General features: G+C 39.0%; 5 protein-coding genes across 9 annotated transcripts in view; 3 read left to right on the top strand and 2 right to left on the bottom strand.

Moving 5' to 3' along the window:
- Positions 1–15,190, top strand: part of dlgap4a (discs, large (Drosophila) homolog-associated protein 4a) — a 103,778-nt gene extending 88,588 nt beyond the window's left edge. For both annotated transcript variants that reach the window (XM_017487372.3, XM_047160199.2), the window contains 6 exons: positions 2,802–3,163; positions 5,216–5,304; positions 6,955–7,346; positions 9,594–9,685; positions 11,097–11,252; positions 11,987–15,190. In XM_017487372.3, coding sequence (XP_017342861.1) covers positions 2,802–3,163; positions 5,216–5,304; positions 6,955–7,346; positions 9,594–9,685; positions 11,097–11,252; positions 11,987–12,208 — 1,313 coding nt within the window. In that variant the 3' untranslated portion in view covers positions 12,209–15,190. The remainder of the gene's footprint in view (positions 1–2,801; positions 3,164–5,215; positions 5,305–6,954; positions 7,347–9,593; positions 9,686–11,096; positions 11,253–11,986) is intronic.
- A 4,633-nt stretch (positions 15,191–19,823) lies between these two features.
- myl9a (myosin, light chain 9a, regulatory) lies at positions 19,824–24,528 on the bottom strand. The gene is made up of 4 exons (XM_017487375.3): positions 24,372–24,528; positions 21,105–21,311; positions 20,862–21,023; positions 19,824–20,408 (listed from the first exon to the last, which is right to left on the bottom strand). The coding sequence occupies exons 2-4, from the start codon at positions 21,289–21,291 to the stop codon at positions 20,233–20,235; spliced, it is 525 nt and encodes a 174-aa protein (XP_017342864.1). The 5' UTR covers positions 21,292–21,311; positions 24,372–24,528; the 3' UTR covers positions 19,824–20,232.
- A 1,743-nt stretch (positions 24,529–26,271) lies between these two features.
- On the top strand, positions 26,272–46,858 carry pfkfb2a (6-phosphofructo-2-kinase/fructose-2,6-biphosphatase 2a). 3 transcript variants are annotated; one of them, XM_017487589.3, is made up of 16 exons: positions 26,272–26,472; positions 27,258–27,359; positions 28,143–28,268; positions 28,401–28,497; positions 29,127–29,193; positions 29,563–29,637; positions 30,426–30,482; positions 32,103–32,227; positions 32,790–32,997; positions 33,935–34,081; positions 35,865–35,969; positions 36,275–36,404; positions 37,118–37,180; positions 38,451–38,515; positions 43,625–43,807; positions 44,294–46,858. In XM_017487589.3, the coding sequence occupies exons 2-16, from the start codon at positions 27,296–27,298 to the stop codon at positions 44,306–44,308; spliced, it is 1,527 nt and encodes a 508-aa protein (XP_017343078.2). In that variant the 5' UTR covers positions 26,272–26,472; positions 27,258–27,295; the 3' UTR covers positions 44,309–46,858. The 3 variants fall into 3 exon arrangements, with proteins under 3 accessions (XP_017343078.2, XP_017343080.2, XP_053542246.1); XM_017487591.3 differs by having other exon boundaries at positions 43,625–43,824; XM_053686271.1 differs by lacking the exons at positions 26,272–26,472; positions 27,258–27,359; positions 28,143–28,268 and having other exon boundaries at positions 28,399–28,534.
- A 3,237-nt stretch (positions 46,859–50,095) lies between these two features.
- On the top strand, positions 50,096–68,266 carry si:ch73-217n20.1 (complement receptor type 1). The gene is made up of 23 exons (XM_053686360.1): positions 50,096–50,584; positions 50,732–50,932; positions 52,249–52,345; positions 53,310–53,383; positions 54,857–55,051; positions 55,452–55,625; positions 55,705–55,902; positions 56,017–56,196; positions 56,899–56,995; positions 57,517–57,590; positions 58,028–58,207; positions 59,183–59,369; positions 60,137–60,160; positions 61,244–61,305; positions 62,294–62,524; positions 63,373–63,546; positions 63,626–63,823; positions 63,938–64,117; positions 64,885–64,981; positions 65,418–65,491; positions 65,887–66,066; positions 66,490–66,673; positions 67,280–68,266. Coding segments are annotated over exons 1-23 (3,117 nt in total). The 5' UTR covers positions 50,096–50,529; the 3' UTR covers positions 67,281–68,266.
- Positions 68,267–70,604: 2,338 nt separating this feature from the next.
- Positions 70,605–71,760, bottom strand: part of scube3 (signal peptide, CUB domain, EGF-like 3) — an 89,047-nt gene continuing 87,891 nt past the window's right edge. For both annotated transcript variants that reach the window (XM_053686382.1, XM_053686383.1), the window contains one exon: positions 70,605–71,760. This exon is cut by the window's right edge and continues 415 nt beyond it. The gene's annotated coding sequence lies outside the window, so the exon portion shown is untranslated.

Here is a 71,760-nt window from a genome sequence, read left to right as displayed (position 1 = left end):
AACCTGGAATTGGACGTGTCTATATTGTCTTGACTCACTGTGAAGAGTACGGTTCAAGTGACCAAAAAATCTCCAAGGATCACATCACATTTAACAAAAGATCAAAAGGTTAAACAATAAGCACAAATGTTCACAGCCTTCTTTGCTCATATTTACCAAGGGTGCCAATATTAGTGGAGGGCACTGTGTATCGCAGAAATTGATGCAAAATCGAGGAAACTCTGCAATATTCGGAGGAGCTTGCAATTTGTTTTGTTGTGTGTGTGTGTCTCTCTCTCTCTCTCTCTCTCTCTCTCTCTCTCTCTCTACCATGTGGTTCCTGTCCATGTGCTCTCTCAGTCCTCTGGCCTTTACACAGCAGGGGAGCAACCACACTGTTTCTCTCTCTTTTACTGCCCCACACACACACAGCAGGCTGATCAGACTCCAGTAGCACTAGCAGTCCTCACAGCAATAGTCTATGGAAATTAAATTTTCTGCTACCTGAGGTAACTATGCTTCTTACCTTGTGAGGGTTTTTTTTTTTTCTTTTTCCCCTCTCTTCGCTTCTCTTCACTAATTTCCTCCTGACGTGTGCCTGAAATTTCTCGTCGCAAGCTCCGTGTTAATTTACTCAGTTTAATTACAGCGGCGCAGCTCTGGGACTCCGACCCGAACGAGTCTCTTAATTAAGCCCATATAATTCCCCCAGAAGAGAAAGTGGTTAGAGGAACTGAACGCAAATGTAGATGTTGATCAGCGTGTCCACTCTGTGCAATCGCACAAATCTCCACCGGACTCGGACTTCTGTTTTAATTCTGAGGTTTCAAGCTGGGGCTACACCTCATCAGTTCAGATATCGTACAACTGGAATATTTTCTCTCCGTGACTCAGTGAACAGCTGCACGTTCTCCACCAAGACATCAGTAAAGAAAAGGCTTAATGCTTAATTAAGGAACAGTAACAAGAAATGCCTCTTGTTTTCTTTACAAACAAAGGAACCACAGCTCTGACTTCCTGTGGTGTTTTTGTTTCTTTATTTATTTAATGCTTGTTTTTTTTCATCGCCATTTCATTCATGTAGGGGTGAGGCGGAAAATATCATATCGTGGTTCGCAAAGGCTTTTCTACAATACGGTGACTCTCAGTGGAAGCGTTTATATTAAAAAAAAAAAAAGAATAATACTTAAGAAATATCACGAATGAGAACCCTATTAAAAATCTGTACAAATTAACGTTTGGAAATTTTTAAAGGTTAATATAAAAATTTAAATGTCAGATCAGCTGCTTCCAGTAAGAGAATGTGTGTGTGTGTGTGTGTGTGTGTGTGTGTGTGTGTGTGTGTGTGTGTTTAAAAAGAGTGGTTTAATTAGTTTTTTTTTAAAATTTAATCATAATGAATAAATAACACTGACAGCAATATTAAACATTTTAAAATCATAATAATAATGTAACAAATATGCTGGAAGTGTCTGAAGATTCTGAAGCTCAGCACCAGAAAAGTGTCAAACGAAATGTAGGCAATAGTGAGAGGCTCTACAGCATGAAAGATGATTATTTACAATCTTAAGCACATTAGAAGCTGGAGGGAAACCAGACGTCGGCTTTTCAGCAGCTTTTCCGTTTATTATTCGTCGTAATTTCGTTGTTTTTCTTTTTTTTGTCTGTAACGATTTTATTTTCTTCAAAAAACGCAGGAATTACGAGTATATAATGAGTAACTTAGCACGCATGTCTAACTTTACATGTTGTGGCATGGGGATTTCACCGTCGCGTCACGTTTTTATCATCTTGACGTGTCGACAAGCTTCACGTGCGGAGGGGTTTGCCAACAATGAACTGCAAATCCCACTTAGTGGTAATAATCTGTTCAGCAACATCATTAGCGTTGTAAAGCATGACCTCTGTGACCGGGACGAGCCGAGTCACGCTTATCCGCTTTCCCAGGACGCTTCTGCGCCAGGTGTGCGAGCTGTACTGAGACTCGCGCAGGGTTTAAAAGGCCGCTTTTGTTCTCACATTGGCCTCGAGCCCGACGTCTCGCCCAACTGTAGCGCTGTGTGTGTGTGTGCGTGTGTGTGTGTTAGACTGTGCTTCTCTGATCCTGACAGAGACAGGAAGCAACCGTCCATATTAATGAGGTGTGGACTCGTAGTAGTGAGTCAGAGAATAGACTTTTATAAGTGTGTAATAACAGTTTATTTATTTAGGAAATGAAATGGAAATTTAAAAAAAATAAATCATTAAAAATACTAAGGTAAATGTTATAACGAAGTGGGTAAAGCATGGACTTGTAGCTAAATAGACATACTATTTGTAAAGATATTTATCTACTACAAATTGGATATACATGAGATTTTAATGTCATAGAAATTCCGAAAGTATTAATAAACGGAGCATAAAGTAATTAATTAATCAAGATGAAATGGCACTCGTAAATCGGGTACAGCAGAAAATTGTAGCGAAGTGAAAAAAAATTTATATACAAAATAACGCAACAGAAATTTAGAGAATTGTTGCTCAGGGAAAAAAATAAATAAATATTTAATACAAATAATAACAACGAAACAAAAATGTCACAGTGTTTCTGCATAAATCATTAAAAAAATGTAAATAATAGTAAAAAAAAATTGTATTAAAACTTTGGTAAAGCCGGAGAGAGAGAGAGAGAGACTGAGGGAAAATATTTTTTATAATACAAATTAAAATAATAGTTTACAAAATGTAAAACTTGACAAAAGTTCGGATGAAAACGTTTGAGGTTGCTTTTTGAAACTGTTGTGATTTTTATGATTTTGAAAAAAACGAACTTTCTTCCGCAGCCCATAATAAGACTCCGCCCCCGGTCCCGCCCCGCTCCGCCTCCAAGCCCTTCATCTCGGTGACAGTACAGAGCAGCACGGAATCGGCGCAGGACACCTACTTGGAGCAGCGCAGCGAGGCCAACAGCCAATCGGGACGCAGCAACTCTTCAGACAGCGCCACCAGCTCGAGGACGGGCAGCCTAGCCAAAGCTCCTCTCCCCATCCCCCTGGTGCCCCCCATCCCTGTACCAGTGCCCAGTGCCCGTGTGAGCAGCCCCCCTCCTCCTCCTGCCCGAGAAACCCAAACCGTGAGCGTCGGCTTCACGCAGGACGAACCTCGGTGCGCCGCCAGGAGGAAACTCTCCTCCATCGGCATCCAGGTGCGTCTGCCGTCCGAGTTTATACACATTCATCATTTTAAATTAAAAAAACATATTTAGTACACATTAAGTGGTTTACACATGGATGGTGATATTGTAATACATTGAAAACTACAAAATCTCTTCTCCTTTATATGCACTCACCGTACACTTTAATAAGAACACCTGCACATTCACGCAGTTATCTGATCAGCCAATCATGTGGCAGCAGCACAGTGTGGACAATCATTCAGAGCTTCAGGTGATGTTCATGTCAAACATCAGAACGAAGATAAAGTGTGATCTCTGCGACCATGGCACGGATGTCGGTACCGGACGGAGCGGTTTCAGTATTTCAGAAGCTGCTGATCTCCTGGGATTTTCACACACCGCGCTAAACTCTAGAGAACGGTGCAAAATAACCTTGCGTGAGCGACAGTTCTGTGGGTGGAAACGCCTTGTTGGTGGGAGAGATCAGAGGAAAATGGACAGATGGGTTCCCTCTGCAAGGAGGGATGTAATAACATAAGGTAATATAATCAGTCTTTGCAGCCGTGGTGAGCAGAAAAGCATCTCAGCATGCAAAAAACATCAAACCTCGAGGTAGATGAGCTATAACAGCAGAAGACCACGTCAGGTTCCACTTCCTTCAGCCAGGAACAGGACTCTGACACCATCGTGAGCACGGACTTGCCCTAACTGGACGGGTGAAGACTTATTTTTCTAATCAACCTGGTATTTTTCCGTCTTCAGCCATCCGGGTCAGGCGCAGTCTGTGCCCACGATAGCGTCGGACTCGTCTTCTTGGCTGACGGGCGTCACGTATAATTTTAAGTCCGGCAAAATCTCCGCTTTGTTCTTCTTTAAAATGTTATTTTTACTAAATCCAGAGTTCACTTCGTGTTTTGAAGATTTGTGTTAATTGGGCGAAAGTTCTCTGGAAGCCGTGGTGTGTGACTTCATGCATTAAAGTCCATCAGTAATGAGTTCCTGCTGCTCAGCTTTCAGATATTAAGTCAGTGCCAGTAATACTGAGTGTGTGTGTGTGTGTGTGTGTGTGTGTGTGTGTGTGTGTGTGTGTGTGTGTGTGTGTGTGTGTGTGTGTGGTTCATTCCCTGGAGAAAAGGAGTGCATCCTTAAAAAGGACAAAGTGTCGCTCAGCTGCTTTATTAACGCTCTTAGTGGCGCATGAATATGGCAGGTTTTTTCTTTTCCTGTGAGGGTTTTTTTTTTTTTAGTTTAGTTTTTTTATTACAAAAAAATGGAAAACCCTCTTTTTTTTTTTTCCCCATCCTGATGCCCTTCACCTGGATGGAGCTCTCATCAACTAGAGGCTCCAGCCTGGAGATTGCTGAGGATGATACCGCTAGGACTGCAATTACCACATGCAGTTCTGCACTCAGGTCTCCTTCAGTGAACAGTGGATTAGTTCAACAAACAGACTTCATATAAAACCATAATGAACTTTCTTTTACTTTCACACTATCCGCTGTTACCCAGATGAGGACGGGATCCCTTCTGAGTCCGGTTCCTCTCATGAGGAAGAAACCTTATCATCTTGGGGAGTTTTTCCTCATCACAGTCACCACCAGCTCCCTCAATAGGGATAAATTCACACATTTAAAATATCTAAATGTATAATGTTTATATGTTTCTGTAAAGCTGCTTTGAGACAATGTCCATTGTTAAAAGCGCTATACAAATAAAACCGAATTGAATTGAATTGAATAACTACAGCCTCGTTTAGTTCAATTATAAAATTAAAAGTTGTCGTTTTGACACTCGGACCAATCGCTGATTTTCCCTGTGAGCTGAACTTGAGCCATGAATCTTTTAAAGTCCAGGTCTTGTGTTCGTAATGCTGCATTCGACTAAACTTTGGAGGGGGGAGCAATCAAAGTAAACACCCCTCTTTGTCTGCTCAGCCCCCTCCCGAGTTTAGCAAGTGACGTCAAATCAACATGGCCGCTCACAGCACAATCAGTAAACCCAGCAGCACTGCTTATCTTTAACATAGTTATACTCTGTGTGTGTGTGTGTGTGTGTGTGTGTGTGTGTGTGTGTGTTGGACAGGTGGACTGCGTTCAGCCCATGCTCCGAGAGGAACACACTCCCACCACGAAGTTCCAGTCCATCGGAGTTCAGGTGGAGGACGGCAGGCCGTGAGTTCACGCTCCTTATTCCACTTCCTCTTCATTTCCATTTCAGCTGATGCTTTCCTACAGTGAGTCGGTAGGGAGTCGGTCGGTTGGTAGGGGGTTGGTCAGCAGGGAGTCGGTCGGAAGGGAGGGCGGCTGTGGGTTTAAACAGTTTTTAAAGTGACTTCCTCATGAGGACGATCGCAGCAACAGTCTCCTCGATCCTCCATTTTGTTTCCTTTTTTTTTTTTTTCCATCCGAAGCTCGACGGTGATTTGCTTTTAAATTTTTTAAGTCGTTTAAATGAGGTGATTGGCTAAAAAAACAACCAAACATCAAATCCATCACTGGAAATAAAAATACACTGTCCGAATGTAATTAAGCTCTGAGGTACCGTGTGTGTTTTTAATCACGCTCCTTTTTGAGTATTTGTGGCTGTGAGTTAACGTCTAGATATATATTTCACGGACGTTCCACGACCTTAAACACGACTTTAAACGGCTAAAAAGTACGATGGGTAATACTTTAATAAATAAAACACTGTATTTGTTGGTATTTTGCTGCAGTGTAAAGAAGGAAACCCTTCAGGACATGCTGTTCTGGGGTAATAATCGGTTTGGGTGTGGTGAGAGGAGCGCTGCTCGGTCACGCCGCCACGTCGTTGATTATTTGTCCTGTAACAGCGTGACGCGGAGTGTTTTCTTCCTTACTAATCATTACCCACATAAAATAAATATACCCTCATTATCAGCGTTGTTGCAGATCAACAATTTCTATATGTTTTTCTGTTGTTGTTTTTTTTTTTATTTTATTTGATTACATTTATTATTTTTTTATTTGTTAATAATGTTTGAACAGTGAGTATTCAGGGACCGGAGAGATTTTGTGAAGGATTTTTCTCTGACGTTGTGTACAGACTCATTTATCATGCAGTGTGTACACTGATGAATAGACAGTGTCTCTGCGCTGACGGGAGGAAGATCCGAGCGTAACCGAGATAATCAAATCCTGCGGGTCACATCATCCGCTCCTCATTCCCGCCGTCACTCTGTATTTCCATACCTGTCCCTCTCTCTCTGTCTCTCTCTCTGTCCCTCTCTCTCTCTGTCACTGTCGGTCTGTCTCTGTCCCTCTCTCTCTCTCTGTCTCTCTCTCTGTCTCTCTCTCTCTCTCTCTCGCTTTCTCGGTCTCTCTCTCTCTCTCTCTCTCTCTGTCCCTCTCTCCGTCACTCTCTCTCTCTGTCTCATTCAAATTTAGAACGCACCTAAATCTAATCTTAATCTTACCTAATGCTCCTTTAAACATAGAAAGTTTTGAGCCGAAAGAGATAAAAAAGACAAAACCAGGAAGCGATATGCAGTTTCTCTGATGGTCTATTAGACGAGCTGTAACAGGAATGTCGTAAATAATACTATTATGGTTTTTTTTTCCTATTTATTTATTTATTTAGCTTTTTAATGTCAGTGTTGCTTAGAACCCCCCCCCCCCCCCCATCATATTATCATTAACAATATAAATGAAATAACTGAATTATTTCCAACATCAATTATTGTTGAGGAAGTTGTCAAATCTCTTGATTTAATTTTTGGTGAACAGAGCTAGAAATTAGTCAGCTCTTCACTTTATTTCTAAATTCCCTTGTGCGTGCGTGTGTGTGGGGCTGTGTGTGTCCAGGCTGAGCCGCTTCAGCAGCATGGCGTCCAGACAGGAGACGGCCGACGCCGAGACTCAGGACCGGATGGACGGTAAAGCGTCGGAGAACATCGGCACCACTTGCAGCACTCAGACGCTGGACTGTCCCGGCAGCGTGGGGAGAGCACAGAAATCCTCTTTCACCATGCCGGAGAGCATCGAGGAGGCTCTGGACCCGTCCTCCCTTCCTCCTCCTCCTCCATCCTTGCAGAGTGTGAGCGTGAACGGAGCGTCAGAGCAGCCCGGGGCCCCGACGGTGTGCCTCAGGGATGGACACTGCTTCCTCCGACTCCTGCAGGCCGAGACGGGCCGCATGGACGCCTGGTGCCAGCAGATGGAGCAGGAAAGCAAAGAGAAGCAGCTCTCAGAAGAAGGTGAGAAGAAATTTCTGGCATGGGGAGGTGGGTGAGGCAGGGGCGTGTCTCATTGTTCTGTTCCTGCTAACTTTTTTTTATTTTTTTTTAGGACCATATACACAAAAGTGACTGTTCTTGGCTGATTTTTTTTTGTATTGCTGCATAAACTTCTGTATTTATTTTGAACATAATTAACAAGTAGCTAAAACTCTGCAAATCCAGCAGCACAAAATGCACGTTTCAATGAAAAACGAGCGCTTGCTGGATGATTGCAAGCAAATCCGGGTTGCCAGACTGAGCGCACTGTTTCCATGTAAACCGTGGAACCATGTTCCGTCTTTTAAAGGATTTTTGAAAAGGACACATTACAATTCTCCGCCTTTCAAACCCTACCCCCACTCCCAAAGGTTCAAGCTGATTTTAAACTAGTGCACTCATGGGGGATCCTGACTGAATCTGGCAACCCTGGAACATTTTTTTTTTTAGTTTTTAATTCTTGAATTCAGGATTTTTCTGCGCTGGAGAGCAAACCAAACGTTCGTCAGTTACAGTACCGAGGTCGAAAACTGATCCTGTAACTGTATTGTTTGAATGTTAGCTAGCTAGTGACAGGCTAGTTTCTAGCTAGCTTACTACGCATGTTACGATGAATCGTTATGACAGGCTATGAAGGTTATGAACGTTATGAAGGTTTTGTGGTGTGACGTGTTCTTTTACAACCATCTAAGGCCGCGTTCACACTTTCTATATTTTGCTTTCGGATGTGTGTGTTTTTGATTTTTGTTTGTAGATCATTTGAATGCTCTGTGTAACCATAACAATGCTCTTTAACAGTCCTAGCTAATATTCACTAACCACCTGGTCTAGCTATTGGTCTAGATTAGATTGATCTTTCTAGGTAAATAAAGATTGCTGTAACTCTGGTGACGAGGGGCTTGTTTGTCTTCGCTGTAGCTTTGGAGGAAGAAGATCGACTTCACGTTAGCCCGGTCATCATCCCTGACTTATTTTATTGGAATGCTCGCTAACTAACATGACAACTTTTTTCTTTTCTTTTTTTTTGTTCCCCCACTGACACTTTTGGTGCTGTGTCGGGAAGATCGTATCACCTCGCGGCCACGTGATGTCAGGCGTGCTTAAGAGAAACGTGTGAAAGCAACCTTAACAGGAACCGTGCGGTCGCCTCGGGATTGTTCGAACTGCTCTCGATGAAAATTTCACCGTGTTTCATCACCGGTTCTAATCCGTGCTGCACTTAACACGATATTTCACAAATCCCCCAACACCTCACGACGTCACAATCCCCTCCCCCTTCGTCTTACTGGCTGCACACGCCGCCGAGTTTCATCACCTTCAGACAGAGCTGCTCGTTTAACACTTTATTATTCTTTTCTTTTTGGTGTTTATTCCTGCACATTTCCCCTCTGTCAGCTTTTATCCTCCTAAAGGAGCTACATGTGAGATTTATTTATTTGTTTGTTTGTTTGTTAATTTCTACTTTCTTTCAAGCATTTTCTTTACAATCCTCATGAATCACTCGCAAGACATTAACTCTCACTCATGTGCTCATCCAGCGTCTGGCCAAATTTGGTGTCCGAGTGAGATGGATGGGAGCGGACAGGCCAGACGGGCAGGAACATCTGGAAAAGAACGCCTTCATCTTACATTTAGCTCCTTTAACCAGATGCCCCAGCTAAGGCAGATGTGGAAGCTCTTACTTTAATAACCGTATGAATTGATAGCGATTCCCGAGTGAGGCTTTCCTAAATATATCAGGCACTGAAGCAAAAATATTTCGTGGCATGTGTATATGAAAATATATATATATATATATATATATATATATATATATATATATATATATATATTACACACCTAGTCTATTTCGGTGTTCAGGATGGAGCTTTAATCACCGCATGATAAACCCGGAATAAAGGACAGTACCGTGATCTAACTCTGGCTTTAATTAGACACGTCTCATTTTTTTTTCAAGCCGCTACTTTTGGCTTTTAATTAAACACAGTGTGGACTTTAGGGTTGAACCGGTCGTTAAAAATCCCACCGGAAGAACATTAGTGTAGTTCTATAAGCGGAAATTAGATTAACGTTAACATTAACACTGGGACGTTTAAGACTTCCCCATGACAAGGATTGATGTAGGACGTGGCAACCGGACAAGTGCAGCATCTCTTCCATAAAAGGCTAGTGTTTAAGCTTAAGTTTCTCTCATCCTGCGTGTGTGTGTGCGTGCGTGCGTGTGTGTAGTGCTGGGGAAGATCCGCAGTGCGGTAGGCAGCGCTCAGTTGCTCATGTCTCAGAAGTTCCAGCAGTTTCGAGGCCTGTGTGAGCAGAACCTGGTGAGTCCCAGAGCCTCGGCTTGTAACGCGGCTTCGCTCCGCGCTTATTAAAGGAGCTACATGTGAGATCGTGCGCACTTTCAGTTTCTTTTACGCATCAAGCCATCCTCATGAACCACTCACACACACACACACACACGCACACGAGCGTGTCCACGTGAATCATCCGGCTGCTTCCGACAATCCTGATCTCATTTACGCCGATCGCGACGGATGAGCTCGCTCACGCCTGATGGGAAAGCAATGCATTTTAAAATCTATTTTGTTTTTGTTTTATTTATTTATGTATTTTTATTGGAAAATGTATTTAAACATATTGGAGTATATAAATGAACGAAATTCGATGAATATTCTTAATAGCGTTCATGATGAAACAATTCTTCTCCACTCTATGTAGTCTGTTAACAGTAAGCATTGGTTGCTAAGCAACATAACACAAGATTAGTGTCGCGAGTTCAAATCCCAGCGCTGCCACGGTTGGGCCCCTGAGCGAGGCCCTCAACCCTCTACTGCTCAGTTGTATAAATGAGAGAAATGTAAGTCGCCCTGGACGAAGGCGCCGTAAAAACGCAAACTAACTAACCTGATTCGTGAATACGGAGTGCGGTGGTGATGCACTCATGGGTGTGCGCATCGAGGATTTTGCACCGTCTTCGGTCTGGGATCCGTTTTTTATAAAATGTACTAATTATCATCGGCATCTGTTTTCAAACGAAAGAAATAGATCACAATCATAACCCAATATATTGTTTATATTGCAATACTATCTTCTGTGCGTGTTAGTATGATTGATGTATTTTTTTACTGTAAGGCGTTTAATATTTTTACATAAAACGGAGTGAGTAGGGTTATGTTATATATATATATATATATATATATATATATATATATATATATATATATATATATATATATATATATATATATATATATATATATATATATATATAAGAAATATATTGCTTTTCCATATGGGATTCGAATATTAAACCTACTAAAACGTCTTCATTTGCATCAAGTGGCTCTAATTTTACATTTAGCTCCTTTAACAACAGTCTGAACGTCCGCAAAACAAGTCCGTTCCTGTTCTCACTTACGTTGTAGCAGCTGTAAACAGTCGTTCCCTTGCCAGCCTCTCTCTTTTATTCTTTCTCTTGAAGTTAAAGAATAAGACTATAAAAGGACCGTTCGTCAAACCTCAAAGCGTAAACTGAAGACGAATGTAAGAGATAAAAGGAACTGACTTGTTTCATGGGCATTGCACAACGTTAAACGTAGCTATAAACGGATAAAAAGTACGGCGAGTCAATTTGCTGTGGTGTCAGAGGAATAAAACACTGTTCTAATCAGTGTGTTATTCCTCAGTGTTACACACGTTTGTGTGTAACTTGTGCGTTCTTGTGCACACCAGGACGTGAACGCTCAGCCACGGCCCACTGCTCAGGACCTGGCTGGCTTCTGGGATCTTCTGCAGCTCTCCATCGAGGACATCAGCATGAAGTTCGAAGAGCTCCACCTGCTCAAGGCCAACGACTGGAAACTGCCAGAGAGCAGCAGCAGCAAAAAGGTGCCACGCTTTACACGTTTATCTGAGAACGTTTCTAAAGACCTTTTATTTGTCGTCTGAGGTTTACACGCGGTTCAAATGGAAAGCATATGATGGTTACAAAGGCAGTGACGGGATGCCAGGTGGATGATTTACTCGTTGACAAATGTAGCATTTACAGTACAATGTGGTTCAAATGGTCTATTTTACACACTCGGTGTTCTGATAAACTATTAAAGTACTGTTCTTCATAATAATAATAATAATAATAATAATAATAATAATAACATTAAACTATTGGACTCCTTAGTTTGCTGCTTCAGTGTTTTAAGGAAGGAATAAAACGCTTCGTGGTGTGCTGTTTTAAGAAAATAATCAACAGCAGGATGGTGCACATTACTCTTACGCACCCCTTTCCAATAATCTTAACGTGTTTTATTCCTCTTATGCCATGACTTGCCATTTTATTATTATCCGTTTATTGTTATGGAACTTCCACTAGCTGCTCCGAGCAAACCGCTTTACCTGGAGACTCGCACATTCCTCCGTAGAGGGAGCTCGTTATTCGAGCCATTATAGAAACGATAACGTGTTAGTGAGAACGCATTAATATAAACCTGTCAGAGCCGCTGTTATAGAAAATGAATCAACAGCCAATCAGAATCCAGATTTCGACAGCGTGTGATACTTCCACCTTATTTATTTATTTTTTATGTGTAAATTCCAGCTGTTCAAACACATGTCCGTTCCTACAGGAGGAGAGGAAGCCGAGCGTGACGACGCCGAAGAAAGCCCCGAAGCCCAAAGCTTCTTCGAAGGAGAAGAGCAGCGGAGACTCGGCCGCTGATAAACAGAGACAGGAAGCGCGGAAGCGGCTGATGGCTGCCAAACGAGCCGCATCCGAGCGCCAGAACTCTGCCACGGAGAGCGCCGACAGCATCGAGATCTATGTCCCTGAGGCTCAGACTCGCCTCTGAGAGAAACCACACATATACACACACATGCATACTCGCACGCTCCTGAAGCGGACAGAGACTACGAACAATTACAAACTTGGGGGAGATAAATAAATAAATAAACAAACAAACAAACACATAAATAAACTGTGCGTCAGTGCGGAGATTCGCGGTGCTGCTGAGGAAGTTTATTACTGTTCTACTTGTTATAATAAGAGTTATTATACAGAGCTGTAATTATCTCACGGAATATATCAAACGCCCGCCTGTAAATTTGTCTTCATATCTCGGACGCCACGTCACGTGTGTTTGTGTGGGAGTGTGTTCTAAAGAATCCTACGCCCTTCAGTCACTCCGCCCAATCAGACACATCCCTTCCCCTCTACCCCCAAGCACGCACTCAGGATTCTGCACGTGTGCACTTGTTTTACAGCAATGTGGTCTTCCTTTCCTCACCTTCATCATCATCACTATTATTATTGTTATTATTATTATTATTATTATTGTCATTGGTTCGTCATCACTTATGGCATTTGAATCATAGGAATGTGAGAGGCAGTTTTTTAGGGGTTTTTTTTTGGGGGGGCACAAATCCGTCCTAGACATCACACATTAATTAATTAAGTCATTAATTAGATTTGTGGCGTTCACTGCGTTCACACTAACAAGCGACACGCAAGATCCTTTTCCAGATCGAACCTCCCGTTCGGTTTCATTTTCTCCGTTTTGTAACACGCCATATAAGGTATAAAAAAAATTCAGTTTATAGTTATACAGCTTGTAACATCCACGAAACAAAAAAAAAAACCCGCAGGTTGTGTTGATACAAGCGTCAACTGCTACCGACTGTTAAAAAGCGTCGATACTCGAGACTCCTTCCGAATGTGCTAACTGTACGTCTCCTTACAGAAAGTTTCACCATGTCAACAGTTACACACTTTTCTTTGTTAATAACAATATTATTATTATTATTATTATTATTATTGGGCTTGGATGATTTGGAGCGTCCACCGTACTCGTCCCAGTGCAGGGAGGAGTTCTTATTATTAATGATGGAAACGAAAGCGTGTTGGAAAACTAATCAGCCAATCAGATTTGAGAATTCAGCAGCACTGTGGTGTAAAGGGTTTCACATCAAAGTAAAGTTTTTAGACTGAACTTTTTTTTCTTTTTCTTTTCTGAAACTAGATAGAGGTTAGGTTCGAAAACATTTTACTCCTGTTCTCCATTATGCGTATGATGATACGTTTTTGGACACTCCTCTTAAAAATTTTGGCTCACTGATCTTAGAAACGCTTCGTCAGAACACACACACACACACGCGTGATAAACTAGCAGGTGTGAACTCAGGGTCAGGATGCGGATCACAAAAAATAAGAGCAGGAGGAGGTTTAATCCATCCGTCTGAACTTTGTTTGGTTTGGATTTGCCGGAGATCAGCGTTTCAGCTGCAAAATGTCCGACTAATATTTTATCCTGAGTAATCAGTCCATGTTTTGCAATTCCTGTTTGTAATCATTTTTAATATTTAAGCCACTTTGTCTTCGTGCTCATCATCATTCTGTGTGTGATATGAGCTGTGATTCTCGAATCTTCTGCTTTCTGAATGTAGAGGCGAATCGAAAACACTTCAGCTGTGTGTGTTCAGACCTCGACTCGATTTTTGAAGGTATCAAGGGTTATTTCATTCCTGAAGTTCATCCACAATCTTCAGATTGAATTTTTTTCCCCCCTGCGAATGTAAGGATGTCTGATACTGATGATCAGATTTGAGATGTGGGTTTTTTTCTGCTTTTTTGATATTTTCCGTCAATCCATTACCATACTTTTTTCTTTTTTCTTTCTTTCTTTTTTTATTTATTGCATAGCAGCACACTGAGGATCATTTCCATCTTAGGCACATCATTAGCTGAAAGTTTTCAAGCGTCCCCACAGCAGCACTTTATCAATAATGAGTAATCGTGGCACGGATATCGCCGTGGAAACAGTACAGTGCTTAGCTCACACTTTAAAAAAAAAAAAAAATGCTCCTCTGCTGTTCCTCTGTCATGATGAGATTGTTTGTTTGAAAAATTGTTTATTTGGATACTAGAGAACATATTACATTTTTTAGAACGTTGGGGTTCTTCAGTTGGATGGGAAGTTTTTATTTTATTAGAACCCAGTTCCAGACAGAGTAACTGTGCATCACTTTTAGTTTCCAACCATTATCTTTGGATCAGACTCCAACTTTGGAGTCAATCCTGTGGAAAATTCATTCACGATTCTGCATCGCGTGATTTGAAAATAACCGTTTATGACCAATCTTGGTCCACAATGGTTTGGTTTCCAAAAATGGACGTGTATAGAGACGTCAGGAAGAAAAATTAAGCTTGGAAGAAGGTAGCAGAGATTACATTTATGTACATTTATTACATTTATTTGTGGCATTTGCCAGACGCCCTAAACGCCCTTTATTTATCTTGTTTATACAACTGACTAGTTGGGGTTTAAGGGCCTTGCTTGCCCAACAGTGGCAGCTCACCAGTGCTGGGGCTTGAACTCCTGACCTTTGATCAGTAACCCAGAACCTTTAACCCCTGAGCCACCACTGCACAATTCATTGGTGCTGCTGGTAATCTTAGCCTCTAATTTAAGGCTAAGCTAGTAGAAAGTAGACATGCCAATTAAGCAGTTAATCTTCAGGCTGGGTAGTGTTTATCTTGTTAGCTTTAGAAGATAAAAACGCTGTACGAGCCACGGCCACAAGTGTGATCCAACCCATACATAAAACTGGCTGTCCAAACACAAAATGGCTGTCCATCCCTGAATACCAGCAACATAATTAAATGTCTCTTCATGTGCAATACACTCCAATTTCACATTGTTCTAAACCAAACATCGTATTGTTTGCTAGGGTTAGCTTTAGAATCTGCAGAATGGTCATCTTTTGGATTATATTTTGAGAGGAAGCTGTAAATTTTCATTGTCCGGAGAAATATTAAACTTACTTTTCTTCTTTTTCTTTCGTTTTTTTGTTTTTGTTTGACACCGTGTTTGTCATCATTCATCTCTCTGCTTGCCTTTACGTTTCATTCTGCACGATGATAGTGTCACATGATAGCGTCCTGACGCAACACCGTTTCATATTTTAGAAAGAAAAAAACCCAAAACCTTTTACGTTTCTGTTTTCTGTTTGAATGTGTCGTGTAGGGATCCTGCTCGCCATCGTGCTTGGAGGTTCTTATTGACTTCTGTGAGGAATGAAGCTGAGATGTGTCTTTCGGTTAACTGTCAGGTGTGAACTCTGAGTTTTATGAGCCCCCCGCTGATCTCTGCAATAAGATGAGGGTTTATTGAAGTGCGGTCCCACTCGGCTTTATTACGCACATGCTGTTCTTAAACTGCTGATTTCTGGTTTCAGGTAGAAAGCATGAACTTCAGTGCATCATCATAAAGTTGTAATGGTTGAATTAAGGGGAAAATGGGGTTGTTTTGTCTTCAAGTTAAAGCATAAATAGCCCTGCAGTCATAACAGGTATATTATGTAGTCATAACACCATTTCCTGTAAACAGCAGCTGTTACGTGTGAGAGTTTCAATCCGCTCAATGCTCTCCTAGAGTCACGGTTTGGACCCTTAACGCTAAACTCCACACCGAGCGTCTTCAGTGGCGTCGGACGTAATCTCACAATTAGAAATATTAAATATATACGACATAATTCAGGATATTTTCTTTACATTTTGATCTTGATTTTTTTTGGGGGGGGGGTTTGGGTGTGTGCAGTCTAGACTCTCAAAGTTGACCGACCTTACCTTTTGGATCCATAAAGCAATCCATAAGTGATAATTGAGGCAAATATTAAATGGAAGCCATTTTATCTTTAACCCCAAAAGTAACGAGTAAGGTAATAGCTACCAGTTTCAGTTTCTTTGTGATTACATCCTTAGAAAGATCATCTGGCTCAGTAATGACATTTGTAATTTTTTTTTATTATAAAGAAGCAGAACAAACTCACGTTATCATCCAAAAGGGTGTAGGAAGTAACGAGGAAACTGCGCTTCATTTTTATTTAACAATCATGAATCCACCCCCCCCCCCCCCCCCCCCCCCCCAATATGTTTATTTGCAAGAGGATGTCACGTCCATGCGAATACAGATTTCTGTCACAAAAGCTAGGCTAGCCTTGGGTTATTGAGAATTCATTTTTATATCAACACTGTGGGGTTGAAATTGTTCGTTTTATGTTACTTTCAATGATTTTGTGTCTTTTATTGGGTTTTATTTGTTTGTTTTTACTTTTACCTCAGATACAGTGTATGTTTGTGCGTCTAATCCTGTTCTGGAGACAACCGACAATGTTTTATATTTTAAGCCAAGCCTAGCACAAAAGTTTAAGATCTCTGCATGGTATAGCAATATCTCCCAGTCTTTTTCAGTCCCTTTCTGTGGATTATTTGCCTCAACCTGTTTCGTGATGGAGCGTCCACCATCGGCTCATCAAACGTTAATAGGGCTACAGCTTGCGTCGACTCAGTGACGGAGGAACGACTCCAGCAGACTTTCAGCAGACGATCGAGGCTGCTTTTTATAGCTCCTTCCCTCTGTTTTAGAGGAACAACGTAGACGACCTTGTACATTCGAAATGCTATCGGACGAAGGACAATATCAAATGTGTCTTGTGTAAATCTAAACCGGACATGAAGTATAAACAGTATTTCCAATGTAGACTCGTGAGAGTCTGATGATTTTTAGCACTGGAGCGTCACTTTGGGACTTCTGGTTTGTATTCTGCTTTAATGATCTGATGCTCATGCCATCAAATCAACCTGCAGCACCACACCACTTTCTAAATCAGTAGTACATCTCAAACGCTAGACGAGTAGAATTCATTGGGCAAAGTCGCAGTCAATGAGAAGAATATCCAAATTTAGTAGCAGGCTAATACCCTACTATAGTGACTTAACCGTCTGGCCAAAGGCACAGGGACCAGCAACAAGTATGACCTCTAGCTACGTTAGCTATGATAGCTTCGAAAATCCTCCGTTTCATTACGCTAACGTCTAAATCAGGAGCTCGGTCTGAAATCATACCCTCACTCGTTCCTTCACTATTTACTCTAAATACTGCGTGTTATCTGCTGTCAAAATAAACAAGCAACGTTAACAGAAGAACCGTAGAAGGTTAACAGTACTATCGTGAGTAATAATATCAACGAATGATGGTGCTCAGAATGATGGTTCTGTATTGATTTTTAACAGTAGATATGGAAGCAGTCTACAAAAACATTTTCCTTTACGTTTATATCCAGAGTTGGCTGATCCCATGCTGTCTGTTTGGCAACTTTTGGTACCTTTTATTGCAGAAGTTTTCGGGCTTGCCAGTGCACTCTGGGTAATAAGGTAGTGAACTTTCCAGGGTAATATGAATTTCCACTGCGAAGACGGACAGCGCTACGCTACAAAATGGCCGATGCAGAAACGATCGCACTACATGTATGTATATGTAAACTGGGAACGCTTTCAGACACAGCTCACGGTTCCCATGTCCTCGCTTTCACAAGGAGTACTTTTGCGATAATGAGTTGACGGTAAAACGTCAAAACCAGGGCTCATGATCACAGTTCATTACGGGCTCCTCGGGCGACTGAGAATACAATACGCCGTACGACCCCTTGAGAATAACAATTCTATTTTTTAAAAAATCTATGCGTTCTAGCATTTGCGATGTTTCTACAAATTCCTCCTGAAGTGGAAACTGCAAAAGTTTCTAATCACAGCTGCATTCAAGTCAGAAACTGGGAATTACCAAATTTCACTCAAACATCTGATGACGTTGTATTTACAAGTGGGGAAATTTGGGGATAAACACAAGTTTATGAGAAACCTTTTGTATGCTCCGACAGAGAACACTGGCAAATTTGCAGGTATGTGGATATGACGATAAAAGTCTCAACATGAAAAATATATATACCTTATGCATCTCAGTCCTTACTCCTATGTAATGCCAACACTTTCCTCTTCCTTCCTTTTCACTTTTTTTTCTATTTTTTTAAAAACCTTCGATGTATCTTCCAGCACGTATCTGAATGGAGCTTTGGATCTCTAGTATGTTTGACTTTCTGATGAGCGCCTGAATGCAGCATTTGTTATACAAAATGTGCATCCTCAGAGGTGTCTGGTCCGAGATCAGAGCTTTATTACCCCCGAATTAGAACCCACGCTGCTCTCATGGTCACGTTTCCCCTCAAGAAAGGGCAACATTGTTATTTTAAATGTTTATTTTACACATAAAGCAAATGAGGATTAGGTGATGAAATGTTATACTGTGTAGACTATAGGGGTGTTGTGGGAATATTTTACAACAGCAAAAAAATAAAGTTTTATTTAAGATGTAATGGGATATAAATATATATATATATATATAAAGAAGTGTTTATTCCTTATCAGAGGAGTGGCTGGGACACTGCTGGCATATTGAGTCGGTTTCATTCTTTCCCAAACAGGGTGGTACAGGAAAGCATGCGCTGCTTATCTTGGCCGACATCATGGATTTGTTTGTTTTAAGAGTCCTAGCTCAGTATCGGAAGGCAGCAGAGGAGGGCCAGAGGGCTAAGAAATAGTAATTAAAGTAGGGTCATATACACAGATAATGCGAGAACGGATTGTCCTGAACAGGGAGTTATGCAGGAAGAATTTATGAAACGTACAAACCACAGCTAGCACTGAGAATCCTTCTCATGAAAAGCAATAACATTTTCAAGGCTTGGTTTACATACTTGGCATACTTGGCATGCTCGGTAACGTAACCTGTGGCTTCGAAAGAGATATAGTCTGATTGATTTCTTGGTTTACAGTTGAACCTATTTCATTTTTCATTGTGAATTTTGGGCTTCAGAGAAAAATGACCTCAAATTATACCAAGCAACATCTTCAAATAGCAATAGCATGTAGGATCTTGCACTCACATAGCATAAAGAGCAGTGGTACACTCACAAAAAGGTTCAAAAAGGTTCCACCTATCTACCAGAGAAAATTATTAGAACGTTGATTTTTTTCCAGGCTCTAAGAAGGCTAGGGCGTGACGTTCCAAAAATAACAATGTTCCTTAAACAACTGCTGTAATAATGGTTTGCTACAAAAGGTTATTTGAGCATGGCTCACACATAGTTCCCCAGCAATACGGAACTCTGTGTGATAATGTTCCTACAATTCAAAATGTTGCAGTGACTTTTTATTGTGAAACGATTTTGGAAACAAATGGTATCCTTCGTACGATGTTAGCTGGTATTAGATAGTACTCCTTACAATTTGTTTTGACTCTGTGGAAGAACTATAACAAATGTCTAACCTTTCAGAAAGGAGTGTAGTGTAGTGTGGTGTAGTGTAGTTTTCATTTTTCTTGACGTTCAATTGACATGACGTTGGATCCTTGGATTTCCAGAGAGTCACTGTCGGACCCTCGAGCAAGGCCCTTCGACTTTTCTGCTCTATTCCTGGATTAGATTATGAATTTGTCTACTATTATCCTAGATAGAACATCACCATTGGTAACCAACATTCCTTGTAAAGCACCAGGTTAACCAGAGACCTGATCTCCATCATACCGGCCACTTCAATCACAAGACGTTGATCTTATTCTCTGCAACAATGGGAGATTTGTGGAAAGCAAAACAGTGTTATTTTATTCAGTTATAATCTTTTCTTATTCTGTTCAACAAAGAGAGAGAGAGAGAAAGAGATTGGGTTCATGGCCAAATTTAAAACAATGCTGATTCCACAGCTGTAGGTGGGTAAATTGTTGCCTTTAGACAAATAATGATATCGGTATGCAGTAAACATGACAGAATAAAGCCCTCCTGAAGCTGGTCGGGATTGTTTTGCAGACAGACATTAAACCTGGCTAAATTAGGCTTAATCAGTGTGCAAAACAACCCCCAGAGTACTTATGCAGACACAGTAAGATCATCAACGTATAATCAGCATTTGGAGAACAGTCCTGATTTCAGATGAACGCTCGGTAAATCTTGTATCCTGTTTTTTTGTTTCTTTGTTTTTTTAATTCATTTATATGTCATCCTTCTCTTTGGCACCATGTTTGAGGATGCGTGTGAACTCTGTGTAATTGAAGTTTCCTTTCTTGTCAATCGGTGCCTCGCGGAAAAGCTCATCGACCTCCTCGTCTGTGAAACGGTCGCCCATGGTGGTCAGGAGCTCGCGAAGATGGTCCTCATGGATAAAACCTTCAGGACGAGACGTAAAATCAGGGGACTATAATAGAGAATTCAAACACAGCGATTTGAGTGATTGGTGTTTATACTGAGTACTCGGGTGAGGATTTGGGATTGAACCTGAGATAACCCATTTTTGAAGAAACAACAGTTTTAGATAGAACATCACTCCTATTTAATGGGTTTCTACAGTCTACATAATGCAATCTATGTTCTGTAGGAAGGCATTAGGGATTGGACTGTTGTTTGTCCCATTTTCAATGAGATATTATCTAAATAAAGCTTTAAACTCGTGGATGTATGTGGTAAAGAATGATTGGAGGACACCTTGATGGAAATGTAACTATTCACATTCACTAACTTTCTGTTTGGAAATAAACCTAGTGTACGTCATGGTGGATGATGCCATGAAAGGTTGGTTACACCATGCCTGTATGAGTGTACGTCATAAAAACCGAAAGCTACCTGAACCATCCTCGTCGAAGCAGGTGAAGGCGTTCCGTATGACATCCTCGGGATCGGTGCCGTTGAGTCGCTCTCCAAACATGGTGAGGAACATGGTGAAGTTGATCGGACCTGGAGCCTCACTCATCATGCCCTCCAGGTACTCGTCTGAGGGGTTCTTTCCTGAAAGACAGGATTCAGTGTGGCATATCAGATAAAGATATTATCGCACGTGCTGCGTATACTGCTTTTCTGAACAATTACCAAGAGATGCGAGCATGTCGTGAAGATCCTCCTTATCAATGAAGCCATCACGGTTCTGGTCAATCATGTTGAAAGCCTCTTTGAATTCTTGGATCTGGGACTGGTCGAACATGGCGAAGACGTTGGAAGTCGCCCTCTGGGGGCGCTTCTTCGTTGTCTTCCCCTTGGCACGCTTGGCAGCAGACATTTTGGCTGAGGAGTTTTGACCTTTAAAGGAAAGGTTAATGAGTATCTAGTACACTCTAAAAGATGTTCCTCAAGGGTTTTTGGATGGTTAAAATTGATGATTCTTCATGCAACCTTAACTGAAAGAATGCCCTCCAGTACCCAGTGTACTATTCTACACAGAACCGAAGAGCTACAGACAACCCCTTTGAAGATCCCTTTGGGTGTTTTATTCTAAGAATGCAGGAATAAGTCAATGGAGATGGATTCATGTGGATCTTAAATTTGCACACAATCAGGTCTATTGGTGTTGATGATTGGTGCTGATTCACCGTCTCGCTTGGTTTGTATGTTTTTGGGTCAAACTTTGCTGCTGCAGACTAAAGAATTCTTTGATCATGAGTTGATCTTAGCGGTCTCGAGCATTGCTAACATGGCAACAAATATGGTCGTGGCAATGGCAGGACTTAAGTGAAACATGCTAATGAACAGAGAGAAAAAAAATTCTTATTACACCAAGCTCACTTTGAAGAATTTTACTGTTTATGCAAGCCTGTTTTTCGAGCTGAATTCTGGATCATGGCAAGTGATTATGTAAGAAGAGATAATCATAGGGATTTTCACTGATATGCTTCTGCAAGGGAGAATGTTATCACATAGTCTGTTATCGAATTTCAGCCAAGATTTCATTTAGTACAATGGGAAAAGTAATAGTCTTAAAAGACAGCTGTAATTGTACAGTCTAAAACTGACTTAAAGGAGGGAAGCATGTATGCTAATGCAGCCTCCAGTTACTGGGACATTTGCAACATTTTTGTCAGCTGATAATTGAGTCGAGTGGCTTAAAATTTCTTGCTTGTTAATTATTTATCCAGTATCGAACAGCGCCAAACCTCAAAACCTTGGCAAGTGGAATGATTAAATAAGAATATTGCATTGTTGGGTTTGGCAGAATTCCAAATGGCTCTGTCTGAAAGATGGGCTTCTACATCCTACATAATGTACTATAACAGGGAGCCACTTGGGACTGGACTTTAGACAAGCGCTGTAGGACTTGAGTACAGGCTCAAGACATTTTCTATACTGACTTGGACTTATCTCAGAATTACTGCCATTTGTACTTGGATTGTCTTGGAATTATTGACATTTTTGCTTGGACTTGTCTTTAGCATTGGTCTCGCTAAATATGATCTTGGCCTAGAGTTTATAATAATATAATTTTTAAAAAAACATTCATTCTCTTTGTCTTTTCTTTCCTCATGCACAAAGTTGGACAGGAAGTAATTCCTTATTCTGTACAGCATCATAATCATGCGATTAAAAGCCAACTAGCTGACGATTTGATGTTTTTGGTTTTGATCTTGACTTGGTCTCATTTTCATTTGGACTCCATCTTGAAAGGCCTTGATTTTTGACAGTCTTTGACGGTCTTGACTACCGAATTAATACCATAAACTGACTTCTCGATCTAAATCATAGCAAAAGGAGTCCTTGTGAACAATCGATGGGGTTGCCAGGATACTAATATTTGGACAAATGAACTAATTCACCACAAAACAGCCCTGACTGAGACTCTTATACCAAGAAATCGATAACGTTCTGAAAAACCTCAGCGAGGGAATCACCGAATTGTCAAACGTCAAACAATTTACAGCATTCAGAGCATTCAGCCATCCACGGCACACCCCGATTGCAAATTAGTGATGACCTATACTAACCACTTTCATCTCCCACATCCCTCTGTGGAATGACAGCAATGAACTCGTCCGTGTCTGACTGCAGGATTGCAGTGCCAACTCAACCGCTAAGCGAAAATACACTATCTTGGATACGATATAGACAGGAAATAAAACAGAAATAAATAGAGTTTAAGTTATTAAATGTTTTGGGCTTGATCTGGGTCCAGATCAGGTAAAAATTCTGTGGGGACACTTGAATGTATGCACTCCAACAAGATTTAAATTGCATTCCTATAACTGCAATAAATATTCAAAACACCATTGTGAGCATTTAAATAATAGGATTAATATGTGAATGGTTGCATTGTGTTCAGAAGTTCAGCCTGTACTGAGGGTGTCCATGACATTATTTACATTTAAAGCTCCCTGGCTACAAAACGTCCGTCATAACTGCCTCTTATTTGCCAAACCTTAACCATATTTGTCCCGAAATTGCATTGCTGCTATGTCCTAGTATCACCACTGAATGTCATTTGTGGCCATGTTTATTTCACTGTAAGCCGAAGTCCACCCCTTTTTCTACTTCACCTCACTTAACCCCAGAGGAAAGTAGAAGAATGTTATCAGATGCTTATTTCTGAGTCAATTACTTCATAGACAAAATTCTTCAGAGTTACAGCTCGTGCAGTTCTGTGCAGTTCAGGAAAAAAAAAATTAAATAGACATTATTTTTTGTGTGTGCATTTGAATGCCACACTAGTTATAGGACGTTATACTATTTGACAGTGATATGAAATACATTATTATACTAGTCGATATTGTAGTCTGTATTATTTGCACTGTTCATTTGTTTAGCGTTTGTGCTTGTTGCAAAAAAATGTGTCTCGTGTCGAGCCAAATTCCTGATAAGTGAGGTCTTGGATAAGTAAATCGGATTCAGTGAGCTCTTGTGCTCTTTTTTTTTTTCTTCTTCTTTTTTTTCTGGGCAATGTTTCTTGTTTATTGAAAAGGTTTTAGTGTAGAAATTATATATTTTTAAACAATATTAAATTAGCTGTACAGAAAATAGAAAGGTACGTACAAAGTTGCAGTGCAACAACACTTTAAAGATCAGAGAAATTAATGTAAAGCAGTGAAGAAGAAAAAAACTGTAACAGACACTTTCAGTGTAAATATAATTTCTTCAGGAAACGTATTATACTTGGGGTTATTTTTCCAGTGCAGGAGGATAAAACACCTGGCAAGTGCTCACGTATTAATAACGGTCTTTGGCTCATTAATACATCCAAACGCACAATTGAGACACTTTCCTTAATCATTACGCACTACTACTATGAAAATGACACAAACAAAACACTTTCAGAGATTGACAGCAGCATAAACAGCATTGCTATGAACACTAAGCGTGATGTGTTAAGCTCACCTCGGTGTTGAGTGGCAGCAGGTTCGGCGTGAGCCTCGGTCTTGCTCCTGCTTCTCCCACAGCACGGGACGTTTGTTTAACGTTTCAGCGTCTTCACCACACCTCCCCGTTCGTGACTCAGCCAATAAGGTCAACATCGTGCCTTAGGCAGCCACGCAGGCCTTTAGCCTTACAAGGCAAAGGAATCTGGAAGCTCCTGCCGTCCCACATCCTGAGAGGTTTTTTCGCAGAAGAAACACACTCCGATGCCTGGAAGAGTCGCAAGGCTGAGGCCTTATTTAGCAAGCAAATGAACACTTATGCCACAGCAGGCCGATGTTTCCTTTACAAAAGTGTCATGGAAAACAAAGAACAGAAGTCTGGTTGTGTTTGTGTGACTCGGATTACAATTCCTTATAGAGAGTAAAGAGGAGTGGAGCGCAGCAGCAGGGATTGTTCCTCATTTCTCTCCAGAATCTGAATATAATGGCTGCATAAATAATAGGGAAGTTTACATAATGTAATGTATGTGCAATGTATAGGGCTGTGCACAAGGATTCACTGCCTTGAACTTTCCCACATTATGTAGCACTACAATTGTTGGGATTCATTAGAATTATATTTCATGAATATACACACAATATTTAATAATAAGTGAAAATCTACATACCTGGCAAAATTAGCATTTTTACGTTTATAAAAAGTTGTGATTGCATAACTCATGATAGAGACTTATACCAGCTTTGAAGATTTGAAGCTGTAATTGCAACCAAAGGAGGTTGTACAAAATATTGACTCTGTTGTGTTTGTTTTTTGTTTGTTTAATGAAACTTTGTGACACAATTGAAAATATTTAGCACCTTCAAATAATAAGCATGCTGTGTAGTAAACATCAGTCCATTTGAGTTCCAGGTTATAACACTACAAAATGTGGAAAAGTTTATGTGTGTGTGAATGGGGGGGGGGGGGGGGCACTGTATATAATGCATCCCGTGGCTCCCAAGTGGCCTGTAGTCCAGAGGCCGGGAGTCCATGAGAGCAAAACTGAGTGGGAGGGGCATACTCTCCCTCCCTGTCAATCACAGTGAAACTAGCCAATCATGGGCATCTGTGAGCTCAAGTATGTGGAAGAGGGTAGACAGCGCTTTCCTCCGAGTGTGTTGCGCTGCCCTGTGATGCAGCATGAGCAGCAGTCTCTGAGGAATTGGCAGATGACAAATTGGGGGAATTAAAAAAAAATTAATTAACAACAAATATGCTGTTTATCAAGGAGCTACAGTATATTAATGGATGGGCCACACAACTTCACGATGATTAAAATCAGGAGGGTCCTGATAACGAGCTGTTCAAGTTCATTAGACAAGTGTAAACTATTATAAAGGACAAAGTTACACAAACCCGGTATTACAACTGTGTAAACATTAAAAGAATAGTTTGATGCTAATTCAGATAACATTACCTAGAATGTTATTTTAAAGAATAATACAGACAAAATTATTGTCAATCTGTAGAGATGTGCACAGAATCAAACTTCAGTCAAATTATAAATAGATTTAAATATTCTTCAAAATAGACTCGTTGAAATCTGTATGTGTATATATATATATATTATTATAAATTCAATATTGATATTATGATTTTTTTTTAATTACATGTATTTTTTTAATGAAAGCATTAAATAAGTAACACAAATCAACAGGAAGCAATACAAGCTGTTCTAAGAAATCCACACCAAAACAAAAACGCTAAGGGTTGATTGACGTGCTTGACAGCCAATCATCAGAGCTCGCTTAAGCACGCTCGAAAAATATCCAGTCATAGTGCACGAGCTGGGATATTACTACGGTTGTTATGGAGATGTGAGTGCCTTCTCAACTGTCTAGCCAATCATAGCGCAGGGGGTGGGACTTGTCAGAGGCACCCATCATCCCGCCGCGGTACTTCCTGAAAGTAATACGAGAAGCTGCGCGCGCGTCTTATTAAGCTGTAGTTTTGTTTATAGTGAAGTTGAGAAAGTGAGAACACACTGACCCGACTGTGTGTGTGTGTGTGAGTGTGTGTGTTTTATTCTGAATGAGGTTATAGAGATAACATTTGAGTTTAATTCTTTCCTGCAAGCAGGGTAAGTCAGTATTTTTAATGTAAGCGTATGTCCCAGCCGTTAGAAATGGAGGCAACCTGCGGAATATAAATGTCCTCTGTTTGTTATTGACATTTAATGTCCTGAATAGAGTGTAATATAATAAGGGTTGTTATATAGCAACTATATAATATATAGATATTATAGTATAGTATAGTATAGTATATTTTTTATTAGTTAGGGTTCGTTCAAGGTGCTTGAACTTGGCTTTTTAAAATTTTACTGCTGGAAAACCTTGAAAATATTACATTTTTAAAAATCTAGTGGTGCTTATAACGTGCTTGAATAATAAAAAGTCAATAAATACGTAATCGCTAAAAACCTGTTTATTTTCGGTAGAACATTAATACATTCCTTTTACTCAAAATATGACTCCCTGTTAAAGCCCCTCCCTCTTCCTCCTCCCCTCACCCCTCCCCCTCCCCAGTACTGCCCCGCGAGCGCGAGGTTTACCTGCCGCAGGTACACCCCTGTCATGATTATGATTATGTTAAGTCATGATTACGACATAGTAATGCGCTGGAACGAGACAATTAAGTCATGATCACGACGTAGTAATGAAAGGGAACGAGATAATTAAGTCATGATCATGACATAGTAAGTCATGGTCATGACATAGTAATGCAAGGAAATGAGATACTTAAGTCGTGGCATTGGTTTACTGTTATAATGTGTGGGGAAAAAGATAAGTCATGACCATAGCATATTAATGCACAAGAACCAGATAGCGACCCAAGTGACCACACCTCTGCTGTTCCTGTTTGCAGCGTAAAAGTGAGGACACGCCCCTTGGCGGTGCAGCAGCATGCAAAGAGCCATGGAGATGAACAACCGGAAGTGCGAGCCAAGAACCAGCGAGAAGAAATGCTGTAAGTGAAACCGTGTGTGACTGGTGATATGATAAATTTTCTGTGAGGACATGTTTATTTAACATTTATGGAAGGAGTCGTCGGTGTCAGCCCTTTGGTAAAGTGCTGTAACTTTACCACAGCATTGCAGCTATTCTGCAGTTGTCATAGCACCGTTTAGCAATATGCAGTATTATTTCCGTGGGGTCAAGAAAGGAAGCCTGTAAGCTGATGTCTGCGTGACAGGAGGTCAGACAGTGAGGAGCGATGCTGAAACAGAAAACCTTTAGAACCTTCACAGCACAGACTTCAGAGTGGATGACATCTGATAGCAGGAAGTAAAGAATTCAATTTGGCCATTTTAATTATTCCCAAACCTCACATTTCAAATGAATAAGCCACTTGCAATTGAATTTGAAAGCAAACACAGATGCCTCGTTGCTGGGTAGCACCTTAGTGGACTTTTGTCCCACGCGTGTGTGGGACGGAGAACACACTTTTCGCTTCCGTGCCTCAGAATGAAACCTTAATGCTGATAGGAAAGCTGAATGCTCAGCGACCCTGACGTTAAGGAGACGATGAAACATTTTGTAGAAAAATATTCAATTTATGAAGCGGTTTCAGGAGAGAACAAGAAGCGATGACCGTATAAGGAAGAACAGGTTTTAGGAAAGAACAGGAAGCAATGACCATATAAGGAAGGCGGATAGAGAAAATATACAGAAACAGAAGTCCTGCCCACAGAAATAATGTAACGTTGTGGAAAATGCATACGAATTACTGTTTTGCACTTATTCTCTTCAGCGTGGGCATCCTACATGACCAACTCGTCCATGCTGATCGTCATGATCGGCCTCCCCGCCAGAGGCAAGACCTACATGTCGAAGAAGCTGACTCGCTACCTCAACTGGATTGGAGTGCCCACAAAAGGTGCTCGAGAAATGATTTATAAAATTTAAAAAATGTAATCAATCAATCAATCAATCGTAACCCTGCATTTACATGAGATTCTGACCGCTGTGTGTGTGTGTGTGTGTGTGTGTGTGTGTGTGTTCCATGCAGTGTTTAACCTGGGCGAGTACCGGCGTGAGGCCGTGCGCTCATATAAATCCTTCGACTTCTTCAGACATGACAATGCTGAGGCCATGAGGATCAGGAAGTGAGGGAGCGACCTTTTAATGTTCCACATTATAACTGTACGTTTAATAGCAAAATTATTGGCGCCCTCATTAAGCGATCGCGTCCGTCCAGGCTTACAAGCGTCTATAAAGCGAACTCAAATTATTATGTGTTATTATGTGCAGTTATAGGAAAACAAGCAGCTGTGGAGTGGCGCGATGAGTGTTGCTTTTACCTTCCTGAAGTTGATTATTTTCCATCAGCAGCATGTCGCATGTGTTTTTATTCTTGTACTACAGCTGTTTCCCAACGATCGGTTACGAGAACGATACGTCATACTTTTTATCCCCTTTGTAGTTACATTTAATGCATTTAATACATTTAATACATTTAGTGAAACGAGTTAGTTCCTGTTATCCCTTGATTATGGCAGCTATAAACATTCGTTCTGTCACCTCTTTTTTTCCATCATTTGTCACTAAGACAGAAAGCAGCTTCTCATGTCCCCCCCCCCCCACAAAGCGTAAACTCTTCTGTCGTCAAGATGTCAGAAAACCTGAAGTCTACAAATGTATAAGTCTCTGTGAATGAGCTGTTACTCGTATAGTAATGAACGATAATGGAGTTTGAGTCCTGGGTATTGATTGTTTGCTGATTGTGTCTCCTCAGAAAGTGCGCTCTCGTGGCTCTGCAGGACGTGAAGAGTTACCTAAACGACGAGGGCGGACAGATTGCAGTGAGCTTCCCGTTTACTTTAAACTGCTCTTTCACTGCTATTTCTGTTTGTTGTTTCTCTATATCACATCTATCAAGCATATAAACGTGTAAAAATAACTAAATAAATCATGAAAATGCTACTCGATTCCAGATTATTAAATATTTTCCCCCCTTAGACGTCAACCGAGAGTGCGCTCATTACCTCTTATAGATAGTTGGATAATAAAATTGAGTAGAAGGAACAATCCAGGTCATATTGTTTCACTTTATGACGTTTAGTCTTGTTCCTGATTTTATTTTCATCCAGATTTCATCCACTGAGATTTTATTATTATTATTTTTTTTAAACAGCATCGTGAAGTGATCTCTTGTGTTTACACGTCTGCAGGTGTTTGATGCCACGAACACGACTCGAGAGAGGCGAGATCTCATCCTGGAGTTCGCCCAGGAGAACCAGTATAAGGTCAGAGACTCCTATGCGTTTTTACAGTCAGCTTCAAAATTATTGGCGCCCTTGGTCCATACATTAAAAAAAAAGTTTAAGCCAAAAAAATGGCTTCGTGGTTCAATTAGTAAAATCTCAACTCATTTCATTTAAACCAATTCATTCTAAGACAAATAAAAACCTTGTTTATAATTTATTTATTTTTTTTAAATGTTTTTTTTATTAGCAGCAAGCAAATGAAAGTGGCTACAGCTTGAATCACCTTTAGCTACTCAATGGATTTTTGTAGGCACATAAGTGACCTGGAAAGAATAACAGAAATTTTTGCTAAAATTACAAGCGGAAAGATTTCAAAAGTAATCTGAGACTACACCCTTTAATTCAGAAGCAGTCACTTCAGATCCCCCAGGGGTGCCAATAATTCTGGAGCTGTGAATTCTTAAATAATTAAGAATGCTTTCTTATACAGCATTTTAAATACCACTGAGGCCTAATGATTACAACTTAGAAATGACAATATAAAATAAATGATTCGATAGCTTTCACGTTTTGTTAAAAATGCATATATTACAGTAATGCAAAGAAGCGCCACATTGCCTGCCTTTATACACAATATATCATAATGTGTATAACATGTGCACTTGTTATGTTGTTGGATGTTTCTATAGAGTGTCAGTATCACAAGTGCCATTAATACGGTGGTTTGTTGCGTGAGCAAAAGGAAATGATGAAAGAACAGGCCGTGAAATGACAACATCAGACTGTTGTTTGTGTTCTCGTATGAAAACCTTGCTTGTTCCTTCCAGGTGTTTTTTGTTGAGTCGATCTGCGACGATCCAGATGTCATCGCTGAAAATATAATGGTATGTTTACTGCGCTGAACGAATCTCCGCACGGCTCTGAACTAAAACAGTGACGTACTGCTTAATTAATGGGAATCTTAGTGATGTCTGTGTGTATGTTTATGTGTACAGAAACATGGATAGATAGATAGATAGATAGATATTAAAGCTCCTTTTCAAATCCACCCTTAGATACAATATTTACGGCTCATAATTAAACCTAATTTAAAGTATATTTGTTATTGCAGTTCAAGAGATATCCAGTAGGCAACGTATTAGTGTATACCGATGAAGCCACAAATAAACTGAAATCAGATATGAAACAACATATAAAACATTGAACATTTTTATTTATTGTTACCGTGCAAACAGAACGTTAATATCTATCTATCTATCTATCTATCTATCTATCTATCTATATATATATATATAAATTGTCTGCAGTGTGAAAGTCTGAACTGTTTCTGTAGCTGTTTCTAAAGGATTGAAGGTGTGTCCTAATTCAGTCCACCATCTTTTCTATCTATCTATCTGTCTGTCTGTCTGTCTATCTGTCTGTCTGTCTGTCTATCTATCTATCTATTTGTCTATCTATATATTTAGTTAGTAGTAAGCAATAATACATTTGAAATTTCATTGCAGTGTATTTTATTTTGTATTTGATTGATTAACATTCAGGGAAACATAGCGATATACAGTGGTGCCTGAATGTTTGTGAACTCTTTAGCATTTCATATATATATATATATATATATATATATATATATATATATATATATATATATATATATATATATATATATATATATATATATATATATATATATATATATATATATATATGAGCTCAATTAAACAAATGAGGCAAAAATATTATACTTTGTCATTTATTTACTGAGAAAAACGATCCAATATCGCATATATGTGAGGGGTAAAAGTATGTGAACGTCTAGGAATAGCAGTTAATGTGAAGGTGAAATTATAATCAGGTGTTTTCAATCAATGGGATGACAATCAGGTGTGAGCGAGCGCCCTGTTTTATTTAAAGACCAGGGATCTATCAGAGTTACAGCACAAGTTTGTGGAAGTGTATCATGACACGAACAAAAGAGAACAAGCAGTTCATTGATGAATCCCACAAACATTCCAGAGTTTAAGCTGTTCTGTTCTGAGGAACGGGATAAAATTCCTCCAAGCCGATGCGCAGGACTCATCAACAGTTAGCTTAAGCCTTTAGTCACAGTTATTGCATAAGGGGGTGACACCGGATATTGATAGCAAACGTTCACATACTTTAGCCACTCACAGATATGTAATATTGGATCATTTTCCTCAATAAATAAATAAATAAAGCGCTTGTGTGAAAATCTGATTGATGTTTTAGGTCATATTTATGCAGAATATTCTAAAGGGTTCACAAACTTTCAAGCACCACAGTAGGATGTCATCGTCGATTAATAGATGTCGTTATAAAGTAGCTTTGGTCACATGACCATATCTGTATTCGGAATACTCATAACAAATTATGGATGGATGGATGGATGGATGGAAGTAATATGTTGTTAGCAAATAGAATTTATAATAAGTTATGTAAAATAAGATCACGTAATAAACGATGAAATCTACTCTACTGTGCGCCAGGACGTGAAGGTATCGAGTCCGGACTATCCCAAGAGAGACCGCGAGAGCGTCATGGAGGACTTTCTGAAGAGAATCGAGTGCTACAAAGTCACATATCAGCCATTAGACCCAGACCAACATGACAAGTAAGAACTGTGTTTGTTGGTGTAGTGTTGAGATTTGACCAGCAGGGGGAGACAAAGATCACGTGTCCACGTGTACAAGCCGCGATTTGTGTTTTCATCTCAAGACTCAAGCCAGTGTATGTGTTTCCTCCAGTTGTAGTTATTGTGAAACAGTTGGTTTATCCAGTTTTACTCATTTTCCTGAATTTATTTCTGGGAATAGGGATGATTTGTCTCAGTGTATCACTCCTCTTCTCAGTAAATCTTTGGATAACTAAAACAGAAAGCTCAAGGGGACAGGAAGCAGTCAGATACGATCAGAATTCCAGAGAAGAGACTCCCAAGCCTTTGAAGACATTCATATTTTTATGGGCTGTGATTCATCACACACAGACACACATACACACACACGCACACACGCAGTGATAACCACATACACAGACAAGCCGGATTCAGTAGACTAAACATTTTAAAGCTCAACAGGTAATAGAGCTGTGTTTATCCTCTTTACACATGATCCAGCAAATAATTAAATATTATACGTAATGGAAAACTTGAAAAGAAATCAACGTTGTGTTCGCAGAGAGCGCTCTTTCATCCAGGTGATCAACGTAGGCCAGCGTTTCCTGGTGAATCGCGTGCAGGATTACATCCAGAGCAAGATCGTGTACTACCTAATGAACATCCAGGTGCACAAACACACCATCTACTTCTGCCGTCATGGAGAGAATGAACACAACGTGCAGCGTCTGATCGGGGGCGACTCGGGCCTGTCCGCTCACGGGAAAGAGGTGGACGATTGCATTCACCGAAACACACACCATTCCTCATAGTCTTCTTTCACGTTCTGCTAGTGTTATATATTATTATTATTGGTATTACAATTACTATTTTATAAGTAGCACAGTTTTCATATTTCCGAATGGCTGAAGTACAGAGTGAGAGTGAAACATAATAAATAAGATAAGAAATAAACAGACATCGTAATTCTTATTAAGCTGTCAGTGACATAATCGTATAATGCATTGTTCGGTGGTAATAACAGTTTCATTGTTGTGCTTTGGGTAGATGTTTTTGATAGGTTGTCGCCGTCACATTTAATATCATGACCAGCTGTGACTGGAATAACCTCACGTACCACTTGTAAAGATAATCTCATCAGAATAAAGGGCAAAATATATGAAAGTCCTTCTGGTTCAATCAGATAAAGCAGGATTGTTTTCATCCTTCACAGTCAGAGTGACATCAGTTAATCCCTACCGTGAAACTAGCAAAGCCCCAACATTGTTACTCAACTCAGCGAGGTTTAACTTAGCTTAGGAAACTCTGACACATGTAGAGTAAGACATCACATGCGACATTTCATGCACTTTTACTGCTGAGCTACTGAATTCAAACACAGGTTCTGTATTTTTTGTACATACACATACTACTGAATAAGAGGAAATGAATACGTCATCACTGTACTGGTGACAATCCTGAATTCAGGACATCAGGAAGTGATGTCATGGTATTTATTATTCACGTTACTACGCAGATCTGAGTCGTCTGCGGCTGGGTAAATGTAGACATTCCAGTTTAACCACAGTGTTTTTACTCCACTAATAAGCTGTGGTGTGTGAGGGGGATTAGTATTAGTGTGTAACTATTGAGTTGAGTCTGAACCGAATCCGACCATCTGGGTGTGATTGTGTGTGTTGTGTGTTTATTGTGTGCGTGTGTGTGCAGTTTGCTGTGGCTCTGCGAAATTTCGTAGTGGACCAGCAGCTGGTGGATCTGAAGGTGTGGACGAGCCAGCTGAAGTGCACCATCCAGACGGCCGAGGCTCTGGGCGTTCCATACGAACAGTGGAAAATCCTCAACGAGATTGATGCTGTGAGTCAGAACGCCTCCACATGCCACCTGCTACAGCCATTTCAGACCCTCTACAGGGCGAGGGCTCTAACAACGCCTCCATATTTAATAGAAGTTCTGTGTTTAGTAATGATTGGGCATGTATTCACTGTGAAGCAAGGGTTTTCCATGGGTTTTATTCTCTCCAAGAGTTTACAAAAACTGTCATAAGGGTTGTAAGTTTACCAGCAGATAACTAAGATTTTTGCATTTGCTAAAGTATTTTAAGGGTTTTGCTAATAGTTTTACATTTATCATTACAGTGAGTTTGCAGCGAGTTTAAAACAGGTTGACATCAGGTTTATAGGAAGTTTACAGTGAGTTTACAGCACGTTTACAGCAAGTTTACAGCGAGTTTACGTCAGTTTTATAGCAAGTTTACAGTGAGTTTACAGTAAGTTTACAGCGAGTTTACGTCAGGTTTATAGCAAGTTTACAGTGAGTTTACAGCGAGTTTACGTCAGTTTTATAGCAAGTTTACAGTGAGTTTACAGCAAGTTTACAGCGAGTTTACGTCAGGTTTATAGCAAGTTTACAGTGAGTTTACAGCAAGTTTACAGCGAGTTTACGTCAGGTTTATAGCAAGTTTACAGTGAGTTTACAGCAAGTTTACAGCGAGTTTACGTCAGGTTTATAGCAAGTTTACAGTGAGTTTACAGCAAGTTTACAGTGAGTTTACAGCAAGTTTACAGCGAGTTTGCGTCAGGTTTATAGCAAGTTTACAGTGAGTTTACAGCAAGTTTACAGCAGGTTTATAGCAAGTTTACAGGGAGTTTACAGTGAGTTTGCAGCAAGTTTGCAATGATTTTACAGCAATTTTATAGCAGGTTTGCAGCAAGTTTACAGCGAGTTTATAGTGAGTTTAAAGCAGGTTTACAGCAAGTTTATAATGAGTTTACAGCAGGTTTATAGCAGGTTTATTGTGAGTTTACAGAAGGTTTATAATGAGTTTATAGCAGGTTTATAATGAGTTTACAGCAGGTTTATAATGAGTTTACAGCAAGTTTCTAGCAGGTTTATTGTGAGTTTACAGCAGGTTTATTGTGAGTTTACAGCATGTTTATTGCTTGTTTATAGTGAGTTTACAGCAGGTTTATTGCATGTTTATTGTGAGTTTACAGCAGGTTTATAGCAGGTTAATTGTGAATTTATGGCAGGTTTATCGTGAGTTTACAGCAGGTTTATAGAAGGTTTATTGTGAATTTATGGCAGGTTTATTGTGAGTTTACAGCAGGTTTATTGTGAATTTATGGCAGGTTTATCATGAGTTTACAGCAGGTTTATAGCAAGTTTATTGTGAATTTATGGCAGGTTTATCATGAGTTTACAGCAGGTTTATAGCAGGTTTATTGTGAATTTATGGCAGGTTTATTGTGAGTTTACAGCAGGTTTATTGTGAATTTATGGCAGGTTTATCGTGAGTTTACAGCAGATTTATAGCAGGTTTATTGTGAATTTATGGGAGGTTTATCGTGAGTTTACAGCAGGTTTATAGCAGGTTTATTGTGAATTTATGGCAGGTTTATTGTGAATTTACAGCAGCTTTATAGCATGTTTATTGTGAGTTTACGGTAGGTTTATAGCATGTTTATTGTGAGTTTATAGTAGGTTTATTGTGAGTTTACGGCAGGTTTATGGTGAGTTTACAGCAGGTTTATAGCATGTGTATTGCATGTTTATTGTGAGTTTAAAGCAGGTTTATAATGAGTTTACAGATTTATAGCATGTTTATTGTGAGATTACATGGGTTTTTTGTTGCTTTAAGGGCATCTGTGAGGAAATGTCCTATGACATGATCAAGCAGAAGTATCCTGAAGAATTTGCTTTGAGAGATCAGGACAAATATAATTACCGCTACTCAGGAGGGGAGGTGAGCATCACCAGCACTGTTCCCGTGCTTTATTACTGTAGAAACAGAAATAAACACATTTTTTATCTCTGTGTGTTAAGGAAAGAGTTGAGTTGAATTTGTTTCTGAACGACAAGGACAGTTCTGCTGCTGTTGTGACTAATGCATATCTGCACAGGAGACACAGTTATCTTTTGTTTATACTAGGCTTACACAATGCTATATAGATAATATAAATACATTTATAGATAAATAGAAAAGCATTTAATAATCTTATTGTTTGTTAAGAGGCTGACGGCTATTTTTCCTCCACACGGTTGCTGTAGTCATACCAGGATCTGGTGCAGAGACTCGAGCCGGTGATAATGGAGCTGGAGAGGCAGGGCAACGTGCTGGTCATCAGTCACCAGGCCGTCATGAGATGCCTGCTCGCATACTTCTTGGACATCAGCGCTGGTCAGAATCTGTCTTACCCATAAACACTGAGAACTGATCAATCATTCACACTGATGTGTGTGCATTCACCTCTCAGTTCTAGGACATTTGCATAGACATTTGCCAAGAGGGCTCTTCAGCAAGGGTTCTGTGTTTACCCAGGGTTCTGTGTTTACTAACAGTTTACCCAGGGTTCTGTGTTAACTAACAGTTTACCAAGAGTTATGTGTTTACTCACAGTTTACCCTGGGTTCTGTGTTTACTAACAGTTTACCCAGGGTTCTGTGTTTACTAACAGTTTACCCAGGGTTCTGTGTTAACTAACAGTTTACCAAGAGTTATGTGTTTACTCACAGTTTACCCTGGGTTCTGTGTTTACTAACAGTTTACCCAGGGTTCTGTGTTAACTAACAGTTTACCAAGAGTTATGTGTTTACTCACAGTTTACCCTGGGTTCTGTGTTTACTAACAGTTTACCAAGGGTTCTGTGTTTACTAACAGTTTACCCAGGGTTCTGTGTTTACTACCGGTTTACCCAGGGTTCTGTGTTTACTAGCAGTTTACCAAGGGTTCTGTGTTAAATAGCAGTTTATTTTTGAAAAATAATTCTGAAAGCCCTGAGCCTTCAGTGTCCTTCAGGAGGATGTTAGCTGTTATTTGCCTTGTGGGCATGTCCTTCCTGCACCCCACTGTCTCTGTTAGGGTTCTAATGTAGACTGTGGTTTGTGTTCCAGATGACTTGCCTTATCTGAGGTGTCCTCTTCATGTGGTGCTGAAACTCACCCCTGTGGCTTACGGTAAATAGTTTTGTTTTGTTTTATTTACTGGGACGGTGCCGTTATTTGAATCAATTGCTGTTCACTGCATTTCCTGCAGCTCGCAGATTCACTGTCCATTAATAAAGCGTTTTCATATTTGTAAAGATGAGTTAAGTATGGAATAAAGTCAGGGATAAATGAAGCAGCAGTGTGAGAGATAAAATATTGCATTTTAAACCACACTTTCTTAAAGGATTGTATCTCTCCTTTCATTCGGATTGCACTTACATCCTCTGCCACAAAATTTCAGTGGCCTTGCTTCTGTCAGCAGGATGTCTTGTGTCTGTGGGCATCTGGACATTGAGGACCTGAGATGATTGAGACAGCATTGTGGTTTATTTAACCTTTACTCTTCGTGCTCTTTTGTCTTTCCAATGTCTGTGATTTACGTCATTTGAGGTGTACATTCTCTCGCATTGTGAAAACACACATTGTGAAATTTTTTGCAGTTGTAATTTTCCATGAACAGCTTTATATTAAAAGAAGAACTTCAGTATTGTGATTGATTTCTCTCAGGTTCCTTTCTGAAAGGATCTTACTATTTTAAGGGAGAAGCAACAAGTTATTTTTAACGGCCTAACGCATTCCTGCTGACGTGATTGCAAATACAGTATATGGCCATAAGTATGTGGACACCTGACCACTCGTATGTGGTGTGTTGAGCATCTTACTCCAAATTTATTTATTCTTTCCAGTTATAATGCGCTCGACTCTTCTGGGAAGGCTTTCCACTAGATTTTGGGGCATGGCTGTGGGTATTAGTGTTTATTCAGCTGCAAGAGCATTAGTGAGGTTGAGGTCAGGCACTCATGTTGGACGAGGAGGCTCCGGTTCCAGTTCATCCCAAAGCTGTTCGGTGGAGTTGAGGTCAAGACTCTCGAGTTCTTCCAATCCAAACTTGGCAAACCATGTCTTCATGGAGCTCCGCAGGCACTGTGATGCTGGAACAGGTTTGGGCCGCTTAGTTCCAGCGAAGAGGAATTTTAAATCTACAGCGTACAAAGACATATACATCTATGTGCTTCCAACTTTGTGGCAACAGTTTAGAGAAGAACTACATATGGGTGTGATGGTCAGGTGTCCAGATACTTTTGGCCTTTTAGTGTAATTTTCATATACTGAACCACTTCATTAAAAAAAAATACACAATGAAATGTACTGCCTGCGAGTCGTCTTTATATTATATCTCTAAATTTTAAAGAAATGAATGTTTATTATTGCTGAGTGTATTTTTTATTAATATTTGCAGGTTGTAAAGTGGACATGTTCGACCTGAAAATTGAAGCTGTGAACACACACCGGAACAGACCACTCGTAAGAACTTTGTTTGTTGTTGGGTTTTTTTGTGCTCTTTTTGAGAGGTTGATGAAGGACCGACATTTTATAGCTGTTATAACGTAAGTGATAACTTAGTTTCGTGGACATTCCACAACATTAAACGTAACTCCATCTAACCAGATTAAAAAATAGTCATTGTTTGATAAATATAATTATTAGGGTTGGAAATTTGCCAGAAGATGTATAAAATATTTCAGGACGTGCTGGTAACAATAACTCTGCTATACAGTATGTGCATGAACACTGATCGGCCATACATTTAAAACCAGTGTCAGGTGACGTGAACAATATTGATTATTTCATTACAGTGGCACCTGTCAAGGGGTGGGATATACTGTATTAGGCAGGAAGTGAACAGTCAGTTCTCAGAGTTGATGTGTTGGAAGCAGGAAGTGTAAGAATCTGAGAGACATTGACAAGGGCCAAATTGTAATGGCTAGACGACTGGGACAGAGCACCTTCACCTGCCTAAACAGACCGAGTACACCCCTTCATGGTGACGCGCCCTGACACACTGCAAACATTGTTCAGGAATGGTTTGAGGAACATGAAAAAGAGTTCGAGGTGTTGACTCGGCCTCCAAATTCCCCAGATCTCAATCCAACTGAGCGTCTGTGTGATGTGCTGGACAAAAACAAGTCCAATCCATGCAGGCCTCACCTCGCAACTTACAGGATTTAAAGGATCTGCTGTTAACGTCTTGGTAACGTCCAGATACCTCAGCACATCTTCAGAAGTCTTGTGGAGTCCATGTCTAGACTTATCAGAACTGTTTTGGCACCACAAGGTGAACCAAGACAATATTTAGCAGTTGGTTTTAATGTTAAGGCTCGATCAGTGTATAGGCAGCACATTCGAGATACAAACTTCTCGCCGCTTTAATGACGAATCTGAGTGTCCTGTTATGTCAGTGATTCAGCTGTTTGTTGTATTTAGGAAATTCCTGTTTGAATTCCATTCCGAGAATAATTCCATGCTACGGAAGTTAGTTAATTACAGCATTTTTTCATAGTACATTTAGTCCAGTCAGGTGTTATACTACTTATCATCGTGATTTTATAATCATACAATAATATATGATAAAATGTGATTCAATAATATCATAATTATAATGACATCATTGTATAAGATGTATTGACGTCATTCGTGTTAAGCATACCAGAGTAATTCCTGGCCTAATTTAATGTACTAGTTACCTCAGAGATTCCCAAACTATGCTTTTAGATAAAAACGTGTGAATCTCACATAGTTGACTGTAAAATTACAGTAAAAGGTTAGTTAAAAAAAAAACCCCAAAATAAACTGCACCCAAGAGAGCATGGATGTTGCTGGCTAGTTACTAACAGTTGTTATAGCTAACTAAACTCGATGTGAGGACATGTGCACACTACACGACTTTAAGCAGTTGCTTAAGATCAGGTGTTTGGTGTTGTAAGGATGTGCATACTACACGATCTCTTGCAGACACACTGACTGCACCATCTTTCATCTGGAAGTGCACCCTCATCCACAAATATATAATGTGACATTATAACTATTTTTGTTGAGAAACAAGAAGTAAGAGAAACTTTGGTTAAGAGAACTGACTGTTCTGCAAAGAGAACTGGAAGTGTAACGAAAAGAAACACAGCTATTTATATTTAATATATATATTATATAGTCCGCCTCCAGGAATTTTGGCATTTGTTTTTTTTTTGTTTGTTTGTTTGTTTTTTCTGTGGTACACCACGGCAAATAATTTCTAACACAAGCAATTTTATTGCGCTTCCATTTTGTGCTTGCACTCCAATACTTAGAGACGAACGATAAACTGGATTCAGGGATCTGCTGCGCATTACATTAGATGAATTTGATTTCCTCTTGTCGGCTGTTCCTCAGCGCTGTTCTTGCTGATTAGTCGCAAAACAATTCACACGAATCATTAGAATATGATCGAAAGTAATGGTAACCTCAGTAAATCGCTCTAAGAGGACCGAAATTATTTAGCGACCAGGAAATCAGGGGCAAAACCTGTGTAAAGTGCGCTAAGTCTTTCGAGGACATTGAAAAATTGCCGTTTTTAAACCTTGCCTTCTGTCTGGGTCGAAATGCCTGCGTTTTACATTTTTACTTTTGAAGCATGCTGGACATTAAAAAAATAAAAAAATAATTCAACATGAAGGATAAGGAATTTCTTCATTAGGAATAAAATGCTGAAAGTTGGTACATGAAATGTGAAGGTACTGTGCTGTAAATGTGTGAGAGTGTGTTTTAAAGCTTGTTAAGGGATTTATTTAGTTATTTATTTACTTATTTATTTATTCAGTGACAACCTGCTGAAACAAGTTCGTTACATTTTCCCCAGACATATAATGAGATGTTCTGGCCAGGATGTGGCTCTTGAGAAACCCAGTCATGGTGAATACTTCTCTCGAACAGCACTTTCCTACTATGGTGGTTTGGCAGATTACCCATAATCCTCCACATTGCTGCTATTTCCACATTGTCTAACTAGGGCGACTCTCACATGGCTTCCCGTCCACTTAACGTGCAACTTAAACACGATATAACAGTGGAGCATCTGGCGAATGGTGTAAAAAGTTTCCTCTGTGTGTGTGTTCGTTGAACATCGTCTGGTATGCTGTAATTTCACTAACGATTGAAGTATTGGCACACACGATTGCGTCCACAGAAACTCCTCCTACTTTGACGGGAAGGTTTACAATACAGAAAAGCGACAAAAACGTACAGATAGTCGCTGGTTCTTATTTGTCGGTGGAGAAGCGGTATACGGAATTCACAAGCATCTGAAGCGATCAACCAGCGATTGGACTTGAGGTTGGACTTTGGTTCCTAGGTTTGGTGCAGTTTCTCTTAGCGTTAGTTTTTTTGGGGGGGGTTTTCCCCGCAGTGTGGGTGTATAGGCTTGACCACAGTGACTATTAACATAGCACATAACACTGGTTTATGTGTGCAAGCTCCCACAGTGACCCTTTAAAAACATACACCACGAAAATAAAGCGATAGTCACGAAAAATGGAGCGTGACACAGCTGATGTTCATCACAGCATCATGCTATAGAAAAACACACATAAAACTCTGGTCTATCCCTTTGTCCTCCAGTGTAGAGGGATTCAGCACTAGATTTATTAGCTAACCCAGAAACCTTGTTTTAAACACAGTAGCTGTGTTAATGTGAGAACAAAATGACTAGTTAGTTAAATGCGTTAATACAGACTCAGTTAGAAAAATCCAGGAGGTTGGTCAACATCTCAGATGTAGTGTTCTGTCCTCGCTTTGTAAAACATCGCAAAAGGTACGATTCAAATCTGGGTAGCGTCTTAGTTTTCTCTCGATATGTTCTGCACCGCTTCTTACACCGCATTTTTATTCTCATTTTTGTCAGTGTTTCACCCAAACCCGCGTGATCCTGATTCTGGATAGATCCGGATGGACTGGGAACGAATACCGTGCGCTACAACATGAGGGTCGAGTTGAAGTTTAAACAAAGTGTAGACAACTTTGAAAGGAAAACTTTCATTTAGTGACATAAATTAGTAGTAAGGTTCATTTCCTTTCTCTTGTCGTTCAACAACTGGCACCTAGGCATAAAAAAAAACAACCAAAAAAAAAAACGAATAGTCTGGACACAAAACCCGTTCAGTGTGTTTCCAGCCTCAGCCATAAACATGCCTTTTCCCTCAGACTTCAAGGTCCTTTAAACAGAGCTGATGCAGTTTCTAACCGCTGTTGTGTCTTCTGTGCTGAAACAAAGGGCAGACAGACGACTGTTAAGCATACAGCTGTGACCTTCACGAATCGCTTTCCTGTAAACACTCCATTTTAGACATGTTTACTACAGTAAAACTGACACCACAGTGAAAACCAAGGTGAACGTTAAAGCCTCTTGGAGACAAGAACGTAAAACAGAAAAATGGCTTAAAGACAGTCCAAAAGCATTAGAGTTGGATAAAGCTAACAGTGAAGAATTCTTAGAAATTAAATGTCTTTCAAAATGCTTACAAAAGCATCCGGTAGGTATTTAGTTCATTTTTTCACCCCCAAAGTAACTTCAGTTATAATAAAATTTCTATTTGAATTATAATTAAACTAGAAACAGCACCAGTGTGATACCCTAGATGGATATCGTGCCAGTTAGGGCTGGGTGAAAAGACATCGATATCATGATCAATTTTGTCAAAATAACTCTTTTCTAAGATATCATCTACACTTCATGTTTTAAAAAAAATAATCATTCCAAACTAAATTAATTTGAACAGACGCAGCCGATGTAATAAAATAAATAAATAAAGAGATATGGCTGTATATTTTTGTTATTATTGATTTTTATTATACTTCTACTTTACACTTTATTACATTTTCAATCTAAAAATTTTTTTTTGTTTGTTTTTTTCGCAAGATTTTAACTGAATAACAAAAAAAATCTGTGGTTTTGTCTAAGTCATGTTTTTAGCTATACGTGTTTTCCCTGTTTTTTTTAAAAAGTGCTTAAGTTGAATGGTCTGATAGTGAAAGATTCGGTATCGGTCATCTCTAAATAAAACGACTAAAAGATATCTGAATGACGTGTAATAACTTGTTATAATAAGGTAATAAAAATAATGAATAAAAAATATATAAAAAGGAATAAAGAATGAATGTAAGTCTGGAAAAGTACAACACGAGAGTTCAGAATTACAAATAAATTAAAGAATAAATAAATTTATATACGTACAAGATCTTTCATACGTAAAATGCAGCTTGGGATATAATAATACTGATACTGCTACTAATAATAATATAAATCGTTAAGAAGAAGCAGGAGAAAAGGTGATTGTGAATTAAATATAAACTGAATACATCATAGTGGTGTAATAGAAAAACGCCCTCTTTTACGTTTTTTTTCGTGTAGTTGTAATGTTGACGCTGGGGTCCTGCCAACATCTCTTTCTGACAACATTTCCTTCAGGCCTTTTTTTCTCTGTTTGTTCCAGACATAGGGAACATTGTTTTGTTGCCAGCATGTGCTCTTGAAAATGTTCCCTTGCGTATATCACCGAGCATTGGCGTGCCCTTCTCCTCACCCTGGCTGTTCTCTGTGTGCAGGCCAACAGCAAACAGGAAGTGATGGTGAGGAGGAACAGTTTCACTCCCATGTCCAGTCAGGACCAGGTGAAGCGGCCGCGGGTCTTCAGCGTCGGAAACCCACCCTGCACCCCTCTGCCTCCGTCGCTGAGCTCCACAGACGTCTTTGAGGCACAGGAGAATGAGGAACTCGCTGAGAAACAAGTTTGATTTCTTACTCTGTATGCCTACACCTATACGTGTATACACGAGAGAATGACAAGCACACACACACGTGCGTGCAAAGATGCAGATTACATTGTTACATTTGTATTTTTGCTATATTTTCTCCCAGCATTTTATTGCTATTTATCTTTAATTACTCTCCTTTGCACATCCAGTTGTTAAGTCTATAAACAACTTGGAAAACTTCTAAGTCTATAAACAACTTACCTTCATCCGAACAGAACGCAATTTTTTCTCTCTTTATCCCAAATGTAATCAGTCTTGCGTCTAGAGGTAGTCCGTTAGCTTTGCATTTAAACAGCACAGTTTGGTGAGGATCCAAAGCAGAATCAGACTCGGGCAGGAAGGAAGGTGGAATACATTTCCTGTCTTTCAGCACTGACACACTATTTATGTTTTGATAATGCTTGTTGAGCCAGATGTGTTCTTTGAAGGTGAGAGTGGACTTTCTGTTGTGGTTCACAGGAAACGCTGAATTAGTCGAGTCCTGGAGATTGAGACGATGGACAGAAGTGAAGACATGCAAGGGCGTCAGTCTCTACCTGAATGAGTCAGACTCACACCTTAAACCGTCTTGTGTCCATAGCCAAGCCCAGAAACTCTGTGCGTGTGTGTGTGTGTGTGTGTGTGTGTGTGTATGTGTGTGTATGTCTGTCTGTCTGTCTGTCTGTCTTTATGATTGGCTCAATTAAAGAAATATCTTTAACTTTAATTTCTCTATTAAAGAAATTCAATCAAATCTACACACTGTTCTCATTAGCCATGTTAGCCAACACGTGTTTGTGTCTGAGGTTTGCTACAAGGCTAACATCGATTTTAACAATACATGGAGATAAATACATCCACAAATCTTCATATTCTTGCTTCAGACATTAATGTAAGCCACATAATCGTGTCGCAATAGCAGAGGAAGTCTGTATTTGTATAACCGATTTTTAAAAAAGTACGACATGCTGTCTTTGTTTATAAACAAACCATTTCGAATGGTTGGGAAAGTGTTGTGATACTACCCCAGTGTTGCTGATTATTTTCCTATAACAGCATGCTCTAGAAGGTGCTTTAGTTTTACATCCAGCCCTATAGTGGAAACAGGAAGTGATGTGGATGATAATATTTTAAATTTCATTCTGTTTCTTATTAATGACTGAAGAATGAATATGCACATTTTGGCTTGTATTCAGCTCCAGTGCAAATCTGAAGATGTAATCAGACACCAGACATGCCTTGGATAATCAATTCTTTTTGGGTTAAAGGTGAAAGTCTCTTTGGATCAGTGTTTGCCAGGAAATTAGACATATATGTCGCTGTACCTTTGTGCTCAGTGGTGAGTGAATTGTGTGACCTTTCCTCGTTTTATAAGGTTATTTCATTCCCACATTGAATGATTTATGTGTCATTAGGTCAGTGTAAGAGTTACTCCAACCCACTACTGAATCCTCAGTCTGTAACCGTGTTCATGTGCCATGTTCACGTGACGCTCTAGAGGGATAATGAGTCAATCAGGACGCATGTGAGCTGTATTACCAGTCTTGCTAATCCTTTTGGGCACTAATCCCAGAAACTCAGATGAGAATGTTTTACACAATCAGAATGACACAACAGTGATGTACCTTCCTTCCATTTACTTTAAAAAAGAAAAACAAATGCTCAATTTTCCTTCAGAACTGAATCCGTCTCTTGCATGGATGCTGATGAACTCTGTATTGCTTTGTACCACTATCATTTTCTGTGCCTTTTATCATTAGTAAAAGGGGCGTGGCCTCTGTCCCTGTCAGTCCACCATCTCCATGACTGTAGTGTTGCAATTTAACGGCATCGATTTTTGACCTCAAATCATTCGTGCTGCAAAGTGGGGGAAAAAGAAATTCACAAATGTTTGTCTTTTGTTAGCAACAAACTAGCTAGCTAACAGTGATAAGTGATCAGTGTGAAAAGAAATCTAAAAAGGTAATGGATGTATTGTGTGATTGCAATTACCGACTCTTGGGGCACAATGAAAATAATTAACACCCTTAATTTTTTCCATCCATCAAGCTCTTGTTCAGCAGTTTCTCCATTCTTTTCTTCATCGTCTTAGGCTTGTGTGACACTGATATAAAAATTGGCGTCTGGTAACATAATATAATATAATCAGCGATAGGCGTCACTGGATATCGTGGCAATCTGATGCCTTGTAGGGACAGTCTGTAAAGGATCTCACTCGATTGTGCTGCAGCTTTTTTTTCTTCTCAAGATTTGCAATGCAATTTCTGGAGTTTTTTGGTGGAAAACTACTCGAATTGGCGAAATCGCAATCGCACACAAAAGTCTTTCGCTGTGATATTTTTTTTGCTCAACGAGACCTTTTAGCTGTACTCACGTTCGACACGCGTGAATCGAAGAATACATGTGATGGCGTCACATAACGTGTCTTGGCCCATATCTGCGGTACTTTAGAAAACTTTAGATACTTTAGTATTGCAGAGTTTCTTGATTTTGCGTTAATTCCTGCGATCATGAAATCCTCGAGGGACCTTGTAGGGACGATAATATCATTGTATTGCACAAAGCTTTTGTCTGTCTGGTGATGGAACATCGAGGTAATATTATATCGTATTATATGTTATATTGTACTTTCCCAGCACTGTTCTGATCTCTGTAAACACTGGATTTTGTGTCTGTCATATACAACCACCAGTACCACCGTCCTCACTCACAGGAAGTGTAGAAATGTAGATAGTGTCATCAAAATGTCAGTGGGAATAAACTTTTACTTTCTTGCAAGTTAATTTAAATGCCTTACTGGAATACCAGCCTCAATCCATAATTTTATTGAATGTTTTATTAGGAGCCAACCACCGCAGGTGCGTAGGCACCTATAGTTTTTATTTTACAAGCTGACTGTAATTTCTTTCTCGGTTGTTTTGCTCAGATATATTTATTGCACATTCTGTGGTTTTCTCATTGTATTACTTTTTTGAGGATTAAAGTGCCGTGGCTTTTCAAGTATGGTTTTTCAAAATTCTGTGATTAAATTCTTATGTTATAAAATCGGTTATCAGTGCGCTTTTTATACACCACAGTTTACATTTAATGCTTATTTGAAAACGTAATATAACTTTTCATGTTAAATTCATCCCGTATAAGAGGTTCTATTTAGTGCACAGGCAAATATTGTAAAGTTTAGTGCTTTGCGTTGCATTTAAATTTGGAACATAGCTTACGTAAGGAATACAACATAACGGGGTGTGTTGACATAGGAAATCGATCAGTGACATGAAGTGGAGTTACTGTTAACACTCCAAAGTTGTTTGTTTTTTTTTAATATAAAGCACTTTAGCACATCCTGAAATGTTTTGTTCCGGTCAAGTTAAAGAATGCCATGCAATTTCTAGTTCAATTTAACGTCTGTGATACACATTAGTTCCTGTTATCACTTGCATTATAGCAGCTGTAACAGTTGAAAAACAGAAAACGTTGAAAAATACTTTATTTCAAAGCTTTGACACTGGATACTCCTTCCATAAATGTTAAACATTGCCTCACTGAAAACTTCACCATATCAATAGAACAGAAGTTAGTATAGAAACGATAACATATTTAGAACAAGCTTGTTAAAAAAAACAACAACAGTGATTTGCAGCTACACTACTGTCAGAGCTGCTCATGAAACGAAATCAAACCAGGCAAAGCAAAAATGTCCATTTCTCTCTGATTTGGACTTGGGAAAAGGATTAATGGGAAAGAAGGTGCCCTCAATTACAGGGTTTCCAGAGAGTCACTTTGGTCCCCTTAGTAAGGACCTTATCACTAGTATTGGATTCATCCTTGTATGTCATTTTCACTGGATAAAAGTGTCCACCAAATGGAATACATGTAACGTACACCATTAACGTCATACACATGAGAAACTTGAGATTTAGCGTTTTCCCTTATGACAAACTCACCACTTTACCACAGTACGTTTTAATCACTATGCTAGATTGGCTCAAATGACCAATAACATCCAGCAAACGTTTCCATCTTTTGTAAAACTCAAGGCAGGGTCTAAAACCGGGTCTGTTTAGGAAACACTTCAGAAAACCACTACAGTTTCTCACATAACTACTGGAGCCAATAAAACCAAACAAGGTCTGGCTTTGAACCGTGCTTTTCCATCTCAGAGCCAACTTCCTTTCAGTGCCAAAACAACACGGCCTAATTATTTACGACCTCATTTTCTTCAGACAGACTGAGACGTGGGCATTTATGTCCGTCATGAGCTCAGGAGTGGCTTCTGATACCCATTTACTCATGAGCGTCTTTAGAAGGAAAACAATCTGGAAGTCGAAAAAGGCCACTAAAGCACAAAGGAAGCATGTGTTTTGATGTTAAACGTGGCATTAATAGCAATATTTATGATGGTCAACCACAAAAATTACATAAAGGAGGAAGGGAAAACATTGCTAATTGTTAATGCAATGTGATGGAAACATTTGGTACCTGCCAATGTGTTCGGTTTTGTGATTTATTTGGGATTTATGCCAATAGCGTGACATGAATGATATTCAGTTTTATAGTGTGTAGGCTAAAAGTGACAATATGTGCATTCACATGGGCATTACAACAGCATTTACAACAAGAAGGTGGAGCGGGATGTGTTTTTGTGTAAAAGTTGTTTACTGGGCACACAGTGAGTCAGCGCAGCATTCATGCTGATCTTATTGCGCTGGAACGCTTCCCAATGCACTTGGGTGTTTGTTGTGCCTAAACAGGATAATCTTGATGTTATAAAAATTACAGTGAAATTGAAGCTTATCCAGTCAGACAGGAGACCATGTAGGGCGTAAAAACATTCTAGTAAATAAAAGTGTGATGATTTTTATTTATTTATTTCCATACACACAACTACCACACAGAGCCAAGCATCTTCATCTTACAAGACTAAGCATGCTCTATAAAAGCACTCAAAAACAATCTATAATGAGAGAGTACATAATGACAGAGCAGTGTTTCAACTTATGCTGCTGAGAGACATCTGGAATCACTGGTCCCAGGATCTGTGCCTTTGTACAACCATATTACTGTGCTGGGAGGTATCACAAGTCCTTTATATGATGAGTACATTGTTTTTGTATGGCGGTCTGGGAAGACCTACCGTATGTGACTGTGGATTAATAAAAACTTTTTAAAAAACAGCCAAAAATGACAAAACATTTTGTTCTGACCAAAATTTCCCCTCTAAAGGTCCTGTGGTATCTGGTACCAAGTCCTGTAAACTGAGAGTTGGGACCTCCATGGATTGGACTTGTTTGTCCGGCACATCCCACATATGCTCGATCGGATTAAGATCTGGGGAATTTGGAGGCCGAGTCAACACCCTGAACACGTTCATGATCATGTTCCTCAAACCGTTCCTGAACAATTTTTCAGTGTAGCAGGGCGCATTATCCTGCTGAAAGAGGCCACTGCTATTATGGAATAGCTTTGCCATGAAAGGGTGTACTTGGTCTGCAACAATCTTTAGGTAGGTTATACGTGTCAAAGCATATACACTAATCAGCCATAACATTAAAACCACTGTCAGGTAAAGTGAATAACCTTGATTATCTCAGTACAGTGGCACTTGTCAAGGGGTGGGATAAATTAGGTAGCAAGTGAACTGTCAGTTTTTGAAGTTGATGTGTTGGAAGCAGGGAAAATGGGCGAGTGTAAGGATCTGAGCGACTTTGACAAGGGCCAAATTGTGATGCCGACTGGGTCAGACCATCTCCAAAACGGCAGGTCTTGTGGGGTGTTCCCCGTATGCAGTGGTTAGTACCTACCAAAAGTGGTCTAAGGAAGGACAACTGGTGAACCTCTGACATTTTTATGGGCAACCAAGGCTCATTGATATGTGTGGGGAGCAAAGGATAGCCCGTCTGGTCCAATCCCACAGAAGAGCTACTGTGGATGGCCTGGTGCATATGCGTCACTTTCCTGGGGAAGAGATGGCACCAGGATGCACTATGGAAAGAAGGCAAGCTGGCCAAAGCAGTGTGACGCTCTGAACAATGTTACACTGGGAAACCTTGGGTCCTGTCATTTACGTGGATGTTACTTTGACAAGTACCACCTACCTAAACATTGCAGCAGACCAAGTATACCCCTTCCTGGCAACACTATTCCCTAATAGCAGTGGCCTCCTTCAGCAGGACAATACGCCCTGCTACACTGCAGAAATTGTTCAGGAACGGTTTGAGGAACATGACAGTGAGTTTGAGGTGTTGACTCTGCCTCCAAATTCCCAAGATATCAATCTGATCAAACATCTGTGTGATGTGCTGGACAAAAACAAGTTTAAAGGATCTGGTACTAAGGTCTTGGTGCCAGATACTGTACCACAGCACACCTTCGGACGTCTTGTGGAGTCCATGCATCCACGGGTCAGAGCTATTTTAGGTGGCACAAGAGGGACCTACACAATATTAGGCAATTGGTTCAATCGGTTATTACCATGGCGACGATAACAAATCAGCTGAGGGCTATATATAATAAGCTCGGGTCTCTATTTAATATTGCACACTGAGCTGTGTGTGAGTGTGCGAGTGTGTGTGTGTGTGTGTGTGTGTGAGAGAGAGAGAGATAGTGTAAAGGAGGGTTGGACATTGTGATACGCCTCCGTCCAACTACACCACATCAGATTACTTTAACGGGTTCCAAAACCGATCTCCCGGTGTAATCTATTCAGTTAGAGATCTGAAATGGCGGATATGTTGTGGACTTGGGTGTTTTTGGCGTTCTCCGCGCACTTAGTGGGTGAGTAAAAACGTTACTATGGATGCTAACTAAAATCGCGCGCGACCTTCCTCGAGCCCTGGAGCGATTTTTAAATCGCGTCTCCTCAGGATTTGGTGTCGTTTCTGTGTTTACTTCATGCTGTGTCTTTCTGTCTGTCTGTCTCAGTGTCATATACAGGCAGTAAATGTGGCTCTCCGACTGTGTATCAGGACAATCTGTTGGAGGAAACGTACAAAGGAAAGCGGGAGTTTAATAACGGAGACAGAGTGATGTATAGATGTGCGCGCGGCTACACGCACAGCCACGGCGCGCGCGTCTCCTTGTGTCAGGATGGAGAGTGGAGTCTTCTGGAGATGCAGTGCAAAAGTAAGTGTTTACTAACAAAACAACAACAACTAAACAACTTCAGACAGCTAAATATATAAACAGCAAACTCAATACCTTTAACATAACTATACCCAGTCTTCACCTCAAATCACTTTGTACTCTACACTATTAGGCGCCATTTTACCTCTGATATACTGTAACCTACTATTTTGGCTTTGCAAAGAGGTCGCATCATTGTATTTTTACTGATTAAATATTTCCCCTATAAATAAGAGGGACCCTTTTAATTTATTTCATTAACTATATTTATAAATGTGCACAATAGTGTTTTTGCTACTTCTTGGAGCTTTTTATTTCCACCCAGTTTTAGATTTCACAAAGCTCCACTTATTTTATAAGTTATTAACATTTGTGTTAAACCCAAGTGACCAATCATACAGGGTAAAATCTATAAAAACCAAATCAATAATGAACATAATAATAAGTAATTTATTATTATTTTTTTTAACTTTTAGAACTACTAAAGTGTTGTTTTACTTGATGCTAAGCCACGTAATCAGCATCTTATCTATTCAGTCTGTACAGGATTTCGCAGAGGTTTTTTTTTGTTGTTGCGGCCAAACGTTTTTTTTTTGTGTGCTTTTTTTGTTTTGCAGAAAACTACTCGAATCGGTGAAATCGCAATTGCACTAAATAGTTTTGCAGGTCATTCGCATTGACGTTTGTTGGTAAATGAGACCTTTGTAGCTGTATTCATGTTCGACGCACATGAATCGAAAAGGACTTTGGCTGAATGTACGTTGTGACGATGTCACATGCCGAGTTTTGGCCCAACTCTGCAGAAAATTTGCGGTAATTTTGAATAATCACAAGCTCTTCCGAATATAGCGGAGTTTGCTTGATTTTGCGTTCATTTCTCCGACTGACTATTCAACTTGACGCAAATAAATACCGCTTAAATGGCATCCCAGGGCACCACGCCCACATTCACACCTAGGGGCAGGTTAGAGTCACCAAATCACTCTCTACAAAAATGTGTATTTGGACATGCATTGCTGTGTTTGAGTGTCCCAGAAAGCTTGTTTTACTTAATGGACTATCTTTCCTGAGTAATGAAATGAATTGTCTTTCCCCTGACAGTCCTTTGTTCCAATGTTGACTTGATGTTGATTACACCGCTGAAAACATGCAGCTCTTTTGAACACAGATATTAGTACAAATATTGTGAGATGAATTTAACATGCGGTTTGCTAGATAATGACACTAAACATCTATTATGTATTAGCTAAATCAGCCAGGTAGCTCCAGTGCCAAAACACAGACACAAACGCTCAGCTTTTTATTCTCTTTCTCAGGGAAAAGGTGCGGTTCTGCTGGAGAGATACCGAACGGGCGATTCATACAGACGGGCAACGCCTTTGAGGACATAGCCTATGCAGTGTGCAATGAAGGGTAATGGAAAGAGCTGGCTTACATTAATTAATCAAGGAAATTAAAGTGAAATTCTACAACGCCTCTTCAGGTTACTTTACCTTGACAAACAACTTGTCACGTTCGCCTGCTCCGAGGGAAAACTGATTTCTCACACATCCCCGTCCAAACAAGCTGATATGAGACGCCGTTATCAGAATGTTATCAGAATTTGACTGACTCTGCGAAGGTTAGGTCGTGTTGTTCTTGCAAACACGTATCGTGATAATTTCTATAATGTCGTCTTGATATTGTATCTCATTCATCAGTCTTGGCAATCTTCTTATAGCCTAGGCCATCTTTATGTAGAGCAACAATTCTTTTTTTCAGATCCTCAGAGAGTTCTTTGCCATTAGGTGTCATGTTGAACTTCCAGTGACCAATATGAGGGAGTGTGCAAGCGATGACACCAAATTTAACACACCTGCTCCCCATTCACACCTGAGACCTTGTAACACTAACAAGTCACATGACAACGGGGAGGGAAAATAGCTAATTGGGCCCAATTTGGACATTTTCACTTAGGGGTGTACTCACTTTTGTTGCTAGCGGTTTAGACATTAATGGCTGTGTGTTGAGTTATTTTGAGGGGACAGCAAATTTACACTGTTACACAAGCTGTACACTCACTACTTTACATTGTAGCAAAGTGTCATTTCTTCAGTGTTGTCACATGAAAGATATAATCAAATATTTACAAAAATGTGAGGGGTATACTCACTTTTGTGAGATACTGCAAGTCGTTATTATGAAACGGCCAAGTTTCAGAAAATGTTCGTTAACCTGGAGTGTGATTCAAATAAATAAATAACCTATGACTAGTAGTGTATTTTCTAACCTTCCTCAAGATGTGAGTTTTAATCTCTGATTAATGCTTCTGCCATTTTTTAATATGAAATAAGCTTGCTTACGACTTCTCAATGCTGTTCGATGTCATTTTTTTTAGCTACGTTCTACAAGGAGAGGTCATTAGGGAATGCCTGGTTAACGGATGGAGTGGAACGGTTCCTACTTGTGTAGGTAAGATCCAATGTTAATGCTCAATTTTTTTTTTTTTGATTTTTAGAGTACTTGTATCCATTGTATTTACAACAAGCAGAGACAAGAATGAGGTCATCCTTAAATTATCATAACGTTTTAATTTATTTCAGTTTAAATTTCAGTTGTTTAATACAGGTAACTACCAAGCACTGTTTCAGCCATGTCACATCCAGAACACTGGATTTCCCTCAGTAACGTATACGTACATGGCTATTTCTGTTAATGTAAACATTTGATATTATGATATTTTGATAATATATAGAAATATTTTTTTTTCAGTCTATCTAATCAGGGCAACACAGTGGCACTTTCAAGGGTTTTTTCTGTCCTCACATTAAGCCGATCAGCACAAAGTTGGTGTTACCGGAGTTATGTGTCATGTAGCACTATCTGCAGGTGTTTTTTGAGAATTAACCTCGACATATTTAATAATCTCAGCAAGACCATTTGAGACCTTTTATTTCAGTGTATCGTCACTATGAAAAAATACAAATACTAATTTCATCATGTGACAGAACAGCCAATATTTTTTTATTGAATATCCACATCAGCACATTATTGTAAGTCAATGAGAAATAACTTCTTGTATCTAATGTGTTTAATAGCCGGTGAGGATTTTGTTCTTTAGAATTTGGGTCTCCTTAAATGCTTTAATCCAGAAAAATGACAGGAAGTTGAACTAGGGTTTAAGGTTTTGGGATTAGGGTTATTACACAGTATTTCCGGGTGCAGAATGACATAAACAGACAAACACACACAAGTATTTTCCCATTTTCTCATGTTTCATTAGCACAGATTCCCACCAATTCTGCTATCTGGGAGGTTTAAAAGACACTATTTTTTTTCTTGAACAGTTGCTCTTGCAACGTTGCAGGGCGGCTAAACACGCTTGGAGGAGAGCACTATTCTTTGATGTTTACATGACCAAACAAATGGCTAGTGTCAGTGTGCTTGACAAGAGGAAAAGAGGCATGTTAAACCTTCCATGTTTGATAATGGCATCATTGCTGAGTGCTGTAATGGTGATACAGTTGCGTTTACCGTGTTGGAAAGTAATCTTGAACTAAAACGTTCTGTTCTGCATTGGCCAGTTCTTATTTTGTAGTGTGTGGTGAATAAAACACTTGTGAAATCTTGTGAGCTCCAAATTTCTACTGAAAACCAGGAAGTGATACGATTGGATAGACCAATCGTTTCCACTTTCAAATGGGAACCTGGTCCAGTTCCTTGTGACTGTCAGGGGGAAAAACAGCTTTTGCTTAATTTTGGGACAAGGTGCCATTTCCCAGAATCACTCAGCACTAAAGGTGTACAGTAACACAGAGATCTTATTTCTCTTCAAGAGACAATGCTCGTAGGCTGAAGTTCTTGGTCCATAATAACACTATGAATCTTTGTGTCGCTCTTTCCCTCCCTCTTGCTTTCCTCTCGTGTCTAATTCTGCCTCTTCAGCCTCTGACACACCAGTAATGTGTCCACTACTCAAGAACAATAAAAATGCTACATTTTATGGAACAAAGGTCACATATGAACCCGGAGAGACCTTACCCTACTCGTGCAATTTTGGGTTCCAGCTGATTGGCAGTATCAGCGTTCTGCAGTGTGAGAAAACTGGCAAGTGGAACCCTAGTCATGCAAATTGTCAAAGTAAGTCAAGAGGAATCCTCAACTGAATTCGATATTGGAGTAATATCTGATTAAATATACTCTGTATGTAGGATGCATGGAATATTTAGTGTGATTACCATGCGTAAATCTGAAAGACACTCCTATTTTGCTTGTAGCATGGGGATTGATCAATACTACAAACATTATATAAACAATGTATAAATTATATAAACAATATATAAACAATAAAAACAGATCCCCAAAAGCCCTTTAGACGCCTGGAGATCGTCCTCATTGGCGTATGAAAGAGATGGAGGAATTTAGCTTAGGTCTAACAGTTAAATGTTCTATTGTTTTTCCACTTTTTATTCTTCCAAATTAATCAGTTTAACTTGGAAAGAGGTTACAAAATGTCTTACTTGTATGTTTCTCTTTGCAGAGATCAATTGTGAGACATTTTCTATAGCCAACGGTAAAGTAAAGTTTAGTTATATAACCTTTAACATGAAAGTAAGTATCAGCTGTGATGTTGGGTACCGCCTCAGAGGGCCGAGTGTCGTCACGTGTGGAGCAAACAGCTCCTGGACTCCAGCTCTACCCACCTGTGAAGAGGGTAAGACTCTTTTAGATTGACTGTATAATAATTGTACAGTTCAGTATTGTGGTTTACCTTTTGCTCTGTGTGCTAGCAGAGCTCGTACGGGTCACATGCCCAGCCCCAGCCGTGCCCAACAGCAGCGGACAGGACGGATACGAGATAGAGTATGAAGTCGGAGAACACGCCACCATCTCCTGTAAGGAAGGCTTCGAGCTGATTGGCTCACCACAGGTCATCACATGTGGAGCAGACGGCCAATGGCTGGGAAGGCCGGAATGTCGTTTTACTGGAGGTACTTCTGCTAATCTCAAGACTGTTTAGAGTTCATTTTAATTCAATGGCTAATATATGAAATGTACAAACAGAGGAATGTGTATGTGAGAAGTCCATTTGAATTGTCCTACAGGGAAATGCCAGCCTCCGCCGTACTTCCCTCATGCCCACACCGAGCTCATTAACCTGAGACACTACGAGCCCAACACTGCCGTGCGTTTCAGATGTAATCACGGCTACCGCATGGTCCGAGGACCGAGCACCATATACTGCAGGAACGGCCAGTGGACCAAGTTGGAGATGATATGTGAAAGTATGTGGCTTTTTTCACGCTATTTTCCTTGTTCTTGTAATTTTGTAATTCATTTATTTGTTGTACGTATGTAATTCTGTAATTTCAGGGTTTCACAGAGGCACTTGATACTGATGATAATAATCAACAACAAAGTTAATTATTGGTCACTAACAGCATGTCCTGAAGTGTTTTAAGTCCTTTTATACTACAGCAATTTTGTATTCATTAAAGAACGACACATCATCTGATTTTTTAATCAGTTTATAGTTACTTTTAATGTTGTAAAACTATAAACAGTCGTTCCCTCACCAGTCTCTCTTTTTTCTTTCTTGAATTTAAAACAAGTTAAAACAACATCTGTTTGAAGAATTTCCATTGTTGGAAAATTTAGTTACAGCTTTACCGCTGACTGTTACAAAGTTCTGACACTGGAGACTCCTTCCATAAATGTTAAATAAACGTCTGCTCACAGAATTGAAACGATAACATATTAGAACAAGGACGTTAATATGAACCTGTGAGTAAACCTGCACGACTGTCTGAGAAAATTTATCAACAACTTTTGACCAATCAGAATCGAGAAGTTGTAAACTATGTGGTCATATGACGGCTTTCAGGTATAGCGTACTGTATTACCAGAGTGATATTACAAACAGGAAGTGGAAGTATTCCATATTTTGTGCATGGTTTAACACATCGCTATGTCTTTCTGGTTTAAAGAGAGAAAATGTGGCTCGGCCGGCGAGATTATAAACGGACGTTATCACTACACAGGCTCTTCGTTCGGGGACACAGCTACGGCCAGCTGTGACGAAGGGTAAGGCTTGATGCACGACTGCACGTTATTTTATGGATGAAAAGAATTTTTAAACAATAATAATAATAATCATAATAATAATATGTATAGCTACGATTTGATTTTTGTAGGGAACATAGCAACAAATATTATTGCTATTTTAGATAGCAATAAACATACAAGACCCACTAAAGTGAGTTTGTATGTTAAGAGGGTGTGGCTGGAGAAATGTTCAACTGTTAAGATCAACCATTTAAACTGTAGCTGTACTTTTGTGTACTAATATTTTTTCAGCTCATCATTAAACTGTAAACATTTGTTTATGCATAACAAGCATTTATACAGTCTTATGACTTTTAACATTTTTTTTTTTTGGGACTGGTACTATAGCATTGTTGTCTCTAACATATTTTTTTGTCGATTTTTTTAATGCGCTTGCTTTTATCGGCGTAATATTTACCATGCACTAACATTGTCATCACATGCTCTGTCTTAGTCTCAGTCCCTATCTCAGGATGAATTTTGTTGATTTGTATGTGTAGGTACCACCTGGTCGGCGTGGCTGAAAGACACTGCAGGGCATATGGATGGGACGGCAGAGTAGCTGTGTGTGAGGGTAGGCATGCTGTTTTTGTAGATATCTCAGTTATGACTATTGTTCTCGGTGACCATCAATATCCAATTCCAGTCCACCGTGTAGTGTTTTCTCTTACATCAGAAAGCAATAAGACATCGCCCAGAAAATGCACTTTTCTACTATTTGTGGTTTTGATATAAATGGTAATAAATTGTAGTAGCCGATATATATTTTGAAATGTTACCATGTTATATTTTAATATTGTCTTACATTTCTATTGATGTGTAGAGAGAAATTGGTCTATTTATACAGGAACCACTGTAATAGTAAAAGTGCGTTTGTGCATCAGTAATTATATCCAGGGTTATATCTGCTTAGGAGTTAAATACCTTTCAGGGTTAAATAAGCTAAATGTTAATTTCCTAAATACACAAGTGTATTTATTGCTGAAATGCATCTGTGTGTATCTTTTACAGCTATCCAGTGCCCTGAGCCTCCAATGGTGCCACATGCAGACCTATTTTTTGACACAAATGGAATAATAAAATATAGTTATGTGGCCTCATACAGATGTCGCTTTGGAACATTGATTGGAGATTCAGACATCATCTGCACTGAAGATGGCACATGGAGTGCTCCAGCTCCTCGGTGTGAAGGTAACCAAGGCAATACACATCATGATCCAGTATTCTACCATGAGAGAGTCATTCAGAGTTTGCCGTATTTGTTTTTTTAAAAGTCTTTTGCTAATGTCCCAACTCATTTAGATGTTTTTAGATTTTTTTTTATATGCTGTATATGTCTGATTCAGGTTGTTAAAGATTATATATAGACATAACTATATAATTGCACTTATCTAATTGTTTATCTAATTACAGTTTCAGCACAATTTACACACCATAAGCAGTATTTTTTAATAGTACAAAAGTGAGTTAGAAAGCATAAAAAGGTTATGTTGCCAATCATTTTGCTCTAGATTAATAAGAAGTAGGGTTGCACGGTACACCAGTTCTACCGTAGTATCGCTATACTAAAGCTTCAAAATACTGCCGATGCCACAGTATTTTTTAAACGATAGCATCGTCAATACAGTAGTACTGTAAGTAACGTAGTACGTGCGGCAGTTAACACTACTTTCGCTAAAACGACACAGGATAGTGACACTTCATTTAGCTTATATTCTTTACCTTAATCTTTAAAGATTTCCTGTTTGCTACTGTTAAGTGAGCTATTGTTAATGCTAACCACTGTAGCTGTGTTTGCTAGTAAGCGAGCTAACGTTATGCTAACCGATTTCTGTAAACAGTTTCTATAAATTTGGTTAATTTTGTGGATTTGAATGATGAATTAACACAATATTGCATGGTATTGTGATATTTCAGCTTGTATACAACCCTAATAAGAATTAATGACTCTTTTATGTGTGTGTGTGTGTGCGTGTGTGTGTGTGTGCGTGTGTGTGTGTGTGTGTGTGTATATATATATATATATATATATATATATATATATATATATATATGTATGTATGTATGTATGTATATCATTTTAAGAGTACTTATTACAAATTAAGTACAAATTAGAGTACTAGATTTGTCCTTTCCTAAAAATATCTTTTTACTCATGTCTTTTAGTTGCTACCTGCCCTGTCCCCATCATCAGGAATGCGTTAATAGTTTCTGGAATGAGGCTTCGATACCAGTCCGGGAACTCCGTGATATTCCGTTGCAGGCCAGGAAGAAGATTATCAGGCCCTGATATGATCACGTGTGGGAAAGATGGACACTGGAAGCCAAGACTTCCTCAGTGTGTATTCTGGTAGTAAGAGCAATCAATTTGTACAATCAGTAACTCTGCATCTGTGAAAGGGCATTTTGTCTCTCTGGCTTGACTGAGATCCTCCATTTTATTTTCTCCTCTTGCCAAATGTATATTCAGTCCATTCATTTGCAATATCTTCAACTCTAATCCGTTTTACTTTAAAAATCTAATTAGATTTTACCTTCGAGTTTTATATACCTTTCATTTCATTTTTTCGTTTGATCTTTTACACATTTTCCAAATTTCTTTCGCTGAGGGACTTGGCTGACCAACAACACAGCCATAACTACTCATCTGGAAAGTGTAATACATAAGCTTTCTTCGTGAATTTTCTGTGAAATGTTTCTAAAAAACACACATCATATAGTGATACCATTAAATATAATATTTAATATATTTTAATAATTTAAATGTTATAATAATATAATAAGCAGTTAAAATGCTTTCTTGCTGCACTTTTAATCTTTTAAAACTGGCCTTCAAACAAATATAATATTACAAAATATATTCAATTCTGTGTATGAATGTGAGATTTATTGTTTCTGAAACCATATTACATTTTCATTTCTCAATCTCTTATACCTGTTTTTAAATTGTTATATGGCTGCGTGTTGTACTTGTACCTGGAGCAGGATTTCTTTAATTCATGAAAAACTTCTTTCAGAAAACAAAAATGATACTTTCCACCTTCAAATTAGTTTAAAACTGGTCAGAAGACAGCATCCTTATACTTATATACTGTATGTTGGGATTTATGGTGTAAACAGTTGTTGGATTTTTCCTACATATAAGTAACATAAGTGTCCGAATGTTGTCACTTTAAGCGTTAATCCAAATGTTGATGTTTTAATGCGCTGCTTTTACATTATAAGTCACTGTGTTTGTGTCTGTTTTATTTTTGAGGTCAAGCAAGGCCGCCTTATGTATGGACACAAATTACTTTCGTTTAAATAGACAATTCAAAATCCAGACATTTATCTGAACATTCAATAAAGTTAGCAAATTTGCCATAACATTATTAATGTGTTTCTAGTTTTTTGTATTTTATTTTGTGTGTGTGTGTGTGTGTGTGTGTGTGTGTGTAGGTCTATTTTTCCTCTATATTCAGCTGCATTGTGACAAAATGCAGGGCACCTTTAGCAGGAAGGCTATAAAAACTGATCTCTCTAAAGAAAAAAGCCTACACCTGTTTTAAAATGACAAAATTTACCAAATGAAAACATTTCTGGGGTCCCAGGTTATGCAACTGTCCTAAGTTTTACCCAAATGTTGGGTGGTCATGAGGGGGAAATGGTTTATACAGTGTACAGTACTTTCCATCACAAATGAAGACAAATAAATACAATGCATTGCTAACTTAGTCAATATAACAATCTAGTAACTGATAAATTGCAGACTGTATATAATATAGTTTATTTATAGTGTTTATTTATGTTTAATGTTTAAGCATGTGGATATACTCTTCGCCATTTAATAGGAAGAAAAAAATTTTTACTTGTGTGTTTTAGTGATCTTTAAATGGGGCATTAATATATTAATGTTTAGAAATTATTAAGGAGTGTATGTTATTTCTCTGGAAATTACTAAAATATTTAGAAATACTAAATAACTAAATAAACCACCATGTTTTCCACAGAAAATGATTTACTGAGGAAAAACATGTCGATAAAATAATTAGTAAGCGGTAAATGCGTAACAAAATGGCGGCGGTAACGGATCACCTAAGGGCTATGATATAACAATAAGCGCCCTTGTGTGTGTGTGTGTGCGTGTGTGTGTTTAACGGAGGGCTGGACTTTCTGTTAACGCCTCCGTGCAACTTAACCCCCTCAAATCCCTTTAAAGGGGCTCTAAGAACCGATCTTCTCCATCAGATCTCTGGATATGGCGGTCATGGTATGGACCTGCGTGTTTTTGGTGTTCTCGCATCTAGTGGGTGAGTAAAAACGCTAGCCTTCGTGCTAAAGACAAAAAAAAAACAAAATCGTTGGCGCGCGCGACCTTCTTCAAGCCCTGAGGCGATTTTAATTCTGGTCTCCTGGGGATCTGGTGTCGTTTCTGTTTACTTTGACCTTGTAAATATTTGGCTAAATACAACCACCTTTAATTTAGAAGATTAATTATTATTATTATTATTATTGTATTTTCTGTACATTCAAATAATCCTCGTTAAAAACATTTGTTAACAGTAAATAATGTGATGATGATGCCAAAACTGAAACCGATGTCTTTTTTTTCCCTTTTTTTTTTTTTTTTTTTTTTTTTTTTTTTTTTTTTTTAACTGTAAATACATCACCTAAATTCACCTTGATACAAATAAACAACCTTAAGAGATTATTCTATGCTGTGGGTGTTGATTCTGTAGGTTTGGGTGAAAAACAAAACAAAAACAAAAGTACATACACTGGCAATGTCCTCAGATGCACTGGATCAGCCAATGTATAATGGGATCTATTTGCTTAGTCTAATTAATCAGGCCAACACAGTGGGATCTTTCTGAAGTTGTACTGTACAAGGCATTAGTGTCTAGTGTTAAGTACTGTAATCCAGTTTAAAGTAAAATATCAGTCTCTGCTTGTCTGTCTGGAAAAATAACCCGTAAATAGTCTGTATTCAATAATCTCCGCGTGAGAAGACCATTTCATACTTCCATGCTATTGGATTGATCTACTGACTGGATTGGATCTACTGACTGTTACGATTGGATAGCTCTACTGTTTATTGCAAATAGAAACGTCACTGTGTCTAGTTCTTAAAATCAGAGGTTTTTTGGGGCAAAGTGTCATTTTCCAGAATCACCCAGAGCTAAATAATAAAATGATACTTAAATGATGGTACGATTCTTTGAGTCTCTCTGTTTAACTCCCTCATCCTCTGCCTCTTCACTCTCTCTCTTTCTTTCTCTCGTGACTCTTTCTCTGTAGTCCCTCAGACTTCATCTCCAATCACTACCTCCGCAGACCCTAGCGGAGGAAAAACATGTCCACTACCCCAGAAAAAAGATAAAGCTACGTATGACGGAACCAAGCACACATATAAACCCGGAGACACCTTATCCTACTCCTGCAATCTTGGCTTCCGGCTACAAGACAATAGCAGTATACTCCAGTGTAAGAGCAATGGACAGTGGAAACCTAGTGATGTGAAGTGTCAACGTAAGTCAAGAAGAATCCTCAACTAAATTCTGTTTTAGAGTAATATCTGCTTAAATGTTCGGGCAACGTCTCAACCTTTCAAAGTTAATACTCATGTATTAGTACCGACTCAGTCATTTTAGAGCAGTACAGTAATGACATTCATTTCAAAATACCCAATGCATCATCTCAATTATCTTACGTCCTGGATTAGTTTCACATGTTAGGTGGGGTAATTGTTATCCATGTAATTATTACCTCAGGGATTTTAGTCTTTTCTGAATCCGTCACGTCAGTCATTTTTTTATGGACTGTGCGTGTACGTGTTTGAAAAGATCACACCATTTTTTAGCTTCTATAAAATAAACAGTTAATGTATACTCTGTGTGAATCAAGATGTTGGCAAAGATTGTGTTATATCCTATAGGATATAACTCCAGAATGTCCTTTATGTCATCTCTTGCCAAACCCAAGCCAGGTATTAGCTAATACAATAAGTAATAAATAAAATTAGGTGTATGTAGGATGTATGGAATATTTAGTGTGATGACCATTCGTACATCTGGAAGACAGATGCTCCTAGGTTTCTTGTAGTAGGGGATTAATCATTACTAAAGATGTCCTTAACAGCATTAACTGACATACTTCAACTAAGACACCATTAACAGGTATACTGCAATTCTGGTAATCCAGTCCTCTTTGAATAATACTTTAATTTGATCCAGTTTAAATAATATTTACAAAAACTTTGGAGTTTTAAAAAAAAAAAAAAATCTTGTACAGTTCCAATTTTTATCTTCGAAATTAATCAGTTTGATTCAGACAGAGGTTACAAAATGTCTTACTGTATATTTCTTAACTGTTTGTAGCGATCAAATGTGAGAGATTTACCATGGGCAATGGTAAAATAAACACTGGCCGTCTAAGGTTCAACACAACTGTTAGCATCAGCTGCAATGATGGGTACCGCCTCAGAGGGCCGAGTGTCGTCACGTGTGGAGCAAACAGCTCCTGGACTCCAGCTCTACCCACCTGTGAAGAGGGTAAGACTCTTTTAGATTGACTGTATAATAATTGTACAGTTCAGTATTGTGGTTTACCTTTTGCTCTGTGTGCTAGCAGAGCTCGTACGGGTCACATGCCCGCCCCCAGCCGTGCCGAACAGCAGCGGACAGGACGGATACGAGATAGAGTATGAAGTCGGAGAACAGGCCACCATCTCCTGTAAGGAAGGCTTCGAGCTGATTGGCTCACCACAGGTCATCACATGTGGAGCAGACGGCCAATGGCTGGGAAGGCCGGAATGTCGTTTTACTGGAGGTACTTCTGCTAATCTCAAGACTGTTTAGAGTTCATTTTAATTCAGTGGCTAATATATGAAATGTACAAACAGAGGAATGTGTATGTGAGAAGTCCATTTGAATTGTCCTACAGGGAAATGCCAGCCTCCGCCGTACTTCCCTCATGCCCACACCGAGCTCATTAACCTGAGACACTACGAGCCCAACACTGCCGTGCGTTTCAGATGTAATCACGGCTACCGCATGGTCCGAGGACCGAGCACCATATACTGCAGGAACGGCCAGTGGACTGAGTTGGAGATGATATGTGAAAGTATGTGGCTTTTTCACGCTATTTTCCTTGTTCTTGTAATTTTGTAATTTATTTATTTGTTGTACGTATGTAATTCTGTAATTTCAGGGTTTCACAGAGGCACTTGATGCTGATGATAATAATCAACAACAAAGTTAATTATTGGTCACTAACAGCATGTCCTGAAGTGTTTTAAGTCCTTTTATACTACAGCAATTTTGTATTCATTAAAGAACGACACATCATCCGTTTTTAATCAGTTTATAGTTACTTTTAATGTTGTGGAAGGTCTATGAAGGTCCAAGTTAGTTCCTATTATCACTTACATTATAACAGCTATAAAAAATAATTTTTTAATGTTTACATCCAACATCTTTACATTGTTGGAAAACATAAAAGTTTACATTGTTGGAAAACATAAAAGTTTACACAAATTAAACTTAAAGTAAACCTCTGACTGTTACAAAGTTCTGCCACCGGAGACTCCTTCAATAAATATTACATTAACGTGTCTTTACAGAATAGAAACTATAGTGTATTTGATATAAACCTGTGATTATTAAAGCTGCTGTTATAGAAAATTAATCAACAATTTCTGACCCATCGGAATGAAGAAATTAACAGCGCTATTGTACTGTGTACAATCGTACAGTCATAAAGTACATGGTCATATGACGGATTACAGGTACAGCGTACTGCATTACCAGAGTGATATTACAAACAGGAAGTGGAAGTATTCCATATTTTGTGCATGGTTTAACACATCGCTATGTCTTTCTGGTTTAAAGAGAGAAAATGTGGCTCGGCCGGCGAGATTATAAACGGACGTTATCACTACACAGGCTCTTCGTTCGGGGACACAGCTACGGCCAGCTGTGACGAAGGGTAAGGCTTGATGCACGATGGAACATTATTTTATGGATAAATAGATTAGTTTATAGTTTTAACACTTTACATTACACATTACATTACAACATAATATAAAAACATCTTTTACATAACATAACATCTTAATTCAATAATAATAATAATAATAGTAGGTATAGCAACATATAACATTTTTGTAAGGGAAAGGGTGGGTTTCTGTGTAAGGGGGCATGGCTGTTGCTTTAAATGTCGCAGTTCTTAGTGTACATTTATTTGTACTTGATTTTTGTCGCCTTGTTATATTATTTTTAGCTGCTTCTTAAGCGTACTTACTTTTAATTGCTATATTTTTTTACCACGTACAAAGACAGTCAGATTTGCATCAGATTTGCGGGTTTTTTTTCTTCTTTTTAGTCCCCATCTCATGATGAATTTTGTTGATTTGTGTGTGTAGGTACCACCTAGTCGGCGAGGCTGAGAGACATTGCAGAGAAAATGGATGGGACAACAGAGTACCTGTGTGTGAGGGTAGGCAACCTCAGCAATGAAAGTTCATCTTTATTGCTTCAAAATGGATGCGTGTAAATTGGTGACAGTCTCAGTTCACGGGTCGTTTGTGACTTTATCACTTGCTAGTGTGAATGCTGGATAATGCCCCAAGCTACAAGCTCCAAATGACAAAAAAGTAAACTATAAGTTGTGTTGTACGTGAGCTTCTAGAGGTTGCAATTGTGCAGTTTATTCTTTTTCTCAAAACTAAAAATGCAAGTGTTCAATACTAAATGCTTAATTATGATCAAGTGCATTCAGTGCATTTCTGCAGCAGTAATTATATCCAGGGTTAATAAACAGAAATTTTCATGACTTAAATGTGTGTGCTTATTTATTGCTGAAATGCAATAAACGGTGTGGATCTTTTACAGCTCTCCAGTGCCCTGAGCCTCCAATGGTGCCAGATGCAGACCTATTTTTAGACACAAGTGGAATAATAAAATATGGTTACATGGCGTCATACAGATGTCGCTTTGGCACATTGATCGGCGCTTCAGACATCATCTGCACTGAAGATGGTACATGGAGTGCTCCAGCTCCTCGGTGTGACGGTTAGCACAAGGCAGTACACATCATGCTTCCAGTACTCTACCATCAGAGAGTCATTCAGAGTCTGCTGTCATTTTCTTTTTTAATTTAAAGTTTCATATTCTGAACTTTTGTGTTTTGTTTTGCTAATGACCCAACCCCTTATGAATTTAGATGTTTTTATATGCTGTATTTATGTATATATTAACGCTAAAGATTACATATACACCTGACATGTCTTTCAGTATAGTTACAGTTTAATACAATTTGCACACCACAACAAAAAATATGATTATAAATAATACCGTAAGTTTGCTACATTTATGGCGTACATTCACAATGTTATTCGTAATAATATCACAGTCCCACTCAAATGTTTGCGTGTATTTTTCTAAACGCAATACTTTTAGATTTGTTCCATCATAAAATTCCTTTGTGTCTTTTAGTTGTTACCTGCCCTGCCCCTGACGTGATGTCTGGATTAATAGTTTCTGGGACAAGGCCTCGATACCATTCCGGGAGCAAGGTGACATTCAAATGCAACCCAGGATGGAGATTAATCGGCCCTGACATCATCACCTGTGGGGCAGATGGACACTGGGAGCCAAGACTTCCTGAATGCAGAAAATGGTACACTTTCCTTTTATTACATAAACATCAATAACGTCAGGCCCATGATGAAGGTTGTGACTCAGCCCAACAAACGAATTTAGAGTCCGTGTTCTGATAGAAATATATCTTGTGAATTAGCACGTTCGCCTCACACCTCCAGGGTCCGGGGTTTGAGTCCTGCCCTGTGTGTGCGGAGTTTGCATGTTCTCCCCGTGTGGCGGGAGTTTCCTCCGGGTACTCCTGTTTCCTCCCCCAGTCCAAAGACATGCATGGTAGGCTGATTGGCGTGTCCATAGTGTATGAATGGGTGTATGAGTGTGCCCTGCGATGGACTGGCACCCTGTCCAGGGTGAACCCAATGCTCCCTGGGATAGGCTCCAGGTTCCCAGTGACACTGAAAAGGAGTAAGCGGTAGAAGATGGATGGATGGAGAATGGACACTTTATATAAGAAACTGGACCTGTATTTTTGTGCCTTAATGTCACTTTTGTTCTGGACTCTCATGTTGTCTCTCTAGTTTGAGTAATATCCTCCATTTTCAATCCTTTCTTCAACCCTAATTTGTTTTACTTTTAAAGACCTTTCCTTTAATTTTTATCGTTTCATTTTCTACATAATTTTCAGATTCGCAGAGGGACTTTGCTGAAAACAAGACCACAGCACTAACTTCTCATCTGGGATACGTAATACATAAGCTTTCTTCATCGATTTTCTGTGACACCTAAGAAGCACATTGATCATTAACATTGTTATAATGCTAAAATTATAGTAATATTTGATATAATAAATTACATATTGGTTAAACTGCCGTCTAGCTGAATTTTTATCACTTGTCTTTAAATAAATAATATTACTAAATATATTGAGTTGTGTGTACATACGTGAGATTTCTTGATTCTGAAACCTTATATTTTCATATCACAATCTCTTATATCTGTTAATAAATTATTAAAATTGTTGGAGCGGGATTTCTGTACTTGTATTTGTACCTGGAGCAGGACTCTTTTCCGTTATGGAAATCTTACCTGCTGAAAAAAACTATGGAAAACCTCACAGAATTTGTAATGGTTTTAATGGTTATAATGGGAATTGTGTTGGTTTTAATGGAATCTGTAATGGTCCCTGTGGGTCTCTATTGGTAATTTGTTGCCCTATATTTGTGGCATGATAATGTCTAGTGGATACCATTAATGGTAATGGTTTTGATGGTTAGATGATGGTCTGTAATGGTATTTGTAATGGAGACCATTAGAATTTCTGTGATGGTTTCTATTGTTTTTTTTCAGCTGGGTTATTTTGTAAAACAGATTTAAAGGATGTTCAAAAATGACACATTCCACCTTCTAATTTGTCTAATACTATCACCAAAAGACAACATTCTTATGCATATATACAGTATGTTGGATTTTAATGGTATTACCTGTTGTTGGGATTTTCTATTACATAAGTAACACATAAGTGTCTGCAGTTTATTACTATGAATGTTAATCTGAATGTTAATCTCTTAATATATGTTGCTGTATAATTAGTTTCATTTACAAAGAATATACAAAATCCAGATCTTTTATTTTTTTGGAACATTTAATAAAGTTTGCTAATAAGCCATTACAATTTTCATGTTTCAGTTTTATTTATTAATTTAATGACTCAGTTTGTTATTTAGTTAGTTAGTTAGCTAGCTAGCTGGTTGGTTAGTTATTTTACAAATGGACTTCTGATAGAAAAGTACCCCAGACCCCCCCCCCCCCCCCCCCCAAAAAAAAAAACAAAAAAAACCCAATGCCAATACTATAATTTAATATATACACATATATACATTTTATATATATATATATATATATATATATATATATATATATATATATATATATATATATATACACATACATATATACATACATACATACACACACACATATATATATATATATATATATATAGAGAGAGAGAGAGAGAGAGAGAGAGATATTTTGTCTTTATTCTGATGTTTTTTTGTGCTGTATTTGTTATAAATGTAACTCAAGGTTGCTAAAGATTATATGAAATGTTTGTCAGTGTAATTGTTGTGTAATTCCATTTACACATAATCATTATTTATCTATTTATTGGTTAGTTGTTTTTTTTTGTTTTGTTTTTTAAATAATGAGTTCAAAATGTTAGTCATTAATTAATTCAGCCACAAGATGACTTGTGTGTTTGCTTTAAACTTTACCAACAGTGTTTTGCAATGAAACCTAACAAATCATCGATGTAGGTATATTAATCACAGCTTTAATGAAGTTTGAACAGATGTAATGGTGTTAGAGTGGCGTGAGTAAAATTACAATAAAGAAGAGATAATTTTTTTAATATTTTAAATGAGAGACACCACAGAGGTTTTTGTCTTCCCACTTTCTCATCACGTGTTACTTGCCCTGACCTCAGCAGGAGGTTTGAGGTAATAGTTTCTAAAGTCAGGCCTCACTACCTGTCTGGGAGCTTGGTGATGATGAGGTGTCAGGTATTTAACTTATAATTGTGTCCTTTTAATTCCTGCAGGTATTGCAGGTCCTGCAGCGGAAGAAAACAAACAAGACCACTGTTTGTATGAACACCAATTCCTTTCATTTAAAAAGACAATACAAAATCCAGACATTTTTACATGAGCATAAACAATTTCAAGTGCAAATACCATTACCCACTCCATGCAACACCGTGGCCAAGTCGTTTCTCAAAGGAAATTAACCAAAAACAAAATAAAAATAAAAATAAAAACCATTCTTCAGGCAGCGAGTAAAAAAAAAAGAAAAAAAGAAAAAAAAATTCTCACAGAGGGTAAATTACAATAATAACAGCTTTGCATTTACTTTTCAGAACATTCAATAAAGCTGGTTAATTTGCCATATTTATTTATTTATTTATTTTCTATTTATTTATTAGACCCTTTTCCCTTATCCTCCAGATCCAGCTGCACGGGGACAAACCTTTTGCAGGAAGGCGATATAAACACATCTAACCTTATATGTTATATGTTGTACCAGAATGGAGAATTCTTATTCAGCCTAAACCTGCTTTAAAAAGGAGAGCAAAACAAAATGAAAAGATTTCTGGGTTCTTAAGTGGTGCAACTGTCTTAACATTTTACCCTAATATTGGGTGGTCATGAGGGAGGAAAACAAAATACTGTATATACTTTCCTTCTCAAGTAAAGGCTCAGGAATTAGACACTGAATTGGTAGTTTAATCTGTATACTGAATAAACTACAAACTCAGTGTATTTCATTTTTTAATTTTTTTATTTTGGCAGAATGAATGTTTTAAGTAATAATTAATTGCACGTCTGGGCTGGTCTTTGGAAGAGAATCTGGGGGGTGGGGGGGGGCAGAAAATAATTTTCTTTGCAATATAAACGTTATTAAAAAAGAATTTTATAAAAACAAACACAATTTCTACAATATTTTCTTTTTACATACCAGTTCAAACTAAAAGATCAACCCTTTTGGACGTTTTTAACGACTGAATCGAGTTTCTGTTCAGGAGGGAGAAATTAAAGATGAATCCCTTTGCTTGACACTTCTTATTTAAGGGCTGTTATTAATACGAGACTGTTATTTGGGATTGGCTTTAGCTCTTAGACTTGACATTAGTCTACGTTCATTAATATTTACAATATACAATAAAACAAACAAAAAAACAAAACAGAAATCCTACCATGGAGAGACATCACCCGGTGTTAACGAGTGTGTTTGACTCCCCCAACCCCCACCCCACTCCCACTTCCCCCTCCCCTCCCCTCCTCTCTCCATTTAACTGACGGGAACGTTAAACACATTCGTAAGGCACACATAATGTGTTTGGTGTTTGTGTATGATGTGTGCACTCCACAAACAAAACTGCATCATACATTATTATGGTGTGTATGTGATGTGTCATACTGTGAATATTGAGCATTCGACACATAAGCTTTGTGTTGTTATTGTACACATTTCTGTGATCTGAAAAAAAAAATAAAAGAAAAAAATTATAAAGTAGCGTACGCTACATCTTCTTCACAGTGGAGATTTTCAGACAGCATATACGATCTGTTTCGGAAGTCAAAGAGCGCAACTATGCCCTACTCCCTGTGAAGGCCACACCTTCCAGTGAGAACTCTTAAGGGGTCGAAAGTAACATCCAGCGAGAATGCACTTCCAATCATTTGTAGCCTAACGTTAGCTAAATTATATACAGGTCTGCGAGAGAGAAAAAAACGAACTTTTTTTTCAGGTGGAATTTCCCTTTGAGTGCCTTCGGGGAGGAAAGGTCAAAAGGCTTGAATTTAGCGTAGCAGGTTTAAAGTGACTTTTTTTTTTTAATCGAAGAAGCAGCAATCGCACGTCCTGCAAAAAAAACAAAACAAAAAAACAATCCAAAACAAAATAAAAACACGCACCTCAGCCTCATTCTCTGCAGAACCGCTCATCAAACACTGTTTCTCACCACAACTCTTCCGTTTCAGTCTCGCGACGATGCACTACGTGTTCTACGCCTTGTTAAATTAACTCCGATATATGGTCGTCAACGGATACGAACCCGAAAACTAGTAATAGACAGACTGGAATGTACTGTTTTAACAGCGTGGCAGGAAGACTACAGACGCTCTAAGAGCCGAACTATGACGACACGGAACGAACGATATTAAGTAAAGTTGGATTGCGAGTGTGGAAAAGACGGAAATACAATGGATATACAAACGCTATAGTGACGTGTTTCAGAAAACCACGACTTGAATCAGATGCACACGTCATGTCTTGTTTATCGACAAAACGACGCACGTTCTGTCAACGTCGCAATCCCTAAACCCAATCCCGTGCGATATCCCAATGAGCACAAAGATCTGTAAAATGCATGAGGTATGTCTTTTACGGCTTGTTCTGGTCATATACAAGATGGCAAACTTCACGTGAACCAACAAAAGGCCATATTTAGGGCCCAGATCAAAGCATGACACTTTAAAATCAACCCACAGGACAAACAGTCCCAATAATTACGGTGCTCATGGGAATATTATACCTTCTACATTGTGTACTCTGATATATCCCGGACAAACATCAACACAACACGGAGTGGTAACGAAGACAGGACCT

The sequence above is a fragment of the Ictalurus punctatus genome, chromosome 15, assembly GCF_001660625.3.
Source record: "Ictalurus punctatus breed USDA103 chromosome 15, Coco_2.0, whole genome shotgun sequence".
In the NCBI taxonomy this organism is placed as follows: domain Eukaryota; kingdom Metazoa; phylum Chordata; class Actinopteri; order Siluriformes; family Ictaluridae; genus Ictalurus; species Ictalurus punctatus.
The sequence above is the reverse complement of the archived record's forward strand: the minus strand, read 5'-3'. Positions and strand labels throughout refer to the sequence as shown.

Coding starts and splice junctions, on each gene's coding strand:
- myl9a (XM_017487375.3), bottom strand. CDS start 21,291: ATGTCTGCTGCCAAGCGTGCCAAGGGGAAGACAACGAAGAAGCGCCCC. Junction 21,024..21,104: donor CGACATGCTCGCATCTCTTG/GTAATTGTTCAG, acceptor CCTGTCTTTCAG/GAAAGAACCCCTCAGACGAG. Junction 20,409..20,861: donor CTTCGACGAGGATGGTTCAG/GTAGCTTTCGGT, acceptor CTCGTCCTGAAG/GTTTTATCCATGAGGACCAT.
- pfkfb2a (XM_017487589.3), top strand. CDS start 27,296: ATGCAAAGAGCCATGGAGATGAACAACCGGAAGTGCGAGCCAAGAACC. Junction 27,360..28,142: donor AACCAGCGAGAAGAAATGCT/GTAAGTGAAACC, acceptor TATTCTCTTCAG/CGTGGGCATCCTACATGACC. Junction 34,082..35,864: donor TCCTCAACGAGATTGATGCT/GTGAGTCAGAAC, acceptor TGTTGCTTTAAG/GGCATCTGTGAGGAAATGTC.
- si:ch73-217n20.1 (XM_053686360.1), top strand. CDS start 50,530: ATGGCGGATATGTTGTGGACTTGGGTGTTTTTGGCGTTCTCCGCGCAC. Junction 55,052..55,451: donor TAGTCATGCAAATTGTCAAA/GTAAGTCAAGAG, acceptor TTCTCTTTGCAG/AGATCAATTGTGAGACATTT. Junction 57,591..58,027: donor CAGAGTAGCTGTGTGTGAGG/GTAGGCATGCTG, acceptor TATCTTTTACAG/CTATCCAGTGCCCTGAGCCT.